Source organism: Nicotiana sylvestris, chromosome 7 (assembly GCF_000393655.2).
Source record: "Nicotiana sylvestris chromosome 7, ASM39365v2, whole genome shotgun sequence".
Taxonomy (NCBI): Eukaryota; Viridiplantae; Streptophyta; class Magnoliopsida; order Solanales; family Solanaceae; genus Nicotiana; species Nicotiana sylvestris.
Window position 1 is genome coordinate 152,875,416 of NC_091063.1, and position 72,089 is coordinate 152,947,504.

At 37.8% G+C, this 72,089-nt stretch overlaps 4 protein-coding genes across 14 annotated transcripts; 2 read left to right on the forward strand and 2 right to left on the reverse strand.

Moving 5' to 3' along the window:
• Positions 1-4,112: 4,112 nt before the first annotated feature.
• Positions 4,113-4,592, forward strand: LOC138873972 (uncharacterized mitochondrial protein AtMg00300-like). Its single transcript, XM_070152468.1, has one exon. The coding sequence runs from the start codon at positions 4,113-4,115 to the stop codon at positions 4,590-4,592; it is 480 nt and encodes a 159-aa protein (XP_070008569.1).
• A 3,552-nt stretch (positions 4,593-8,144) lies between these two features.
• On the reverse strand, positions 8,145-31,403 carry LOC104230350 (probable disease resistance protein RXW24L). Of its 11 annotated transcripts, XM_070150805.1 has the most exons (6): positions 29,055-31,403; positions 24,759-27,702; positions 24,586-24,643; positions 24,254-24,407; positions 22,166-22,205; positions 21,773-21,946 (listed from the first exon to the last, which is right to left on the reverse strand). In XM_070150805.1, exon 1 carries the CDS (start codon positions 31,316-31,318, stop codon positions 29,069-29,071), a length of 2,250 nt encoding a protein of 749 aa, XP_070006906.1. In that variant the 5' UTR covers positions 31,319-31,403; the 3' UTR covers positions 21,773-21,946; positions 22,166-22,205; positions 24,254-24,407; positions 24,586-24,643; positions 24,759-27,702; positions 29,055-29,068. The 11 variants fall into 11 exon arrangements, with proteins under 11 accessions (XP_070006907.1, XP_070006906.1, XP_070006899.1 ...); XM_070150798.1 differs by having other exon boundaries at positions 21,773-24,407; positions 24,759-24,821; positions 27,271-27,702; XM_070150800.1 differs by having other exon boundaries at positions 21,773-24,407; positions 24,759-25,150; positions 27,271-27,702.
• Positions 16,795-17,365, reverse strand: LOC138873973 (uncharacterized). Its single transcript, XM_070152469.1, has 2 exons — positions 17,186-17,365; positions 16,795-17,097 (listed from the first exon to the last, which is right to left on the reverse strand). The coding sequence occupies exons 1-2, from the start codon at positions 17,363-17,365 to the stop codon at positions 16,795-16,797; spliced, it is 483 nt and encodes a 160-aa protein (XP_070008570.1).
• A 19,177-nt stretch (positions 31,404-50,580) lies between the features above and the next one.
• On the forward strand, positions 50,581-52,264 carry LOC104246726 (uncharacterized). Its single transcript, XM_009802606.2, has 4 exons — positions 50,581-50,814; positions 51,347-51,590; positions 51,681-51,748; positions 51,852-52,264. The coding sequence occupies exons 1-3, from the start codon at positions 50,737-50,739 to the stop codon at positions 51,716-51,718; spliced, it is 360 nt and encodes a 119-aa protein (XP_009800908.1). The 5' UTR covers positions 50,581-50,736; the 3' UTR covers positions 51,719-51,748; positions 51,852-52,264.
• The last annotated feature ends 19,825 nt before the right edge of the window (positions 52,265-72,089 follow it).

Below are 72,089 nucleotides of genomic sequence, written 5' to 3' on the forward strand. Positions count from 1 at the left end.
AGAGATGACCAGGCAAGTGGGCTCTTTGTGAGAGGCCGGACTAGCCAATAGGGAAAGAGCAAATCAAAGCACATATCAATGTCTCGTGTGAACAAGAAGAATACAGAGTGTTGGGGTTGTAACAAGAAGAGGCACTTTGAACGAGATTTCCCAATGCCAAAGTCCAAGGAAAAGGCGAGTGCATCTACAGTTGAACAGGTACATGATTTTGATAATGATTATGTACTAACAACATCGTGTAATAATAATAGTGTCACACCTCTTTTTTACACCTACACCCCCGGAAGAGTGTAAAGGAGTTTTTCCATTTAAAGGACAATCGGAACGGGATTTAATTATTAATTATTTAGAGTCGCCACTTGGGAGATTAATGGTGTCCCAAGTCACCGGTTGAATCCCGAATCGAGGAAAAATATGACTCTGTTAACAGTCCGCGAACCAGAAATCCGAGTAAGGAATTCTGTTAACCCGGGAGAAGGTGTTAGGCATTCCCGGGCTCCGTGGTTCTAGCACGGTCGCTTAACTGTTGTATTCGATTTTATCTGATTTTAATACATGTTAACTTATGTGTTTTTATTTGTAAACCGCTTTTATTATTATTTATTTTTTTAAGAATTACGATGTCGCGAAAACGCGTTTCGAACCCCGTCGCAATCAATGCGCCCGTAATTGCCAACACATTTCGACTTCATCGAGATTTGGATTTGGGTCGCATCAATGCGCACCCGAGTTTAAGAAGGTACTTTAATTAAAATCGCGCCTAAAGATTCTAACGTATTGTTATTTTGAGTAAGGTAGTGAAATTCGCTAAACAACCTTTCCAAATCTAAACAGTGAGATAATTATGCTATTAATTACTTAAGGATCCTAATTGGTTAAGGCCAATATTTCGTTAACTTTGAATTTGAACATTCAGGCAGAAATGCTGAGAAAATGGGCTCTAAGCCCATAAGGTCCAAATCATGTCATTGCATATGCTGCAGGCGCAGACTTCTGGAGCTCTAAGCACTAGGCCTAACGCAGGCCAGACTTTTAACTTATTGACAGGCCATTGTACAGCCCAGGGATCGAGCCCTTGGGGCACCTTTTCATTTAACTAAATTCTTAAACCTTAATGCACCTAGGCCCTAATTCGATTTATCACCTAACCAAAATCTGGGCTACCTGTTAATACGCCAGGCCCAAAACTGGCCCAGTATGAAGCTGTTGAATGTACAATTCATATTAGACCAAAATTAAAAGCAGTCATGTGTATTGAACTCAAAATCAATTACAACTTTGCAGATTTAACTTCAGCAGACTGTGGAACTTAAACAAACTGAAAACTACAATTGCATAAACATGAAATGCACAGTCTAAACAGTCCACAGCCTTGATTACATACATGAATCTAAATACCTAAGTGCCCACTTACTAATCAAAATGAACAAACTCATGCTTGACAGTTCATCAGTCCAATTTATACAAACCAGGATTAGTCTAGTACCCAAATGACATGAGTAAGCTAATTATTTTATACATTAAGTCAAACAAAAACATGAAGAATTCAGAGATCAACTTCAGACAACATGTTTACTTCAATTCCATAGACTTGAGAGCTACAGAACAAGTACCTGGAAATTGAAATGTAAATAGAGAGAAGGAGAGGAGTCAGCTACTTGCAACAGCAATAGCAGCAAACTCAGCAATATATACCACAATACATGCCAGAAAATACTTTTGAAAATCAGAAATACAGGCAGCCTCCACAGATCAATTCAACACATACTTCAAATATACTTCTAACCCTCACAGCTGCACCCAAACACCTCTGCGATACTGTTAAACCCAAAACCCAGCTGAAATCCAACTAATAATGAAACTATAAGATTGTTTTTGATTGCTTCATTTTTTGATGTTTTGTTTTCTGAATAGACTTGGAATTAAAATGTCAGCTGAAATTGAAAGCAGGGAGGAGAATTTTTGGTGGGGGGTTTTGAGCTTAGAGCTGAAAGGCAGAAGCAGAAGCAGCCCCCTTTCCCAAGGCATTTCATGCCCTTTTATAGGCAACCCCAAAGAGAATAGATCAGATTCTGATTTTCTAATCAGTCCCCTCCCTATTTTCAGTTTGGTCCCTCTATTTTTAACTTGCTAAACAAGTAAATGCATTATAATTATTAAAATCTACACTTGTACCCCATTCTAGAAGGCCCTCGGGTATTCCTCTACCCATACAATACCTATACCGCCCTTCTATATACCTTGATATTACTATTCCTATCAGAACGACCCTTTTCCATACCCAGATTACCCCTGAAAGCCCCTCAAAGTTACTGAACCTACCCTCATCATTAACAGCTATAACCAATACCCTAATCCAATCTAAAACTAATTGAGAATGATTAACTAGCACTCAGAAAACAATTAATCAACTGACCAAACCCAATTGTTCAATTATATTAGCTCAATCAAACTAAATGAAATCAAACTAAGCTTAAGCTAACATGAACAACATTAAATGAACTGACATTAATTCTTAACTCGTAAACTCACAATCATTCAAACAAATATCAACTCAGAACTAATCAACAATTGACAGAACTAAACTAATACAAATAAATCGTAAAATTATCAGAAAAATTAACGAAACAAAAACTGTAAATAAAACTTCAAACATGCGAGTAAAAAGGAAACAGTAAAACTCACAGAGGCACAAGGAACTCCGGCCAGTCAGAAACGTCTAAATCCTTTCAGATTTTTGACGCGTAACATCCCTAACCATGTGTTCTTACAAGAGAACACATGGTTAAGGATACTACGGTTCGAAATCACAAAGATTTGGTTTAGGGTTTTGGCCAGAGATTCTCAGATCTAAGATTCGAACCGTTTCACAGTGATTTGAAGGAAAATAAACATGGATTGGTGTTGAGGGAGGGCCGGGGGTTGTGTGGTGTGATTTTGGGCTGATTTGGATGAACCTTCGATTTGACTGGAAACTTCAATCGAAGATTCGACGAGCTCCGACCTTATTCGAGGGGAACCAGTGGGTGCAATGGAAAGAGGAGAGTGAGGAGGATCTGTGGTGTTAATCTGGGGGTGAACGGCGTAGGTTGCGTTCACCGCCGGCGAGGGATTTAGGGCGGCGCGGATTAGGTTTTGAGAGGAGGGGTGGGGTGAGGAAGACGAGGCAAATGGGGGTAGGGGGAAGTTTCGGACATTTATATACAGGTAACCTAGTTAGATCCGAACCGTTGGATTGATGAGATCCAACGGTCGTGGTTAGATGATGGGGAAACAACGTTGTTTGGACTTACTAGGAGGGGGACCGGGTTGGGGACTTGGGCTGGGCTGATTTGGAATGGGTTTAAGGCGTTTGGGCCTAAAAATTCTTTTAAATTGGCCCAAAATTTGCCAGCCCTTTGCCTCTCACTCAATTTCCTTCCTTGTTTTTTTATTTCATTTTATCTATTTATTTTCTACTTTGTAATTTTGTAATTATATTTTCTGATTTTATAGAATTGCAACAATTAAAATAAAAATCCTAATATACTTCAAACCTAAACTGACTAATTCCTAAAATTGTTTAAGAACTATTTCATGACAAATTCATAGTAAAAATCATTAAAATGCGAAAGTGACTAATTTTTGTGATTTTCATGTTTTGTTTTTTTTAACACAATTAACCCTTAATTGATACTAAAACCTAAACGCAAAATGCATATTTTTGTACTTTATAGAATTAACATGCACAAATAGAATGCAACACTTATCAGAAAATGACACCAAAATGCACAAAAAATTGTAAAAAATAAAGGAAAATTTTTTGTTTGGGATTTTGGGACTAATCATTTTTTAGGGCAAAAATCACATGCTCACAAATAGTAGTTATGGAAATAAATGGGTGTTAAACTCTGCATATGATGTTCCGAAAATACTAGTTTAGCAACTATGAGAAAAGTGGAGGAACCGTCGTAATGGGCAATAATGCAACTTGTGCAATAGTTGGCATTGGCTCAGTTCGGGTTCGCTGCCATGATGAAGTCGTGAGGACTATTACACAAGTCCATCATGTTCCTGATCTGAAGAAGAATTTGATGTCCCTGAGTACCTTGGATGAACAAGGCTACAGGTACATGAGCGAAGCAGGAACTATAAAGGTGACTAAAGTTTCTTTAGTCATGCTGAAAGGCAAGCTGAAGAACGACCTTTACACATTGGCCAGAAGCACCATTGTTGGCTCTACAAATGCATCTACAGTGAAGTTATCTAATGATGACAAGGCAAGACAATCGCACATGAGACTAGGTCATATGAGCGCATGTGGACTGGAGATGTTGAGCAATCGTAACCTTTTGGAAGGTGAGAAGATCATCACACTTGATTTCTGTGAGCACTGTGTTCTAGGGAAGCAGAAGAAGGTCAGCTTCAGCACTGGCAAACACAAGACAAGAGGAGTGCTAGACTACATCCATTCAGATTTATGGGGTCCTTCTAAACTTCCATCGAAGGGCAGAAAGATGTATCTTCTCACTTTTATTGATGATTTCTCACGAAAGGTTTGGGTGCATTTTTTGAAGGCAAAAAGTGATGCTTTTGAAGCATTTAAAGAGTAGAAGATTTTGGTTGAAAATCAAATGGAGCAGAAAATCAAGCATTTTCGCACAGACAATGGCTTGGAGTTTTGCAATGAAGAGTTTAATGAATTCTGCAAGGCTCATGGGATCTCAAGACATAGGACTGTCAAGCATACCCCACAACAGAATGGAGCTGCTGAGAGAATGAACAGAACTCTTCTTGAAAAGGCTCATTGTATGCTCCTACAAGCCAAAATGTCCAAAGTATTTTGGGCAGAAGCAGTTCACCCTGTTGCTCATATTGTCAATCGATCTCCAGCATCGGCAATTGACTTTAAGACTCCGAATGAGGTATGGTCAGGTGAACCCTCTAACTATTCATACTTACGAGTATTTGAGTGTCCAGCTTATTATCACGTTAATGAAGGAAAGCTTGAACCAAGGGCTAAGAAGGCCATATTCGTAGGATATTTGGATGGAGTAAAAGGGTACAAACTTTGGTGTTTGTCTTTACTCAAATTTATAGTTAGTAGAGATGTCACCTTTGATGAATCCTCTATACTTGATCCCCGTAAAGTGTCCGTGGAGTTTTCAGGAAACAAGAACGACAAGCAGGAGGAGCTTCCGGTGGAGCTTGCCAAGGAAAAGGATCAAGAGACTCAGGCTAAAGATGAGTCAGAAGATGTAGACCTTGAAGAACTTGCTGTCAATGAACCATACACAATTGCAAAGGGGAGGGAGAAGAGGCAGACACGAGAACCGGAATGCCTTATAGATCAAGCAAACTTGATTGCATATGCGTTCGTAGCTGCACAAGAAGAGATTAAGGATCTGGAGCCCTCCTCGTATATTGAAGCAACTTCTTGCAAGGATGTTGTACAATGGCGGTTAGCCATGACTGAAGAGATGGAGTCTCTTCACAAGAATCAGACATGAGTCTTAATGAAAAGACAAAGGGGAAGAGGATAGTTGGATGCAAGTGGGTCTACCGAAAGAAAGGGAATTCCTGAAGTGGAAGATGCTAGGTTCAAAGCGAGATTGGTTGCAAAAGGTTTCAGCCAAAAGGAGGGAATTGACTACAATGAGATTTTCTCTCCGGTCGTGAAGCATAGCTCAATTCGCGTGCTACTAGCATTGGTTGCACAATTTGACTTGGAGCTTCAACAGCTTGATGTCAAAACTGCTTTCTTACACGGTGATCTAGAAGAGACAATCTATATGGATCAACCTGAAGGTTTCCTAGCTGAGGGAAAAGAAGATCACGTATGCCAACTAAAGAAGTCTTTGTATGGTTTGAAGCAATCCCCTAGACAGTGGTACAAGAGGTTTGATGCATTCATGACTACACATGAATTCTCAAGGAGTGCATTTGATAGCTGTGTGTATCACAAGAAGATGTCTGGTAACTCAATGATTTATTTACTGTTGTATGTTGATGATATGCTTATTGCTGCTAACAACATTACAGAGATAAATGCTTTGAAGAAACTGTTGAGTAAGGAATTTGACATGAAGGATTTAGGAGCTGCAAAGAAAATCCTTGGTATGGAGATTTCAAGAACACAGTGTTGTACATCTTTCTCAGAAGAGGTATATTGAAAGGGTTCTCGAGAGATTCAATATGCATACGTGCAAGCCTGTAAGTACACCATTAGCTCCTCATTTTAAACTTTCAGAGTTACAAATGCCTCAGTCCAAGGATGAGGTGGAGCATATGTCAAAGATTCCTTATGCCAGTGCAGTCGGTAGCATTATGTATGATATGGTATGTACACGTCCAGATATTGCTTAATCTGTAAGTGTGGTAAGTAGATACATGTCCAGCCCAGGAAAGAGGCATTGGGAAGTTGTCAAGTGGATATTGAGATATCTCAAAGGAGCTTCTGGTGTTGGTCTTACCTTTCGAAAAAGTGGTACAGGTATTTCAATTCTCGGTTATGTGGATTCTGACTATGCAGGAGATCTTGACAGAAGAAGGTCCACAACTGGATACATCTTTACCCTCGTTGGCAGTGCCGTCAGTTGGAAGTCGACTTTGCAGTCGATTGTCGCTTTGTCTACGACAGAAGCAGAATACATGGCAGCAGCGGAGGCGGTAAAGGAAGCTATCTGGTTGAAAAGTTTAGTAGCGGAATTGAGTTTGGTTCAGCTGGAATCAACTCTTAGATGTGATAGTCAGAGTGCTATTCATCTAATGAAAAATCAGAGATTTCATGAGCGCACTAAACACATTGATGTCAGATTTCATTTTATTCGAGATGTTGTTGAAGAGGGAACTATCAAGGTCGTGAAGGTTATCACAGACGATAATGCTGCAGATATGTTGACCAAGATAGTCCCACTCGCTAAGTTTGCACACTGCAAGGACTTGGCGGGGGTGTGCATCAACTGATGCAACTCCGAAGAGAACAGTTGTTAGGTGGAAGTAGTATGTTCAACAATGGTTTGATTTTTCTTGTTTCTTACAACGGGGTTGCCCAGTAAGCTTAGAAGTTTTGGCCAGAGTTGTTCACACGCACGCTCGAAACGCAAACCAAGGTGGAGATTGAAAGTGTTGGTTTATGTTTAGTCAACAATGGCATGCCAATTGAAAGAGTTGGTGGAAAGAGTTGGTGTGGATGCTAGGAGGAAGCTTCCTCATTTGATGTCACTCAAGACATCAAAAAGAGGTCTTTACCTCTATAAATAGATGCACTCCTTCATTTGTAGAAACCATCCAAAAAAAATACAATACATTGTAGTGAGTAGAGAGTTAAGAGAGAAATTCTCTTAAGTATAATTGGAAACTCTCCCCTTCCTTTGTTAATAATAAAAAGGAAACTGTTCTCTGGTGGACATAGGATTATTTTGATCCGAACCACGTTAAATCTTGTGTTCTTTCTTTTACATTTCCGCTAACAGTTCTATTAATCACCATGAAACAAATACATTTACAGCCATCAAATAGTCATCAAAATTCCATAACAAAATCCAGCCAGTCAATCCCATCCTATGAATCTGCATGTCCCCTCCCCTTCATTCATCTATACATTTTGAATCTATACTACTACACTCTGCCTATTTGTACAAGACTTCTATCCAGCTTGTCCCATTGCTATGTTTTCCTCTCTTTATAAAATCAACGCATCCATATTTACACTTGAACTTGATCAGTTCCATTATCTTCTATGGTTTTGGCACTTGTTGCAACCATAGAGCTTCATTTGGCCTTCCATATGTGATAGACCACAGTTGCACGTGCTTTGCCTATCTTCCATATAGCTGCTCTAGCCATCATGCACCACAACCAATTTACCTCTATGTTATGTATGCCCATCCCAAGCCATAACAAAACACCTTCTAAGCGCAACCTGGTACCTTACAAAGAGTTACACTCAAAATTCTAAAGTATATTAGAAACTAAAATTCCAAGCATATATCAGAAGTTATAAATGGGGAAAAAAATTAATTGGTTGTCGTTAGCTGAACCATAATGTTGACACCAGTAGCACAATAAACATACACTCATACTCTTTCACGTGTTCTTTTCTTTGTAGTCCCTTGTGTATGATCTAATCGATAGATGTACTATTTGATTGTACATGTTAAAGACGTTCAAGTGCCTAATAACAACAAGAGATCTCCATAAAAACGGAGAGGAAAACAAAAGAGGTGGCGGAAAATTGGATGCCAGAGAAGTAAACTGCATCACCAAGATAATCTTCCTTGAACAACAAAATTATAAGAGAATACCTGCACCAAAAGTCAAAAGTCGTACGTTGTCTTAATGTATCAGCTAAGGGAGAACAAATCAAAGAAGAATGTAAGAATAGACCGGAATATTGATAATCCATGGTAATAGAAGATGGCTTAGATAACATTGAGCAGTGCTGTTGAAGTTTTACTACTGATAACACAAAGAAATATATGAGACTATGTAGTCTGACAAAAAAATTGCTAAAGTTTTTTAAAGATCGCTGTTAAAATATGACCTATTTGAAATTGTGATTTTAATGTAAAAGCCTAAATTTACTCCGGTGTTTTCTTACCCTGATGATTTTCTCATGAGGCAAAGATATGATTAAGAGTCCCATTTAAATAATGGCATTGCAATAAACTTATAATTTCAAACATAGGCGTAATTAAAAGATTCAAGCTTTTCAATAAAACAAAGATGACAATGCAAGTAAACACTAAGTGCCATCACGTTATTCAGATGAGCTATTAGACAACAACTAAATGACGTAGAGTTGACTGAAAGTTGGTACTAACTGACCTAAAAAGAGAACTCTCATGAAAGAGTGCTTATTGTTAGTTGACACACCTGTATTTACATAGAATGCTTTGACCGCTTAAGTTAAAATCAACTTTCAACATTATAAACTATAATCTAATGAAAAATGACTGGTTCTAGGTGTTTTGAGGACAATATATATATATATATATATATATATATATATATATATATATATATGTATGTATGTAGGCCTCAGAGGATACTTCTATTTTGGCTAATACTATTTTGGCTTCAGGAGTACAACAAACTTTCATGGCATGATTGATAGAAAGATCTGAATGAGAAATTGTTGAACTCACATTTGCCTTAGCTAATCTACTCGGATCCTCGTTTCATAAAGTCTCCAAATTGGAATCCAATTCTTCATCTTGGCACATCTCGCATTGAATCATTTTTTTCCGGAGTCAAGACAACATCAAAGTCCTAGAATGATCCTTAATCTTTGATGATCTAGCTATTTCTGATTCTTATTCCAAGAAAAAGAAGAATGATTTGAGAAGGAAAAAGCATGGAAATTGGAAAAAGAAGGATGATTACATTGAAATCATGAAATAACATTAAAAATTAAAGCAAAACAAAAAACGAAAGAGTGTCATTTCAAGTTTTTTTAGCTAGAAGATAATATTGAAGATATGGTCAGATTTAGTAAAACTTAAGTTAAATTGATAGGCATAAAGAGGAGAGTGGCCGACAGAGAAATGTAGGGAGATAAACCTGGTCATTCAGGACCACATAATCAAAAAAAATTAGACATGTTTCTTTTCTAATAATTAGTGAGATTTATAAATGTCTCTCCCAGGATAGGCTTAAGTACTGTATAGCTCTATTTCTGCCAACCAAAATGATCCCTTAGACATTATTAAGATGAAGTGAGCTGAAGAAAACATCTTCCCTTCTATCCATGTAAACACAGAGAAACAAAGTGAAATTTAGTTAGAAGCATATTAGAATTGTGGCTCAAAGACGAGAAAATTAGAGGCCCATCCATTTTGAAATCTCCAATTAAAAAATGAAAAAACATTCAAATACAAACAAAGATGGAAAATTATCAGATTATCGGCCCAAACCCTAGTTTCTTTTCAAGCTCTTCTTTCAGTTTCACAAACAACAGACCAACAAATACCCTGAAACAAAATAATTAGAGTCACCCACAAGAAGGAGAAGAAATAGAACAGTATAACTAACCTTTCAACCATGTGATTATCTTAGCGGAGCAAATGTGAATCTGCGAAAATGATGAAAACATAGTTGACTTGGAAAATGTGGCCTTTCTTTCTCTATCCTTTTGAAATTTTCTGGTAAGGCCTGCTTCAGGCAATATTGGATTTTTCTATGGGGGAACAAACCTTTTCATTTCAGGGGAAAAATCCTTTGAACTCATTAACATTGGGGATGCTCAAATTAGGTGGTATTCACTCATTGAAAGAAGCAGTCGTTTCACTAGCAGAATTAGTATCGACGAGAATAATTTACGATGGGTATGTGACGCTTTGAAGCAAGCATCAAGGGGGAGAGGAGATCTTTACATAAGATGGGAGAGGAAACAACAACAATATCTTCACAGAGTCTATCAGAATTACAATATCCATGGCAGATTTGTAAGAATAGAAGTGTGGCAAGGAAGCAGAAAATCAGCGGTGATTATTCCGGAAGCAGATTATAATAGTGGTTGGGTTGATATTGCTGAAAAAATCCTCCGACTTTTAGGAAGCCACAGTAGTAATGGTCCTGTACGACCACCATCTCCATTACTTAGGAGCTACTTCGAAGCTGCAAAGATTGAGAGTTGGCCAGACATTCCGATCCCCCCATCTATAAAGGTTGAAAAAGTTAAACACCCACTCTCTAGATGTCTGATTGGAACTTTCAACGACCCATTCAACAATAGCCCAAGCACAGAAATCATTCAGAATTGGTTCCTTGGCAGATGGAAAATCAGTGCAGGACTTAAAGTTACTCCCATAGACCACAATCGTTTCCTGTTCGAGTTCCCATCGAGACAGGAGGCTGTTAGAATCAGTACAGGGAATTGGTTCTGGAGCGGTCGACATCTACATTTACAACGGTGGACGTCGTATTATGGAACTATTTCTGTTGATAGTTGCCCGGAAGTTTTATGGGTGAAAACTTTTGGGATCCCCATCCATGCTTGGACATTCGAAATCTTCAAACAAATTGGAGATCAGTGTGGTGGCTATGTTGGAATAGATGCAGATACAAAGAGCAGAAAGCATTTTTTCTGGGCTCGAATTTGCATCAGGAACTCCGGCAAGCAACTTCCAGCGAAGGTTGGAATAGATTGGGGAGGTTTGAGATTTGAAATCTCGATAATAGCGGAGAACCAACCAACTCCAACACCCAACAGTCCAAACACATTACCCTCTGTAGCAGTGCGACTAGCAGAAGAGGTAACAGAGGACCATGTGGTCACTGAGATCTCGAATCTTGTGCAGGTCAGCAAGGATATGTCTAATGTAGGGACTAGCTTCAATTTTAAAAATCAGCTTGGGATTTTACATGTGAAGGGGCCAACTGCAAAATTAAAAGGCCCAGTTACAACTACTACAAATATTAAGACCCATAAAGCCAAAACACTGGGCATTTATAATGGGTACTATTCAAGTGGGCCAAAGCAGAAGAAACATTTTCAAAGGCCCAACAATTATAATACATGCAAGGTGCTAAGGAATAATAATGACCCATGTCTTCTAAAGGGTCATATGACAGATTAAAAATTATTTCGACCCTATGTCTGAGGAGATCCAAGTTTTCACTCACATGACCAAAGAAGCAATGGGTGAAACATCTCACACCCAATTCGATGCAGATGATGAAGTTGAGCTACCTACTTCGCAATTATTTTTACTCTCAGAATCAGCTAAAGTAAGTGACTCAGAATCAGACTTCTCCACACAGTCTTTCAATGACTTTCTTCCTCTCCCATGGCATGATCGACTAGATCTTACCATGCAAATGATGGAGAAACCAACAGAGGTCGAAATATCAAGGTGGACCAAAATTGCATTGGTAAAATCTTGCAAAGCTTTTGGTGTAAATGCGGCAGGAGTCGAACATGACATCTTGGGTATCATTTTAAGGATGGAGGAGAGAAGAAAGGCTCACCTACTGCTTCAACAACAACAACAGGCTAAGGCAGTAGCAAGCCCAAAAAAGGGAAGAATAAAGGGGAAGCAGAACTTAAGAAACTGGCTTGGGGTCTTCAAGAAGGCAGTGGCAGAAAGGTTAGGGGCAGGTCTCACCAATCTCATTCTGCATGAAGGTCAAAATCCTAAGCTGGAATGTGCAAGGCCTAAATGACAATAATAATAAAAGTACTTTGGAGTCTCTGATTCGTAAATAGAGAGTAGACATCCTTTGTATTCAGGAAACTGAAGTTGAGGATTGGAAATAATCTCTGTCCAGGCAAATACGGGGCAACAGATGGGTATCATGGGAAGAACTCAAGGCTTGGGGAAATAAATGTGGGGTCATTATTATGTGGAATAGAAGGTTGTGGCATTGTGTTGATACTCAATCAAGAGACTTCTCAATAACCTGCAGATTTGAGAGTTTAACTGAAGATTTCATATGGTCTTACACAGGGGTATATGGTCCTCATACCAACCCAGAAAGGAAGGAATTTTGGCATGAATTGGCAGCAATTAGTAGTTTATGGTCAGACCAATGGGTAATCGGCGGAGATTTCAACGCATACAGATATGAAAGTGAAAGACTTGATTGCTCCAGAAGATCTAGGGAAATGATTAACTTCTCAAATTTTATATCGGAGCTGGGCTTGATTGATCCTCCTCTTAATAGAGCTCAATACACATGGTCAAGAGGGGAGAACTTTACACAAGCATCCAAAAATTGATAGATTTTTGCATTCAACTGAATGGGGTGATTCATTTAAAGCAGTGAAGCAACTAGCAATGCCCAGGGTAATTTCAGACCAAAAACCAATCCTCCTAGAAAGTGGAGACTAGGAACCGACACCATCTTACTTCAAGTTTGAAAATATGTGGCTACAAACTGAAGGGTTTATGGACATGGTAAAGGAATGGTGGCAATGTTATACAATCATTGGCTCCCCAGACTATATTCTCATCCAGAAGTTGAGAACCTTAAAAAAGGACTTGACAACCTGGAAAAGAGAGGTGTATGGCATGTTGGAAGACAGAAGGAACAAGGTACTTGATGAGTTAAGACTCTTGGATCAAGTGGTTGAACATAGGAGGAAAAGCTGAGTACTTTCAATCTCAAATTGGAACTTCAACAGATTGCACTAGCTGAAGAAGTCTCTTAGAGACAAAAATCCAGATGCTTATGGCTAAAGGAAGGAGACAAAAACACAAAGTATTTTCAGAAAATTGCTAATCTCAAAGGAGGAACAATTGCATTGATAGGCTCAAGGTGGGAGAAAATCTAGTCTAGTTGAAGATAAGGAGCAGATCAAACAGGAAATACTGGATTATTATCAAGCTTTGTACAAGGAGATGGAACGCTGGAGACCTACAACAGAGTTTGAGGGTTACCCTCATTATCTGCAGATGAATGTGTTGATAAAGAATCACCTTTTGAGGAATCAGAAGTCTTGGCAGCCTTAAAGTTTTGTGCTCCTGATAAAGCATCATGCCCCGATGGGTTCATTATGGCCTTCTTTCAAAAGGCATGGGACTTCATTAAAACAGATATCATGGAGGCTCTCAATCACTTCTATCATAACTGTCATATGGTAAAATCCTACAATGTTGCATTTATTGCTCTTATCCCCAAAAAGAAAGGAGCAATAGAACTAAGGGACTATAGACCTATCGGTTTAATAGGGAGTGTTTACAAGATAGCTGAAAAAAATTTAGCTGAAAGATTAAAGAAGGTCATTGCCAAGTTGATCTTGGGGCAACAAAGTGCTTTTAATAAAATCAGGTAGATCACAGATGCCTCCCTGATTGCCAATGAGGTCTTGGATTGGAGAATCAAAAGTGGTGAAACAGGTTAGACTTCACAACAAGTGTATGCTAATGAAATAGCTATGGAGGTATGGACAAACTGAAGCAGTTTACTGGAAGGAGATCATTGACGCCAAATATGGAATTCAGAATCACTAGATCCCCAAGAAAAGTCCAGCACCTCATGGAGTGGGTTTATGGAAACACATCAACAACTTTCAAAATGATTTCTTTCAGAATACATCTTTCAAAGTTGGTAGTGGTGTTCATGTGAAATTCTGGAAAGACATATGGCTTGGTAATACAACACTAAAGGATTCATACCCAGGTCTATTCCTTATAGCCTGCAACCAGGACTTAAATATTGCTCAAAACACAGAGAACAACATTTAGAATCCAGTGTTTAGAAGAAATCTTTCGGATTGGGAAATCAATGACTTACTTGCTCTCTTAGCCACACTGGGAGATTTCATCACGGAAGATCAACAACCAGACAGAATCATCTGGGGAATTCAAAAGAAGGAAAGTACACAGTTAAAGAGGGCTACAACCTTATCTACTCACATAATGGAATACTAGAGGACTGGCCCTAGAAACATATCTGGAGGACCAGAATGCTACTCAAAGTAGCATACATCACATGGACTGCCCTCAATGAAGCTGTTTTAATACAGGACAATCTTAGTAGAAGGAGCATTACTTTAGTCAACAAATGTTATATGTGCCAACAGAGATCAGAAAGTGTTAACCATCTGTTTCTTCATTGCCTAGTCACTGCTGATATTTGAAACTTCTTCCTATCCATTTTTGGTATAACTTGGATCATGCCTCACACCATCAAGGAAGCCTACATTAGCTGAATTTTTTGGAGAGTTGACAAAGCCATCAAAAGAATATGGAGAATGAACCCAGTAGTCATATTTTGGATTGTTTGGAAGGAAAGAAATGGCAGATGTTTTGATGGAATATCAACTCCAACACATTCCCTAAAAGCTAGATGTTTAGTTAGTTTGTTCAGTTGGAACTTTCTTTCCCCTCTTAATAGCGTTGACACTTTTTTGGATTTTGTTAGCTCCCTGGTTCTAGTATAGGTACTCTTGTACTGGAGTCTACAATGTTTTTTGTCTTTTGTACGGGAGCTAACAAAATTTATGTTATTCTAATTGGCATCTTCCATGTGCCCTTTCAATGATATTATCTTACTTCATCAAAAAAAATGTGAATCTGCGAAAAACTCAATCTTCTGTTAAAATATCACTTTATATTCCAGAAATTGATATTCAGTTTAAGAAAGCAAAAAACACCGTAAAAATCACGAGGGTTAAGCGACGAAGAAGGAGAAGATGGGCGAATTTTGCAGAAAGCAAGAGGGTGAAGCAGAACAAAATTACGGTATTATGGTAAAGTAGAGCAAAATTAAACGGTGGCAGTGGAGTGCCAAATTAAGTAAATAGTCTTTCCATGAACAATACAAATCAGCTAGTGCAGGGACACAACAGTAATTTTCCTAATATAGGAGCACTACAAATACCAAATTACCCTCTGCCGGAAAGGGGAGAGCTGCTTCTGTGCTATTCTATACTAGCAGAAGTAAACCTAGTGCTGTCGCACGGTCCCAATATTGCAATTAAAACTGTTATGAAAGAAGAATATTCTAATATTATAGTAATATTTTAACTGGTAATTTCATAGAATATACATGTAAATAATTTTAATTTTTAATCAATATTCTCAGGTATTAAGGGAAATTTTCAAATATTTAACTGCTTAGTTATTAATTATCTACTACTTGAATATCCTTAATGAGTCAACTTTCTCGAGATTGAACACTATATACCATCCAATTCAATTATTTTAACTAAACTTTTAGATATAATTATTATATTTAAATTTCACGTATGATATCAAAAAAAATTGATAAATAATAAGTGAGTGTAAAAAATATTTTTCGACGAAATATTAACAAAAGTTACCATCATTTCTTATTTTCGCGGGATAGTCAAGTCAGTTTCTAATGGTGGTAATGCAAATAGATATATCACTTACAACTCAAGAAGTAACTAAATTAAAATGTTGTAAATTGTCGATTTTTCCCATAATATATACTCTAGTGATTTGGTCCATTATTTAGGGTAAATAGCAAATATAAATTAAGTTAATAGCTATATTAGTAATTAGCTTGAATGCTAGTATTTAAAAATAAATAAACTTATGACAATATAAGGGTTAATAAGTTAGAAATAATATCTAAAATTTAAATATGTGACATTTTGTACTTTGCATATGTGAGAAGCCTTGGGTAAATATGTGTTCAGATGGGTCCCACGTTTAGATATACTATGCATCTGTCGAACATTCACCAAAATTTCCTTTGTTCACTAAATTGTGGGTCCCAAGTTTTTGTACTATACGTTTGTGGAGAAAAAGTAGGCTTTGAAAATGCCTCAAAAATCTACTATCAACAGAAAGCGAGACTGAGTGTCAATACTATTATTATGAACACTCTAGACTACCTACTCTACTACCCTAATCCTCGACCGTTATACCTTTCTATCGAGGGCATGTCCTCGGCCAGCCGAAGTTGCGTCATGTCTTGCCTAATCACCTCTTCTTAGGCCTACCTCTACCTCTTCGTAGGCCCTCCAATGTCAACCTCTCACACCTCCTCACCGGGGAGTCTGTGCTCCTCCTCCTCACATGACCAAACCACCTAAGTCGTGCTTCCCGCATCTTGTCCTCTGTAGGAGCCACACCCACCTTGTCACGATACCTCATTTCTAATCCTATCTAACCGGGTGTGCCCGCACATTCATCTCAACATCCTCAACTCTACTACCTTCATCTTCTGGACATGAGCGATCTTGACTGGCCAATACTCAGCTTCATACAACACCGTTGGTCCGACCACCACTCTGTAGCATTTACCCTTAAGTTTCGGTGGCACCTTCTTGTCACACAAAACACCAGAATCTAGTCTCTATTTCATCCATCCCGCCCCAATACGATGTGTGACATCTTAATCAATCTCCCTATCCCCCTGAATAATAGACTCAAGGTACTTAAAACGCCCTCTCCTAGGGATGACCTGCGAGTCCACCCTCACCTCCTCTTCCCCTCCTTGAGTCTCGCCACTGAACTTACACTCCAAGTATTCTGTCTTGGTCCTGCTCAACTTGAAACCTTTAGATTCCAGATTCTGCCTCCATATCTCTAATTGTGTGTTCACATCGTCTCGCGTCTCGTCGATCAATACAATATCATCTGCAAATAGCATACACCATGGCACCTCCCCTTGGATGTGGCATGTTAGTACGTCCATCTATCACCAAAGCAAACAAAAAAGGACTGAGAGCCGACCCCTGATGCAACCCCATCATAACTAGAAAATGGTCCGAGTCCCCACCCACCGTCCTCACTCGGGTCTTTACTCCATCATACATGTCCTTAATCAACCTAACGTAGGTAACATGTACACCTCTAGCCTCCAAACATCTCCACAAAACCTCCATCGGAACTTTATCGTATGCCTTTTCTAAGTCGATGAACACCATATGCAAGTCCTTCTTTCTCTCCCTATACTGCTCCATCAATCTCCTGACAAGGTGGATGGCTTCTGTAGTCGAACGCCCCGACATAAACCCAAACTGGTTCTCAGAAATAGACACATTCCTTCTCACCCTTAGCTTTACCACTCTCTCCTAAACTTTCATAGTATGGCTAAACAGCTTGATACCCCGATAGTTATTGCAATTTTGGATATCACCCTTGTTCTTGTATACAGGAACCATCGTGCTCGACCTCCACTCTTCGAGCATCTTCTTTATTCTAAAAATGACATTAAATAACCTAGTGAGCCACTCCAAGCTTGCCTTGCCCGCACTCTTCCAAAACTCCACCAGAATTTCATCCGGCCTGGTCGCTTTGCCTATTCTCATCTTACGCATAGCCCCCTCAACTTCATCAACTCTAATCCTCCTACAATACCCAAAGTCACAGCGACTCCCGGAGAGTTCCAAATCACCCAGTACAATGCTCATGTCCCCCTCCTCGTTCAAGAGACTATGAAAACAGGTCTGCCATCTCCGACGGATAAGCCCCTCATCCAACAAAACTCTACCTTCTTCGTCCTTAATGCACTTCACTTGGTCCAAGTCACGCGCCTTCCTTTCTCGCGCCTTGGCTAACCTAAACAACCTCTTATCCCCACCTTGGCCTTCGAGTTCCTCTTAAACATGCCATAATATCTGTGTGGCTATAAAAGCATGTCCTTAAGGATGAAATGAAATACTTAAAATTAACTGTTTCCAAATATAGAAAGGTGACATTCTCTTTCAAACGAACTAATAATGAAATAATGCCACATAATTGGAACAAAGGAAGTACAAAGTTCAATATGTTTGTTGTTTGTCTCACTTCAGACAAGTGGTGCAAATCTTACAAGTGCATCTCTCATGGGAATAAGAAGATGAAAACCTCTCAAAAGCTAAGAAATGGCTGGCTGCATGTTCTGAGCAGCTGTCCTATTTCAGAAGAATCAAAAGCTTCCCCTGCGATGGACTGGGAAAAGTGGTCATAAGCAATAATTTCTGGACAGCTCAATACTCATTTCATATTCTGGCCAACTTTTTAGAAATTTAGAAAGCACCAGCCACTGAGGGATTGATCCCAAGGTCCCCACATCAAAGACTAAATTTAGGTAAGAAATTGAAACCCCCATTCTCATAACTACATCAGAAACTTAAAAGTTTTGGGCTACCAACCCCATCCAATTGGTATTGGAGCTAATGGAACCACTATCACATGTGTGTTGCGATGGGATGGGCGTAATACCGACCGAACCGAAAAACCAGCGTAACCAAATATTTCGGTTTATTTGGTCTCGGTTTTCCGGTTTACTCAGTAGGTGTTCAGTTTGGTTATCGGTTTTAAGGGTTCGGTTTCGGTTAAACCGAAAAATCGAAGTTTAGTAATAGCGAGTAACCGCAGCTAATATCTTAGTGGTGTGCAGTCCAAGACTCCAAGCAAGCCCGATAATTTTAACTAACATGAAAGTGTTGTCAGTTGCAACAAAGCAAATGAAGCAAGAGCTTCAGAAGCAATAAACTAATAATGCATTACTGACAAAAGCTCATCCAACAGTATTACAGTAGTATTTCAAAACTAAGTTTTAAAGGAGAGACATAGCCTGCACAATCTTGGGTACCAGAACATCACATATTAATGCAAATAAGGTAATTACTTTATGATGCCTCTCGGTGTCAATTAACCTATAAATATGCAAACAGGGGCCATTTCCAAAACAAAAAAAAATGCAACAGAGGCATAATAGAAATTAAAGTATCTTATTCAGACATGAAGTTTTTTTATTCAGTCATGATAATTAAGGTACCTTATATAGGGTTGGGCATAATACTCTTTTCTTTCTATTTTTAGAAAGTAGAATGATTTTTCTTGCATAAAGATTCTTTCTTTTTCATGTATTTGATGGGATTTATTATTTCTTTTGAATTTTTCTGCCAATAAGAAATCTATTTTCGTTGTTTGGTTACCATTCTTGTCATGGCTTGAAACCGAAAACCGAATCTATTAAAACCGAACAAAACATGAATAAACCGAATTGAACCGAAGTTATTACGATTTAGTTTTGATTATTAAAATCATAAACCAAAAACCAAATAAACCGAACCTCCCGGACCGACGCCCACCCTACGATCTGTTTGTTTCCCTTTAATAATTTCTTCAATATCTATCTTTAGGTCTTTCAGTTCACTTTCTTTGTTGTGAAGTTTCAGGTTCTATGCTACCCCATTATTAGACATGCTTTCCTTTTCACCTCTCCAACTTTGGTGATTCTTTCACGCTTTCATTCTCTAAGCATTTAAATCATTTAAACTAGTTTATATTATCTTGATCTTGATGTGACATTTTACCTATTAACTATTAGAAATCCATGTTTCAAACTACGGTCTTAAACACATGTCTATCCAAATCTGACATGATAATCGTACCATATCAAACCAAACACCTCCCTTCCCCTTTATCTGTTTAGATTAAAAGTCATTTTCTTGCATTAGCTGCGTTGTATTTTCCCATTTCTTCTAATGCAAGACACTAGGTTATTTTAGGGAGGTGATATAAGTATCTCTTTGAAGTGATGGATATCACTGGTGAAATAATTCTGATGCAGAATTCTTTTGGATAACAACAACAATAACAACAAACCGAGTAAGTTCCCACAAGTGGGGTCTGGGGAGGGTAATGTGTATGCAAAAGTGGGGTCTGGGGAGGGTAATGTGTATACAGACCTTACCCCTACCCTAGGAGGTTTTTTGGATAAGTAAAGGTAAAATAATTTTGATATGCACAGAGAGGAGTCAAGTTTTTGGGGGTTGGGTGTGTCATCTCTAATCGCAATAAGTTCAAGATCCAGCAGTTCAACAAGCTTTCAAAAATTTGAAAAACTTTAAGATGCTTCTGGAGCTGTATTATTTTTAACTTGTAAACAGACCTGGATAAACCATTGAATGATGATCTAAGCAGTTGGACCAGCTTGTACTGGTCTACATTTTGGACATCAATTCAAGAACCCATTTTTTGTTTCTTTCCTGTAAGAAAATTCTAATTTGACAGAGTACTAACCATAAGTAAAAGCCTTAGGAAAAATCAAGATCAATTAGGAAAGCCATGCATCAAGGAAACATGCGCCATAACGCCATCAACATCCCAATGTAGCACTCATATATGAAGAAACCAGCTTGGAGTTTAATGATTAAAGGACGTAGTTGGAGAGAGAACTTTCAATGAGTATCGCAAAGAGCTAAAAGTCTAGGGGTCAGTCATGACCGTAAAAAGAAGATCAAATGTCAGAAATGAGCGCATTAATAGCTTCATCTGTAATTGAAACCTCTTATTCTGGTTCGTTTTTTAAGCTAATCCTTAAACCAGCTTGCTCATCAATAACAAAGTTTTCTACAACTTTCAGTGTGGCAACTATTTCTTCCAATCTTTGACTGAACAGATCACAAAAGAGATTGATCTGGTTGGCCTGAAAGGGTTAAAAAATCAAGATTTCTTGTCTTCTTTTCTGGAGAAAGCAAGCAAGATTTCTTGTTATGGCCCGATTTATTTTATTCTGTCAACATTTGGTTTCTCCAACGACATTGGATGCAGGACAGAGGATAAAACGTCAGCCAAGAAGGTACAAATGTAAAGATTCTTATTTTTTGTTAATAAGAAAAGATGTGTTTAGTTCAGTCAGCTTAGGATAATCAAGAGGTGTTTTGTTGTCCAATTATCAGAATCATTCAGTAACTTAGACTAAGTATTATGGCTTCTAATGCATTTTAAATACTTATAGAACATTCGTCTTTTCCTTTTCATTTTGTTTATTAGTTCCGAGACATAACATCATTGTCACTACAACAAAAAGGGACATTAGCGGCAATAAAAAAGGTCATTAGCGGCAATACTAATTGTCGCTATATCATTTGCCGGCCATTGGTCTTTAGCCGCTGAATCCGGGGTCGGCAAAGGCTTTAGTAGCCATTCTTACAAATGCTGGTAAAAGATATAACTTATTGCCGCTAAAACCTATTAGCTTTAACGGTAATTATTTGCGGCCGTTATGATGGCTGCTAAATCCATTTTCAGAATTGCAAAGTTTGCTCTTTTAGCGCCTAGTTTTATTACCGATAAATTAAATTAAATTGCTGCTAAAAATTACATACTTTAGCAACTATTATAATGGCTGCTAAATTCATCTGGGTAATGATTTAGTTTGCAATACGTTCATTTTTATTATTGATAAATCCAATTATATTATAGAAAAATATGACCCTTTTAGCGGCAGATGAAAGGTACAATTTAACAACCTTATTACTGTAATTAAAACTTTCTTTGAATTGGCAAATAGAATAATTAACAAGAACATAATATTTTGTTAAATCTAGGCAATAAAGCAAGTCTTAATCGATATTATGAATGTATCAACGACATAAAAGATAAAATTATATTTTTTGAATTAGATAACTAATGTCATTACAACTAATCCTATTGAATGCCTACAATAATAAAATAATAGATACAAAAGTCCACAAACAATTTCCGTAGCTCTTCAACGTATTGAAATATTCCAAATGCTAAATTTTTGGACATCATTAGTATATGACCTGAAATAACAATAGAAGTATGTTAAAAGATGAAATCAAGTGACAACAACAACAATAACAACCGAGTATAATCCCACAAATGAGGTCTGTGGAGGGTAGTGTGTACGCAGATCTTACCCCTACCCTAGGGTAGAGAAGATGTTTCCCATAGACCCTCGGCACAAAAAGATGAAAGGCGACAATAGAATAATAACAACAACATAACCAGGAAGATAGTACCACCGAGCTAAGAATCTGGCAAAGCAATATCCCACTGACACTGCATATAATATGAAAAAGTATCACAACCATGTCAATTTAACTTGCCCATATGATTTATTTGAGGTCGAATGACGTCTAGATTGAGAAGGCATACTGGACAAAGAAAATGTACTTATCACTACGTGCAAGAGCATGCGAATCTGATGCAGCTAATAAGAAATCGCCATCAGCATGTAGATAATAAAATAGATAAACTCACTGCTAGTTCAGTATCGAGAAAAAAATAACAGAACTTAGCTTTTGTTAGAGGCCACACCACACTGTACTCATAAGCTCCAGATATAACATAAAAATATCCGTCACGCACATTTCCATTCAGTTCCCACAATGAACTTTTAAAAACTGAATTGCTCTGTTAAATTCAACTCTCTACACTCCTCTTCTATAAATAACCTATCGTTTTCCATTTTCCAAAGCAATCGTCCAAAATGCGCAGCTTTATTTCATGGGATATCGTTGTTCCTCTAGTCATAACCAACCTTTTCAATTCTTCTTTTCAATGACGCACATAAAACCATAAATGTATCAGACAACTCAATTTTATCACTATAGTTAAAGATCAACTTAGCACAAGCTTAATCATGTAAATCAGCTGACCACTAGATGCATTTGGGAAAATCGAGCAGAACAATAGCAGATAAGCACCTTTTAGAAATAATAGAGACAACTATTTGACAACAAAAATTGAGATGCGAAACAAACACTAAGGTACAACCAAGTTTAATACTGAACATTGTAACAAATCTAATTATTCTAGATAATAAAATTATCTAGCATTTCTCTTAGTCAAGTTTAGAGAGTATGGAGCCATACCTAGAATAAAACAACAACAACAATATAATATCCAGTAATATCCCACACCGTGGGGTCTGGGAAGGATAGTGTATACGCAGAACTTACCTCTACCTTGTGAGGATAGAGAGGCTATTTCTAATAGACCCTCGGCTTAGGAAAACATAAGCACCACATTAATGAAAATATAGACGAGAAGGCACAGTACCAAGAAGCCATATAAAAGCAGAATAAAAACAACCAGATAGTAAGGTGATCAACAATGAAAGAAACGTCAGTTAGTCATGTTAATTTACATTTTCTTTTCAACTAATTAACGACATCCTTATCTAATCCCCAAAAGTGATTATCCGCCCAAAGAGAGACATGGCATTACAGAGAGTAGAATAAAGAACCTACTTACGATTCAAAGAACCTCAACCAATCATATGTCGGATTTTCCAGTTGAGGAACATGAAATTCTTAAGATGATAATAAAAAATATTGACAGAACTAGGAAGAGATCTGCTAGTATAGAAAACAAAGAATTAAAACGGTTTCACTGTTGTGCTAATCTAAATAGCGTCCTTGGAATATTTGATTAAAGAAATATGGTGAAATGCAATGAAGCAACATCAAAGTGACAGCTTATGATCTCCTCCCTAAAGTACCACCAACACAGAAATAACAACCTTCCAATCTCGTTCCTAAACTACTGCCAAAGCTTTGAACTATATAAAAGCCATTGATACTCTAAGCAGAAGCAAGAAAAACTCCAAATTCATAAACTTGAAGCATAACAGACTGAAAGAGATTTGAACCTAATTACACAAAAGAAGAATATTAATAATTAGCCTAACTTCTAGAGAGAACAGTTCTGGTAGGAATCTTAGCCTTCTAAGGAAAGAAGGCAAAGGAAAGAGGAAATTGGGATAGAAAAAAGAGAGTTGAAAAGGATAGCACGTGAATACGCCCAAGCTCCTAAATTTGAAATCTGACAATCAAAAGATAAAAAGAATTTAAGGGTCGGAAAATATGCATCATCCATGTTGAAAAGAATGAGAAAGTTCCAGGAAATAGAAGCCTTCATTTTCACTCGTATGGATAAATGCAAGAAGCCATCCACTTATAACCATAATCTATAACATATTATGACATAAAAAGAGTAAAGCAAATCAGAAAGAGTTGTACCATTCGAGTTGCCCATCATCACAAAAATAGCAAGTTAAACAACTTTCTAATTGAAGCACTCATTATAGATAAAGAATTCTTTACCATTAAAAATCCACTCAGATTTGTTCCGTGTATCTATTTTCCGCCTGATAGTTAACTGTTCCTCCTTGGTTTCCCCTCTCAAGGAAATCTTGATGTACCCTGACTCCTCCCCGTGTTTTATAAATGCTCCAATACTAGAAGCCCTCCCCAAAAGCTGAGGCTCGCCACCAAGAATAAAATAAGAGTCGTAAATTAAACTTTCCCAACCACATCATGTCTCTAAAATATGATTTTCCTTGCTAACTTGTGCATAATTAGATTACAAGCATAATCGAGTTAGCCTCAAAAATTATGTAGAAAATGAGGGATTAATTACTTTGTTGATGACTTACCTTTTCAATAAAAAGAAACATCTTTCTTAGCTCTGCAACTTTCAAGCATTCTCTTTGCCTAAGAAATATTATGAAGAAAAAATAGGCCACCATAACAAAGAGGTTAAGGGGAAAATGTAATTCTTATACGATAAAAAAGCCAAGCAGCAAATATTAAAAATTTAAGTGGTTACCTTTAGAATTGCCCAGATGAATATGATGTTGTCTCATTGAGAAAGAGCAACAAGAAGTCATTACTATGGAAAGAAAACATGAGCCACGAAATTAGTTATCACTCTACATAATAGAAGCCGAAAGCCTTTTAAGATTACAAAGTTAGAAGAAAATATTTTGAAGTAATTAAATGTATGGTACCGAGACGCAATTATAAAAGAAGGCACTGTAACCGACAAAACAAAACCTGCATTGTGAATTTTAATTCTATTAGAGATGCTAACATCAATACATGATTTTGGGTGATACAATATTCAAGTTATTTACCAGGTCATAGTGACTAGAGATGTTCCAAGAGCATTAGTCAAGGTGTTCTAATTTGAAACATGTCGGATAAAATATCCACCATCCTCTGCTGAGCAAATTCATGAAAAAATTTAAAATATGAACAAAAGTTGCAATTCCCTGATTTTAGTAAACTAATACATTTTCATACTAGACCTTGTGACTAATGCCTTCAAATCTCTGCTGTTTACGAAATCTGTAATCAGGTTACCTTGCAAATTAAAATTAGATATCTTAACTTACCATAGAACCTTAGAATTCAGGAAACCTATTGTTTCGAAAGCTTTATCTCTAAATTACCTTTTATTTTAATTCATTTTATCGAATTAATGGAAAACATCATTTGAAACACCCTTCATGATTCCAGATTCATCTCCTTTCTCTAAATTTTGGAACCCATCAAGCCTAAAAAATTAGACCTTTATAAAAATAAATTTTCTAGAAAACAAAATGTCACATTAGCTCATTAACCTAGAAACTTTTTCATATCTCATCAACCATAAAATCCTCTAAAGTGTATTTCGATTCCCTTCTCCATGAATCTTTACATACTCCATCAAATCTTATCTCATCAACCCATAATATAAAAGAAGTAGAGAGAGGGAAAGAGGGAGAGATTAAGATTTTGTGCGTGTGTGACTGAGATAGTGAGAGAGATGAGTTGGGTTACCTTGGGATGGTGGTCGGAGATGATGGAGAAAGATGGGATTGGCAGCGGAGTGACTGAGAGAGATAAAATCCCTTTTGCTTATTTCTTCTGTCTAAGATTTTTCTTTAATTGAATCCATTCCATTTACAGGGAAAATATTTGGAGGTAATGGGTGATAGTTGTGAAAAAAAATGGGTGGGAAAGATGAAATAATGAAAATTGCATTTAATTATTGAATTTGGTGGCCATTCCATTCATTGCCGCTAAAAGAGCACCTTTTCCCGGTAAATATCGATCTACCGCTAATATCTCAATTTTAGGAATACTATATCGGCAATAAGTTTATTGCCGCTAAATAATAGTCGGTAAAATTCATTTTTGCTGTAGTGTGTATCAAGATTAGCGCTATCTTGTTTAACTCCAGGGTCCTATTGACAGGAAATTTGAGGATTCTACGGAACGAAGTGAAACTTTTGATATTTCAGTTGTATAATCGGTAAGATACTCTAGCTAACAACGGAATCATTTGTTTGAATGTCAAGTACCATTACAATAACGTCACACTAAGTTGGTGACAGAAAATCTACAAAAATGAGAATGGCTCAACCAGCGTCTTCTAAGTAGACTATGATATGGTCATGGAGTCCAAATGTACCATCTCGATACTCCGTTTTTCTTTTTGGTTTATGGTAAATCCCTCAACACCCAGGAGCCAAAGAGTTGTTTTTTCTCACTTTGCTTCCTTGGTGACTCGAACCTCCAAGCCCATGATTGAGGTGGATGGCCCTGTCCACTAGGCTATTCCCCTTGTCAAAGTACCAATTTTGATACACGGTTACACCCAATAGGTTGTCTACTGTTTTTTAAGAATGACCCTTGGATCGAAGGGACTAGAAGACACGAATAAGGCTTCCTCCCTTTGTTCCAAGGTTTGTCACTGTCATCATGCCCATTGAATCTTTTCCTGCATTGCTTCTTTCAAGTTTCAAACAACTATCAAGCATCTATAACTCCTTCAGCACAGATTTTCTTTCATATTAACAGCTTCAATGATTCAGCCAATCAGTCACCTTTTTCAGTTAGTCGAGGGCTGAATATTCAGCAACAGTATGGATTGCATGCCGGTCTATGACAAATGTAGCCTTCCAAGTGCCAAAGGAATGACTCTATCCTAAAACTTCACCAAATGCAAACTTTCTATCATTTTCTTTCACGAGTAATTTTTTTTGTTTGCGACTTTACCAGCCTTTAACTCTTGACCTAGTGTTGTGGAGGAAACTCCCTCAACCACTATGACAAAGAGTGACCGGTTATCTTTCATGAGTACTAGAGGCTCCCAATAGTGTTACTACCAACTAGTGCAAGTAAGACATGACAAGATCGTGTGAGGTAATTATCTCTCTCTAATTGAAGAAGGTTTGACCAATTCAAGGACTAACAAACCGCAATAGGAAAATCATCATGCAAAATAGATATACTTCTGCTAAATGCACACATATCTATGAAAGCTTATAAAAGATGGTGAGAACAACTTATACCATTTGATAATGGAGCCAAAGAGAAAATGCTGCATGGTTGGGACCTTCTTCAACACCTCGACCTTGTATATCTTAAGCAAGCCACTGTTAACCTTGTTCCAGTTGGGGACACCACTAATGTCATCAACATTGGAGAATACTCTGCAAACAGACCCTGACCTTATGCAAGATATCATCGGTATGAATAGACTTTGGTTTCATGTACTTGTGATCAATCAACTCTGATGACCCTAATATATAAGGTAAAAAATGATAATCATCTAGTCCCCAAACTCCATGGGACCCAGCAGGCTGTAGGCTATATGTTAATTGCAACTTCTGCATCACCTCCAAGTACATGACAAAAACCCTTGACACTAGAGATTGATAGTCCTCTTCTTTCACTTCTCCTAGTCTAGCAACCAAGCTGCAAAATTTGTTTCATGACTGTACCTGAACAAGAGAGATAAATAAGTCAGTTTCAGAAAGGATACCTATCTAACATATAACCGTCAGCTTTTAAGTTCTAAAATAATACGAGAAATGCATAAAATACTACAAAAACAATCAAGCAAAGAAAGAAGACAAACCACTGTCTTAGTCTTTGGAATTATCATATTTACATAAAAGGAGATTGTGTCAACAGAAAAGGACGGAGCGATGAGCATAGGGTGCAAAGACAAAGAAGAATATTCCTAAATGATAGCAGAGTGCAGGTATGTCAAAGCTCCAATTCCAATTATTAATGCGACAAATTCAGCAAGCATGACGATACTGAAAGCACAGTAATCCAGCGAAGAATTTTTTATTTTTTATCTCAATAGGACAGACTAAACGTTGTTCCCCAAACATAAAGTAACCATAGCAAGAACACGAGTACTTTATATTCCACGTTTACTCATCTACCCTAGCCAAAATAACAGTGAGATATACCACCACCACCACCACACAACAACAACAACAACAACAACAACAACAACAACAACAACAACAACAACAACAGTGAGGGGTTGCTCCGATGGTAAGCAACCCCCAATTCCAACCGAGAGGTTGTGAGTTCGAGTCTCCCCAAGAACAAGGTGGGAAGTTCTTGGAGGGAAGGATGCCGGGGGTTTATTTGGAAACAGCCACTCTACCCCAGGGTAGGGGTAAGGTCTGCGTACACACTACCCTCCCCAGACCCCACTAAGTGGGATTATACTGGGTTGTTGTTGTTGATGATGTCGTCATCGTCCTCTTTTAGATTATTTTGATTTCTTACTGGATTTAATCATTAAATCTGAAAAATCACAGTTTGATGGCGCATGATTACAAACTTGAATTATTATTCTAAATTAGTTTAATCTTAAAGTATAAAATGAAAATCGAAACATAATTCTAAATTAGTTTAATCTTAAAGTATAAAATGAAAATCGAAACATACCAAATTTATTTGGCATTAGTATAACATTTTTAAAAACTCAAAAATAAAAGTACCCGTATTTATATGGTGTGGATAAACTATTAAGTTTTTACACCTACTAAAAATAGGAACTTTGACGAACAAATCAAATCCTCAACGGGCTACCTTTTTCCTTCTTATTTTCTCCCTCTTTTCCACACCCAGAAAACCAGCTCAAACTCAAACCATCAGAAGCAATCACTTAATAAAATAGTCTAACCTTAAAATGAAAGCCTTAAGAGGGAGGGTATACAGCTAACAAGACCTAAATACCTTTAAGCTATCACTTATTATAACTATAGACTCATTACATGTAGTCTTCAATTGATAGCCATATTATGCACGTATAGCTAGTGAAGGCTACCTTGGCTCGTAGCACTACGGCAAGGGCTTCACCTGCCTTACCCTAGAGCCGCCCTTGCCTCTCTGTAACTGATGCTCCCAGGTAGCGAAGATTGTGCAGTTTGAGGAGATCTTTGGCATCACAATAATATGAAGTCGCATCTCTGTAACTGATGCTCCCAGGTAGCGAAGATTGCAAAGATTGTGCAGGTTGAAGAGATCTTTGGCATCACAATAATACGAACGATAATTCTTCAGAGTCTCCAGTAACATACTCTCCAATCGCAATTTATCAACTCCGCAGACTTGAAAAGAATATGGAAGGTACAGATGCCTAAGTTTTTTCAGCTTCCACAAGACATTAGGTATGGTCATCACATCATTTACCCGTAAATCAAGAGTCCGCAAGTTTGACAATTCGCCAATAAATGATGGCAACTCCTTCACATAACAGTTTCTTAGACTTAGGTATTTCAGATTAGTAAGTTTTTCAATTCCTTCAGGAAGCCCTTTCCCCTGAAATCTAATATCCTCGAAGTCCAAGACTCTAAGCAATCTGAAATTCTTGAGACTAAAGGATCGAGGCCACGATAAAGCATGTCGATTTGGGTAAGGATTCAGAAATAAGAGAGATCGAACTTTACTGGATACTTTCTGCTGCAAGCAAACATCATTTCCAGCTTCACACTCGTCAAGGAACACGGAAAGTCTTCTTGTTGTACCATAAGAATCCTTTCGCGGTCCATATGCTAGATGAAGCACTTCAAAAACGTTCTCTTCCTTTCCCTTCAATAAGCAGTGCTCCCGCAGCAGGTCATTAATAGGGCAATTTCGAACTACTCTCTCCATGCCCTCCTCTTCTTGCATGCAAATCAAGTTTTTGGCTACCAATTGATACAGATAATGCTCTGCTCTGTCAATCAATGTTGTTTCACTTTCTCCATTTTCTGATGCTACAAAGCCCTCAGCTACCCAGAGATTGAATAACTTTTCTGCTTCTATGTCTACTCCTTTTGGGAATAGGCCCAAATAAAGAAAGCAACTCTGCAAATGGTAGGGCAAGTAATGGTAGGTCAAGAGCAAGGTCTTTGGTATCTTGGAAAATACTAAGGTATCTTTCTCGAGGTATAGATATGAGTCAAAATTTTGAAGCACAGACTTCCAATGAGCAACGGAGTGCTCCCTGGCCAAGACGCTACCAGCACAGACAACTGCTAATGGTAAGCCAAAGCACTTGCTGACCACAGCCTTGGCGATTTCTTCCAAAACTTGGTTGGCTTTAAAAAAATTTAGGAAGGAAGGCTGTCTCTTCAAAAGGACCTCCCAACATTCATCGGCAGATAATCTCTTCATCTCAAAAGAGACCCCCTTCTCAGCAATGCTCTTTGCCACATCTCCATTACGAGTGGTGACCAGTATTCTACTAGCCGATTTGGCAGTTGGTAAATATGCACTCAGGTTAACCCAAGCATCCATTGACCACATATCCTCCAGAACAAGGAAGCATTTATTTGACTCTAGAGACTCGTAAACTTTATGGGCTAACTCTATTCGACCTTTGCACTCTAACACTTGTTGTTTTTTACTCGAGCGGTTAAGCCGTGTAAGGATATCGCGCAAGAGGAAATCCATATCGATATGGAAATCATGGGGCAGAACAATGTAAGCGAAAGCATCAAATCTTTGGCCAAAAAAAAATAGCTCATCGTACATCGCCCATGCAAGAGTTGTTTTGCCGATCCCTCCCATACCGCAAATAGCGATAACTGGGGATTCCTTAAATCCATACTGGAAAAGGGATTGCAGCGTCCTTTTCTTTTCTTCCAAGCCAACAAGAACATCCTTGTTAAACGGGTAAGCAAAACGGTAATCACTGCAATTGGAATCAGTATGATTGCTCACTGGGATCAGGGCCTGCCTAACACTGCAGCAATTTGCCAACTTTTCATTGAAATAATGGATCTGCTCCATGATAAACACCAGTTGGGACTCCAACTTCCGGCGGCCATATACAGTAGAGATACAATTTACGCATTTTAAGATACCTGATGATCCTCCGACATCAACAGCGTAAGTATCGATTACATCTTCAGTTTCAACAAGGATTTTTCGGAATTCATCCACAATTTCAATAACCCTCTCGTCACCCACTTTAGCATCTTTCACCAACCCTTTGGTTTGCAACAGTTCCGACTTGAACTCCTCCACCGTTCCCTCTAAAAATTTCACTTCATTCAGCATCCGCTCAAGATTTTCCAACAGCAACAACACACTACCGTAACCCATCTTTCTTTTCTGATAATAAAAAAGTAAAGAGCATTGAAACAAACAAACAAACTAGGGCTAAGATTGATTATATGTGGGGAAGGGCCCGGGGCAGTCCTATTTTTCGTCGGTTTAGGTGGCGCGTTAACGCGCTTTTAATATTATATATTTTCTAAATTATTTAAAACTTATTAATATTTTGATTATTTAAACATATAAACTATTTAAATAAACAAATAAAATAATATGCACTAAATCAACAAAAATAAAGATAATTTTATGAGTATAGATAAGATATTGAAGAACATATCAACTATTATGAAAGACAAAAAAATCGTTCAAGTACCCCGTGAACGAGGTCTATTTCGATCATGTTGTAGTATGCTCTTTAATTTGCCAAAAAAATAAAAGAGCAAACAATGAACGAAAGAAAGTGAAAATAATGATAACGCATTAATGCATATTTGATTTCATATATACACAAATGCATCAAATTAATAGCATTAACTCATGAACAAAAAATATTAAATCTTAATCTTTTGGAGAGAGCATTATATTATTCACATTAAATAACATAAAAATGTTAAGTTGAAGAAGTTATCCAAAAAATTTAATCCTTTGAAGTTCATTTCCGCAATTTAAAAATAAAATCGACATGATTTTATGTATATAACATATATAATGTGAATAAGATTGAATATAAAATACTATATGTGCCAAAATTGTAACCTTAAATATATGTTGGTAGGGGTATTCAAACCGAACCGAAAAATCAAACCGAACCGATTAAAAAACCTGATTAGGTTTGGTTTGACTTGGTTTGGTATTGAGTAAAATAATCCGAACTAAACCGACATATAAATATATAAATTTTATTTATATTTTTAAGACTTTATATTGAATTTTCTTTAGAAAATGTAGAAATATTTGGGTATCCTCTTATGTATTAACCTTGAAAGCGTAAATTAACGGAAAATTATTGTTAGACGGACTAAGAAAATAACTATCATGTGTTACTAAAAAAATTCTCCCATTAGAATATTTTAATAGATCATATGTTTGTCAATTTTTTCCATATTTACTAAACATATAATTACTTATCAAAGCTTTATCTATAATTTTAACAAAGTAAGATTGAAATAATATTCATGTAACAAAAAAAACCCGAAAAACCCGACAAAACCGAACCAATCCAAACCGATATAGTTGGTTTGGTTTGGTTTTGATAAAAACAGAATCAATCCGGTCCATGTACATCGTTGGCATAGAAATTCAAAATAGTATATATATATATATATATATATATATATCATTTCTTGTTGCTTTCTTGAGCCGAGGGTCTCCTGAAAACATATTACCCTCCTCAGACCCCACTTGTGAGATTATACTGGGTCGTTGTCGTTGTTGTTGTATATATATATATATATATATATACACTATTTTGAATTTCTCCGAGGAAAACAACTATAATCTTAAATATATGTTATTCCTAGCCAAAACACGCATTGTAAAACACAATATTATATCATGAGATCATCACATAATTAATATTTATCTTCTTTTTTCGGTCAAGTAATTAATATTTATCCGAACACATAGAAATTAAATTTTGACAAAAATAACACAGAATAGGAAATTAACGAATGGGTAGAGCAAATAAAGTAGAAGTTGTTAGTTTAATGTGTTGTAGTATTGGTCATGAGCCAGAGTCAACAATGGGTTTCCTAACATGGCAGAGATAAAGTGATTTCTGAAGAAGCCTTTCCAGAAGGACTCCAAGACAAAGAAATCACAGTCAACATACATCATCAATATAATTTCTAACATAGTAATTGGTACAAGCCATCAAAACTGTACACATATCGCTTTGTCATTTAGAAAATTTTCGGTAAAGTATTTTTTTTCAACTGCAGGTAGATTTTTGTCCTAAAGAAATTATCTAGGAAAGTGTAATTAATAAACTCTTCCACAATTGAAAGGAGACCCAAATAAAATATCCGCTATTTACCTCATTTTCGCTATGGCTGTGTCACCATTTAGAACACACCTATTTAGAAAATGCACAATACAAAATATTTTCAGTTTTAATTGATTATTTTTATTATAAATAAATATAAATATATATTATTAAAAGGGTAATTTGATCTTTCAACTTTTAGATTTGGGGCTTCCCCCCTTTCTCTCTCATACATACATACATACATACATACATACATACATACATACATACATACATATATATATATATATATATATATATATATATATATATATTATAATTAAAGGACGCAAAATCTAAATAAAAGAGACTAAAATAAATAGTAAAATCACCACATATTAGCAAAAATTCGCGAAGAGTTCCTTTTATACCTCCTGCCCAGGCATCTCGCACCTGCGGCCTATTTTCTCGCACCTGTGGAAATCACTTATCCGCTTAGACATCGCACCTCATCCTCCTTCGCACATGCGGGCTCGCAAGTGCGACCAAAACTCCGCACCTGTGCTCGAAGCCCAACCTCCCAACTTCCGCATTTGCGACCCATATCCACACCTGCGACCTCGACACCTGCGACCTCGACACCTGCGACCTCGGCACTTGCGCTCCCCCTTACGCAGGTACGAAAAACACCAGCAGTTCCCAAACCAGCAGCTCTTCAACACCAAAAAACCCGTGAACCATCCAAATCATACTTGAGACCTTTGGGACCTCCACCAACAATACCAACAAGTCACATAACAATATATGAACTAAGTCGAGCCTCAGAACACTCAAAACAACATCAAAACATCAAATCAACCTCGGATTCAAGCCTAAGAATTCCTAAACTTCCAAATCTCCGCAAACGATGCTGAAACCTACCAAACCTCGTCCGAATAACCCCAAATTTTGCACATACAACACATATGACTCTATGAACCTACTCCAACTTTTGAAATTCTATTCCGACCCCGATACCTAATTTTTCACTGCTGATCGAAAATCGCCAAATTTCCAATTTCACCAATTCAAGCCTAATTCTACCACGGATCTCCAAATTACATTCCGAACACGCTCCTAAGTCCAAAATCACCTAACGGAGTTACCAGAACCATAAAAATCCCAATCCGAGTTCCGATATCGTTTACTCATAAGTCAACATCATGTTGACTTTTCCAACTTAACCTTCTAAAATAGAGACTAAGTGTCTCATTTCACTCCAAAGCCACTCCAGACCCGAACCAACCAACCTGATGCAACAAAATAAAGCTGAATAACGCATAAAGAAGTAGAAATGGGGGATACAGGGCTAAAACTCTCGGAATGACCAGACAGGTCGTTACAATATCCTAACATATTTTTATAAAAAATTAATATGTCAAAATTTTATTAATTTAAAAAGTCTCCTAAACCTAAAAGGACTATAAAGTGGTCGAAACATATTGTGAATTGAAAAGTGCAGGAATTTTAGAATAGTAAGAATTGAAAAGCCAAGTCTTAAATATTAAAAAAATAACTAAATGACTTTTTTAAATATTTAAAATATAATTAAATGACTATTCTTAAATATAAGAGTAATAATCAAATGACTATTTTGTCTAGTGTAAACTTTATTTTTAAAAAGAGTAAAAAAGACGAACAACATTTCACTAAGGAGTATCGTGCTATTAAGCCTTGAGGAAATTGGCTATATAAATAGGAAAATAGTTTGTATGATATTTATTTATCAAATCAAAATAATTTTGTTATTAGATGTTTAGCTGTAGGTATTTTGCCTATTAACACCTTTTAAGAAAACACTTCTCAAAATAAGCTGAATTTAGAAGCTTGGCCAAACATGCCAACTTATTTTGAGAAGTGTTGTTCTCAAAAATACTTTTGGTGAGAATCAATTTGCATTTGGTTAATTAATTTGAAAAGCACATCTGAGCAGTGTAGGCAATTACAATTTTATTGAATTTAAACCCATAAGAAATTTGGATTTAATTTTAATTAAATATATTCCGGTCCAAATAAATATTATGGGCTAATATATTTGGATTAATTATTCAAATTCAATAAATATCGATTTAATAAATACGTCCAAATGTGTTGGTTTGATTGTAGGTTATTTCGTATTTGATTTGATTGTTCCATGCCAGTCTCCTAGATTCAATCTGTTGTGTAATATTTTGTTATGGTTTGAGTTAGTTTGTCATTAGCCGTTGAATTAGATTTCTGAAATTCATCATGAAATTGGGTCATTTTAGGTTTATTTTAAGTTTCCAGATGTTCACACTTTTAGCTTTGCTTGTTGTTTGATTCGTCTATTGATATTTGCTTATTTGTTTTTGTTTGCCATAATTTGTAAGTCATTAAGAACTTGTAGGGGTTAATTGAACAGCAAAAAAACTTAAGGGATTTGTTTGAAGAGTGGGTAAGTATGAATGAGATAAGACCATGTTGGAATGTTCTAGAATAGGGGCAGCTGACCTCATTTGGTTAGCACAAAGTACAGAAGCCAATGAGGGATAGTCAGTTGTCCAAGTTTGTTAAAAAGATGCTTTTGTGGCTGCACGGAATAATTCTTTGATTCTGTTTTCAACACATGGCATTTTCAGTTGCTTATAAATAAAACCCTTTCTTCACTCCTTAGACAGAGATTTTCGAACCCTAAAAACACTAAAAATGTTTCTGCATTATTTCATTGGGAGTGAGTTGGTTTTCTTCTGATTTTTAATTAGCAAGAACTTAGAAAAAACCTTGGCTGGATTTCTAGTTTACTGGGTCTAAATTTGTGTCACACCTCCTTTTTCCTACCCCCGAGAGCAGATATAAGGGAGTTTGTCCAATTAAAGTAACGATCGAAACGAGATTATTATTTATTGATTCAGAGTCGCCACATGAGATAATTTATGGTGTCCCAAGTCACCGGTTCAAATCCCGAATCGAGGAAAGATTGACTATGTTTTATAGTCCACGAACACAAAAATCCGGGTAAGGAATTCTGTTAACCCGAGAGAAGGTGTTATGCATTCCCGGGTTTCGTGGTTTTAGTCGCTCAACTATTATTATTGGCCTATTTATTTGATTTTAAAACATCTTTGAAACCTATGTGCATTTTTATTCCCCTTTAAACCGCTTTTAATAAATTAGTGTTACATATTGCGAATCATGTCACGGGAACCGTACCCACAATTTACAACATGTTTATTTTATTTATAAGATTAAATGTGTCCGGGTCACATAAATATACCCCCAGATTTTAGAAATTAAGCATCACAACTACGTCATGGGAACTGTACCCGTAGCTATGGAAATTATTTAATTAAACACGCCTAAAGCAAACGATGAGAGTGCAAAGCATTATTTAAACTAATTTTGTAATTATGTGAGGGCCATGTGTTATGGATTTTATTTGTGTATGGCGCACCTCAAATTATTTTAAAGAAAAGGTTTGTATATTTTTTTTTTGAAGGCAAACTAAAGATATTCCTACTTATATCTGATTTAAAAAAACTAAGTATCACAACCACGTCATGGGAACAGTACCCATAGTTGTAATAATTTATTTACGTGCCTAAAGCAAATTACGGGATTCATTTTTAATATCTAAGTTATAAGATATGAGGGCCATAGATTATATGATTCAAATGTATGAATGACACGCCTCAAAACTATTCAACTAAATGAACTAGGATATTCATATTTGGAGTTAATACGAAATTAATCACCTCAACTACGTCACGGAAACCATACCCGTAGTCGTGATGTTTTAATTACGAGCCTAAAGCAAGTTAGGAATGTTCATGAATTTTTTCTAAAAACTTCTACATAATCAACAGGTAAAAAAATGGAAGAATTGGCAGTTCAGGGACCTTGATCAGGGTCTCTATGGAAGAAGCAGATTCAGATGAAAATTTGGAAAGCTTGCCTCTTTCAACTTGGAGCCATAACAGAGGATTAATAGATTTAAGGTGTGTTTCTTCACCAAATTCTAAAGGAAAGGAAGTCCTCATGGGACCTAACAAATTAAATAAGTCTCAGATCCTCACAGTAGCCAAAAGGTTCTTCCCAATAAACTAAGCTAACAGCTCTACCATTCAGATTCACAAGACTAAGATGTAGAGTAAAATTGCAACAGTACTTATTGAGATCAAAATCACAGTTTTAAAAGATAAACACAAAATCTCCCTATCTAGGGAAAAAGCAATCAAGGTGATCAAGGTGACGAGCACCGTTTTAAAATGCCAACATATTAACTGATCAAGGTGACGAGCACACCTCCAACAATGAAAACAAAACAGCTATTATTTCAAAACTAGAGGTACGTGACGAAAGACAGCAAAGAGATAATTAGATAAACTCAAACTTCAGATACAAGAACCGAACTCCATAATGTCATCTTAACTTGAACTATGTTCACCTGGAACAACATTAACTAGTGCCTTTTACATCTCTAGAACTATGATGCTAACTGTAAATATCTCTATATTAAAAAAGAATACAAAAAAATCATTGAAATCCATGTTTTGCAAGATTACTCAGGTTTCAAACCCATGATAGTACTAGTACTACATGAGTATACAACAGCACATCAGAATCAAATAAGCGCGTAGCTCAAATCCCCCTCCGGATATTACAAACATATGCCAAACCATTCTAGGGAAACGATGGGACTATCCAATGAATTAATTAATACACGAGGGCCATTGAACGACAACATGATTTAGAAGCATCAGATATACCCCAAATTGGTGAAATAAAACTCACTGAAAACTTCTACTCAATAAAGATCCTATAAAAAAAAACACCCCACTGATTTCCTTTAGCTGATTAGCAATCGCAAAACCAAGCAGAACTCAGATAAACACATAAACTAACTAGTAAATCAGAGCTGCTGCAGGCTAACCAGTGTAGAATTTACACTCAAAGTCGTGCAAATAGGTTGCCTAGACAGTGCAAACATGGCAGATTTTCAGTAAAGTAATCTCAGGCTAACTCAAAAGTTGATTCAAGTAAACATACTAATTTTCATGCTTAGATACGTGAACAAAGAGTCACGAGTATTATTTAACATTATCGGCATTTTTATGTTAAGGGCAGAAAACTTCGAGTGACATTTTCAATACTTATTTAAAGTTCAAACCCAAACCACACAAGCAGAAATATTCACGACAACGGCAAGCAGTGACACAATGCCTTCGCATTTTGCTAACAATAGCCCATCTAGTTAAGGTGTCCAACAGACTTCACCTTAAGCAAATAAGATGGATTTCAACATGCCTCAAGGTGCTAAATTGAAATAGCTAAGCAAGTAATGAACAAAACATTCTTTTCATGAGAGCAACTCCACTAGAAACTGATACCATCACAAATTCGATTTTCATACTCATACTATGATGTTCAAAATCAAGCAAACCTATTATTCAACCTCCAAGTTTCAACAGACAAGAGCAACTTTACGTTAACAGACCAACCAACTATAACAGGACAACTTTGCAAACATTAAGAGAACCAATCGACCTAAACTAACAGTAATGTGACACCCTTCAGGAATCCATACAATCACAAAGATGAACATAATCGTTCATTTGAAAACGATGAATTTTTGACTCAAATAATAACTCGACACTATAATAACAGTTAAAACATACAAAGCATAGAGGACGATCACTCGAAATCAACTCTTACTGACTGAACGTATTCAAGCATATCACACCATTGAGAAGAGATTCGTCAGATATCACTTTTGAATACGAATCATAACTGACTAATAATTCCAAGTTCGACTCCCACATGAAATTTGAACAAAAAAGACACCATTCTAGAAAACAAATCCTCGGAGCTCAATAACACCTTAAAACAGAGATGCAGAAGAGAAAGAGATTGAACCTGAAATTGCAAAGTTCTTTTATAATAAGTACAAAATCAGCAAATATACCCTTTGGTCCCAAAATCCTAGTGAGGTTCAACAACAAATCAACAGGATAACAATAGAAAATCGAAGTCGACGAACTTGAACCTCACCACCAATAGAATGATCTCAATTCATTTTTCATCTCTTTGGAACTCAAAACCAGATTCAGAAATTAAAAAATATATCCTTCTTTGAACCTTTAAAGGAAACTTTTAAAGAAATTTTCAGAGAAGAGAAAATGAGAAGCTCTAAATCCTTAAACCTTTCCTCTCTGATTTTTTACCCCAAAATTCTCTCCATTTTACAAAATCGAAACAGGTCCCTTTTAAAAATGAGCACCCGATGAATGTGGGGCTCGGATTGAGTGAAATCGATCCAACGCCTCACACTCATCCAACGATCGTCCTCCAGAACCTTCCAATTGCGTGATATGGTTCAAAATCGGGCGAGCGAGGGAGAGGAAATCTTTGGTATCAGAAACGGTTACCATATGGCAGGAGGAGAGAAAGGGGAAATGTGTGGTGGAGATTGGGGCTCACTCGCCATGGATTCTGTGTGATTTAAGGTCTGAAACACGAAAAGTTTTTGTGCAAAGATAAAGTGAGCGGATACGAGCGATTTTTACCCGTTTGAATACTCTGTGGGAAGCATTTTGAAAAATATTTGACCACACCCTGCTTCCAAGGTTGCCTACATATCATTGGCTATAAAGGAATCATGTTAGTGTTGAAAGTACAAGAGGGGGTGAATTGTATATAATTAAAATTAATCGTAATAAGTTTACTTAAAACTTTAGTAGTCGACTGAATATGGGAAGCTTGCAGATAGAGAAATTCGAAGTAATATGCAGAAAGTAAATGCAGAAATTAAAGACACCAAGAATTTTATACTGGTTCGGATTTAATATGAATCCTAATCCAGTCCCTTGGGTTGCAAGGAATTTCTCTTCAAGCAAATGAGTTTTCTTTCGAGTACAGATTTGATGTTTGTCGCTCAGTTTTCTTGCACTCGTTTGATACAATGCCTCACCAGTTGTATGCTCTCTTTCTATCTATGACTTGTTACACAGCAGATCTATATAGGCTACTACGCTTGTTTGCAGTAAATTGAAGAGAGTTATTTTGGTTCGATCAAAGTATACTAAGGATGGAGTTGCACTATGAATTTATACACGAATGAATGGTGAAGGCTTGTCAACCCAAGGGTTTTGATCCTCGGAAAGAGTTGATTCTTTCTAAGAATAAAGTACTAGCAGTTGCTTCTCTTCAGATCTTTTCCTTTGACAAATGACGGGTTTGACATAATTCTTCCTTGATTTTTGGACCTTCCGATCTTGACTGCTGTCCGGATCCTCTAGCTTTAATTGGTCTTCAATGATTTGATCTGACTCTTCAATCACGGATTGTGTTGAATCTTTATTCCATTACGGCAGATTTGATTTCCTAGAATCATGGAGTTAATCCTGTTTTGCTGATGTAGAGTTGATTCTTTCCTTGTGCATCGTGAGTATTTGGGGTAGCTTCCTTTGAGAATAATATCCTTCCTTTTTCTACATGGCAATTCCAATAGTTCTTTTTTGCTTCTTTGAACTCCTGCACATGCATATTAATTTGCATCATTAAAATATGTTCTAACAATATCCCCCTTTTTGATGATGGCAAAATAATATACACATATGTAAGGGATAAACAACAGTTGACTTCCCTGTTTAGGACTGGCCGACTTGGCTCCCCCTCAATATGTGTAGTCAACTGAACTTGATCTCCCCCTTAATGTGTGCAGTCGACTTGTACCTATATATTATTGTCTATGCATGGGCAGCATAGTTGACTTAACCAGTTCAAAGAATAAGAGGTACTATCTATGCATGTAGCATAGTCGACTTAACCTATATAACGATAGAGAGTATATACATAATTTGAACCTGCACATAGAGCGTTAATAGTCCAAAAGATATATATTCTCCCCTTTTTGACATCAGCAAAGAGGGAGTAGCAAAAATAATATCCACATACGCAAAAGAGAAAAGAAAAATATCCACGGGCATAGCCCAACCACAGTCAAAACAAGTTTAAAATGTTTGTAGACCACATCCATCTCATCGACGCAGAAAGTAGGTAAGAGTGTTGCAGATTGCCTCCTTCAACTATTCAAAGTTGGTGTTGGCAGCAACGCTCATTCCATCCAGCCTGTCATGCACCTTCTTGAAGGCTTTAACCGCATTCTCCCTTACCTTTTGCACAACCACCCTGATTTTAGACACATCTGACCCTGTTTCCTTAGAAATAGCATGAATAACATCCACAGTCGACTGTGTGGCGGACATGAGAGTCTTGATGTCTAAGAGTTGAGAGTCAATGGAGCTGAACTTTTCATTTAGGTTTGTAGGAATGGGAGAGGGAAGAACAGCAGGCGAAGGCTTGGTTTCCACATGGGTTAGCTTTACATCACTATAACCCTTCTTGACCCAGACACCCTTGATACTCACATACCCCATACTAGAGAAGGCTCTAGAGTTGTAGCACTTGTACACAGGAACATAGGGGTAGTCTGAAAGCAGAATTTGATGAGCTTCCAGAATGTGGGTGATGGCCATACCGTAAGGAAGACTGGTTGGATCTTCAGCACTCTCAATCATAAAGTTTAGGACCCGGGAGGACAACTTGATTTTGATGTTGGAGATAAGACAATAGACAAAGAAGGTGTCCCGTTGAGAGAGGGTTGAGAAGGAACTAGTTCTAAAAAGGAGAGCAGTTGCAATAATGTGAGCAAAACCCTAGTTTACCAAACCACAATCCACAATCGAACAATCGATTACCACAATCGAGAACAATGCGTTTACCAAGAACAAGAGTTTCAATCCTATCAGGTTTACTAGAGCGAAGATTAGCATAAAACATACGGACGAGGGGTTCATACACTTTAGGCGGAGAAATAGAGAGAAACTTTTCCCATCCTTGATACACGAAAAGATCCTTTACCTTACAGTTGAGAGACTCCATAAGATCGAGATCTACCACTCTACCATGGGCGATGGGCTTGTCCTTAAGAGAAACAAAGAAATCCCTATTTGGGGTGTCCCAAAAATTTAGGTCGGATTCGAGAGAGGCAGAGAAATCGAACTTTGATTTCTTTGGAGTAGAAGCAGGAGGATCCTCCATGGGACGCTTACCAGAGGCTTTGTCACCTAAAAGTTGGGAGTGTTCAGAGTACCCTTCTTGAGAAGAGGCATAGCCCTCAGAATGATCAGACCCTAAGTCTACTTGTTTAGGAGGCGCGGAAGAGGGTTTTGTTTTTGAGCGGGTACTTTTCCTGGTAGAAGCAGAGGGGTTTTTGGAAGATTTTGCCATGGAAGAAGAGAGGGTTGGTACAGGTTGAAGAGGGAGTTGGTAGAGGTTGAGTGAGATGGTGGAGATGAAAGAGACAGAAAAGGACTAACTTAAAGATAAGAGATTTGACGGTTGAGTACAGAAAAGGAAAGGGTGTCAGATCAAGTGACGTGATGATTGGCTTTCCAACTTCGGCTACAAATTGATGGAAAACAGACTAAAAAGAGAGGGAAAAGTCTGACGACGTAATTAATGCACTGAAAAAGAGCAATTATGATAAGTTTTTGAAAAGTAACAATTTGTTCCTAATAATTTTTTGAAAAACAGATAATGCCAAGTAATTCTCTCAAAGAACAGAATCTATCTTCCAACAATGGTTTAGTAAAAATATCAGCTAATTGGGCAAAGGTGCAAACAAAAACTAATTCTATGTCACCTTTAAGAACATGATCTCTAATAAAATGATCTTTAATGTCTATATGCTTTGCTCTAGAGTGATGCACAGGGTTTTTAGAAAGACAAATTGCACTAGAATTATCACAAAAGATTTGTATAGGTTTAAAAGAAAGCTCATAGTCATCCAATTGATGGGACATCCACAACAGTTGTGCACAACATTGACCAACAGCTATGTACTCAGCTTCAGTAGTCGACAAGGCGACTGATGCTTGTGTTTTACTGTTCCAGGATATTAAGGCCTTTCCTAGTAATTGACAAGTGTCACTCGTGCTTTTCTTGTCTTCTTTATCATCTGCTAAATCTGCATCTAAGAAACCTTCTAATTTAAATGAGTTAGAGCGAGGATACCACAATCCATAAGATATTGTGCTAATAAGATATCGAATAATTCTTTTTACAGCAGTTAGATGTGACTCCTTGAGAGCCGACTGAAACCTGGCACATTTACAAACGCTGAACATAATATCTGGTCGACTAACGGTCAGATACAGTAGAGATCCAATCATTCCTCTGTATTTGGTTTCATCAACTGGAGTACCTTGTTCATCCTTATCCAAATTTGTAGCCGGACTTATAGGAGTCCCAATTGATTTTGCATTGCTCATGCCAAATTTTTGGATCAACTCCTTGGTATATTTAGTTTGACAGATGAAAGTTCCCTCTTCAGATTGATGAATTTGAAGCCTAAGGAAAAATGTGAGTTCACCTATCATGCTCATTTTGAATTCACTTTGCATGAGGTTTGCAAATTCCTTGCACATAAGAGAGTTAGCACTACCAAAAATAATATCATCAACATAAATTTGAATGATGAGATTACCTTCTGTTGATCGTTTAATGAATAGAGTAGTATCAATTTTACCTCTGGTGAACCCATGATCAACAAGGAAGGTACTTAACCTGTTATACCAAGAACGTGGATCCTGTTTCAGTCCGTATAGGGCCTTAGTAAGCTTGTACACATGATAAGGGAATTTTGAGTTTTCAAATCCTGGAGGTTGTTTCACAAAAACTTCCTCTTCGATGAATCCATTTAGAAAGGTGCTTTTGACATCCATTTGAAACAATATGAATCCTTTAAATGATGCATACGCTAACAAGATTCGTATAGACTCTAATCGAGCTACTGGAGCAAAAGTTTCATCATAGTCGACTCCTTGTTGTGAATAGCCTTGAGCAACTAATCTGGCTTTGTTCCTTATAACTTGTCCTTCTTCATTCAATTTTTTCCTGAACACCCATTTTGTTCCGATGACGGAAACATTTTCAGGTCGGGGTATCAACTTCCATACTTGATTCTTGCTGAATTGATCTAATTCCTCTGGCATGGCTTTCACCCAGCTTGAGTCCTTCAAAGCTTCCTCTACCTTTTTTGGCTCTATTTGAGAGATCGGAGAAATATTTGCTTTCTTTTTAAGGGCAGCCCTAGTCTTCATTCCTTCGTTTGGATCCCCTATGATATATTTCTATGGATATTCAGTTTCATTTCTCCACTCATTTAGTCAAACAGTGCTAGTAGTCGACTCCACACGTTGTTCTAGAGTGTTGTTGCTAACTTGTTCAATCGACTCGACTACATCTGTGAGACTAGTTGACTCCTATCATTTTTCTTTGTCCTGAACTTCTTGAGTTTGATCTTTGTCACCTGCATTAATGCCTTTCTCGACCAAGGGATTATTTTCATCGAAAATAACATGAACTGATTCTTCAACACACAAAGTACGTTTATTAAAAACTTTAAATGATTTGATATTTAAAGAATAACCAAGAAAAATACCTTCGTCGCTTCTTGGATATAATTTTCCAAGATTGTCCTTACCATTGTTATAAATGAAACACTTGCTTCCAAATGGATGAAAGTAACTGATGTTAGGACGCTTACCTTTCCAGAGTTCATACGGAGTCTTTTTCAGAATGGGCCTTATGAGACACCGATTGAGAATGTGGCATGCAGTACTCACACCTTCAGCCCAGAAATGATTTAGCAGAGAATGTTCTAACAGCATGGTTCTTGCCATGTCTTGAAGAGTTCTATTTTTTTCTTTCCATAACTCCATTTTGTTGAGGTGAGCGAGGAGCAGAGAAATTGTGAGTGTAACCTTGATCATTACAGAAATCTTCAAGTGCCTTGCTTTCAAACTTGTCTCCATGATCACTTTGGATTATGGAGATTGGATAAACTTTTTCTCTTTCAATCATTTTGCAGAAAACTTCAAAGTTTCTTAAGGCTTCATTTTTGTGAGACAGGAGAATTACCCAAGTGAAACGTGAAAAGTCATCAACAATAACAAAAACATATTTCTTGCCTCTTATGCTAGCAGTTCTAGTAGGTCCAAATAAGTCCGTATGAAGTAATTGCAATGGTTTTGAAGTGGACACTGTGTCTTTATTTTTGAAAGAGTTTCTAGTTTGCTTACCCATCTGACATGCATCACAAATGTGAGTCCTAGAAAAATTCAATTTAGGTAACCCAATGACTAGATCTTGTTTGGATAATTTTTCAATTAGATGCATGCTAGCATGACCTAGTCTTCTGTGCCATAACCAGGGATCATCAGACATAGAGGTTAGGCAGATATGACCATCTATATTTTCAAAACCATCAAGTATATAAACATTTTCGTACCTTTTTCCTGGAAGAATTATTTTACCTGATTCGTCTTCGGTGGCACATCGAGTGTTCTTAAATTTTACCTCATATCCCGAGTCATAGAGTTGACTTATGCTGAGGAGATTATAGTTTAATCCATCAACCAGATATACTTCAGTAATGTCACAACTGTTGTTGAAAGGAATAGTTCTAGTGCCAACTATTTTGCCTCTTGAATCATCTCCAAATTTGACGCTCCCTCCGCCAATCTTTATAACTTCCTTAAACAGGCTTTTGTCACCTGTCATGTGACTGGAACACACACTATCTAGATACCAGTTTCCTTTGCGCTTTACTCTGGGGGTGTTCCTGCAATACAGAATTATTACTTTCTTTTAGGTACCCAAGCTTGCTTGGGTCCTGGTGAGTTAGTGTTACTGGATTCGGAGTTCTTAGGTTTCCAAACCCATCCGGACATATGAAATTTACGAAAGTGATAACCAGAATATTTATGCCCACTTCTGTTATAATAATGACATTTAACCCCAGACATGTTTTCAGGTCTTTCATAAGAGTAGGAATTAGCAATCATAGGATTTGCTAATTCCTTTCCAATTGACTTGTAAGTCGACTGGTTCGACCGACTAGTCGATCTAGTTCTAATTTGTTCTTTTCCAGTCGACTTGTAAGTCATCTGGTTTGACCTAACAGAGCTGTGACTGGTGGATTTGCGCAAGTTGTTAAACTGCATTTGTAATTCCTCAAACTCTTCTTGAAGTACGTCTTTTTCAATTTCACATACTTCATGTTTGAGTTTCCAGTCTTTGACTTCCCTGGTGAGTCTCTTAAGTTCATTCATCATCTTTTGAGACTCTTTTAGGGTGGAGTCAAGTATGTCTTGCAATTCATTGCATCTTTTACAATCATAAGATCTTATCTCGCTAGTTTCTCCTTTTGCCATAAAACAGTTTTTATTGTCTGAATCGTCTTCTTCTGTCCAGCATCCTAAAGTTTTGTTGATCTCGTTTTCTAGAATTGTCATGAAGCAGAGATTTGCTATCTCTTCATGGTCTGAGTCATCCTCATCACTCCAGCTTCCAAATGATCTGTTCTTGTTGAATCCTCTGGAGATCTTTCTTTTCAGTTCTGGACACTCCGCTTGGATATGCCCAAACTTTCCACATTCATAGCATTTTCCATTGTTCTTGTCTTGTTCATTGTATTGTCTAGATCTTCTTGGTGGAAATCTTCCTTTATTTGTATTTCTATATCTTCTCATTAATCCATCTATGTTTATAGACATCATAGCGATTTCCTTTTGTAGAACTTCAGGATCATCAATTTCATTCTCAGCAGATTCAGTAGTAGCTTTGAATACAACAGTTTTCTTCTTCTCCTCTTGATTTGTCTTCTTCAGATGCGTTCTTTCGAAAGCAATTAGCTCTCATCGTAGTTCATCATATGATAACTTGTTAAGATCTTGAGATTCCAAAGTGACAACTTTAGTCTGCCAGGTGGTTGGTAGACTTCTGAGAATTTTCCTTACTTGATCGCCACTGGTGTATGGTTTTCCAAAAGCTTTTAAGTCACTGATTATTTTACTGAACCGGGCAAACATTTCTTCGATGGATTCTCCTTCCTTCATTTAGAATAGTTCATAGTCGTGAACTAGCATATTTATGTGGGTTTCCTTTACTTGCTGGTATCTTCATAGGTAACTTCGAGTTTGTCCCACATTTCTTTGGCAGTATCACAACTAGAAATCTTTTCATATTCTTCACCACTTATTGCATTGTGAAGCAGATTCCTTGCCTTGTGGTTTATCTGTACAGCTTCCAATTTCTCCTTTGAGTATGAGTCTATATCATCAGGGTCAGCGAGTGGTGGAGTGTTGGCAGGCAATGGGTAGTTTCCCTTCTTGATAACTCTCCATACTTTGACATCGTATGCTTTGGTGAAGATTTCCATGCGGATTTTCCAGTGGGAGAAGTGTTGTCCATTGAAGTAAGGTGGTCTTACTTGAGAAGTTCCTTCCTGAAATAGAGCTCCAACGATAACCTGATTTGCCATGATCGTTTTCTCACAAGCTATTAAGCAAAAATCAAAAGTGTGAGCCTTGATCTGATACCAATTGAAAGTACAAGAGGGGGGGGGGGGGGTAAATTGTATATAATTAAAATTAATCGTAATAAGTTGACTTAAAACTTTAGTAGTCGACTGAATATGGCAAGCTTGCAGATAGAGAAATTCGAAGTAATATGCAGAAAGTAAATGCAGAAATTAAAGACACCAAGAATTTTATACTGGTTCGGATTCAATGTGAATCCTAATTCAATCCCATTGGGTTGCAAGGGATTTCTCTTCAAGTAAATGAGTTTTTTTCGAGTACAAATTTGATATTTGTCACTCAATTTTCTAGCACTCGTTTGATACAATGTCTCACCAGTTGTATGCTCTCTTTCTATCCTTGACTTGTTACACAACATATCTATATAGGCTACTATGCTTGTTTGTAGTAAATTGAAGAGAGTTATTTTGGTTCGATCAAAGTATACTAAGGATGGAGTTGCACTATGAATTTATACACGGATGAATGGTGAAGGCTTGTCAACCCAAGGGTTTTGATCCTTGGAAAGAGTTGATTCTTTCCAAGAATAAAGTACTAGTCGTTGCTTCCCTTCAGATCTTTTCCTTTGGCAAATGACGGGTTTGACATAATTATTCCTTGATTTTTGGACCTTTCGATCTTGACTGTTGTCTGGATACTCTAGCTTTAATTTGTATTCAGTGATTTGATCGGACTCGTTAATTACAGATTGTGTTGAATCTTTATTCCATTACGACAGATTTGATTTCCCAGAATCATGGAGTTAATCCTGTTTTGCTGATGTAGAGTTGATTCTTTCCTTGTGCATCGTGAGTATTTGGGGTAGCTTCCTGTGAGAATAATATCCTTCCTTGTTCGACATGGCAATTCCAATAGTTCCTTTTTGCTTCTTTGAACTCCTGCACATGCATATTAATTTGCATCATTAAAATATGTTCTAACAAGTGTAGGTTGGGAAGTTTCGGTAGCTGTGATTACCAGGAAGGTGTGATTTCACTGTCGCTGCTGCTGCTACTGCTTGCTGAACCCCTTATTACACCAAGCCAAAATAAAAGAAGCTAGACTAAACTATGATCTATGAATTACAAGAATCATATCTATATCTTCAAACTTGATCTTGCAGTTTCTGCTGCTCTGTTGACTTGTACTCTCCAGGTGAAATTCCTTTGTCGCTGACTTGAATTATATTCTGAGGTGCTTTTCCTTTGTTCTCCAGGTGGGCGCCTGATTAGTAAACTCGAACCGTCTTCCTTTGAACATTGCTGCTTTCCCTTTGTTCTTCCATGTGGGCGCCTGATTACCAACATTTGAATTATCTTCCTTTCCTTCCTCCGACACTTGACTTGTTTTTCCTTTGTTTTCTAGGTGGGCGCCTGATTGCCGAACTTGCACCGTCTTGATTTAAACATTGCTACTTTCCCTTTGTTCTCCAGGTGAGCTCCTGATTACCAACATTTACACGGTTTTTCCTCAAAACTTGAACTGCTTCCCTTTGTTCTCCAGGTGGGCTCCTGATTACCAACACTTGAATTGATTTTCCCTTTGTTATCCAGGTGGGGTCCTGATTACCAACACTTGAATTGATTTCCCTTTGTTCTCCAGGTGGATTCCTGATTACCAATACTTGAATTGCTTTTTCCTTTGTTCTCCAGGTAGGCTCCTGATTACCAACACTTGAATTGCTTTTTGTTCTCCAGGTGGGCTCCTGATTACCAACACTTGAATTGTTTTCCCTTTGTTCTCCAGGTGGGATCCTAATTACCAACACTTGAATTGCTTTCTCTTTGTTCTCCAGGTGGGCTCTTGATTACCAACGCTTGAATTCTTTTTCCCTTTATTTTCCAGGTGGGCTCCTGATTACCAACACTTGAATTGTTTTCTCTTTGTTCTCCAGGTGGGCTCCTGATTACCAACACTTGAATTGCGTTTCCCTTTGTTCTTCAGGTGGGCTCCTGATTACCAATACTTGAATTGCTTTTTCCTTTGTTCTTCAGGTGGGCTCCTGATTACCAACACTTTAACCGTATTCCCTTACTCTCCAGGTGGGCGCCTGATTGCCAAAACTTTAATTTGCTTTTCCTTGGAACTTGATTTGTTTTCCCTTTGTTCTCCAGGTGGGCTACTGATTGCCAAACTTGAACTACTCCCTCTTGCGACTGCTTTTCCTTTGAACTGTCTTCCCTTGTTTCTCCAGGTGGGTTGCTGATTGTTTGAACCTGAGTCGTCCTCCATTCTTAAAACTCGTGTTGTCTTCTCTTGTTCTCCAGGTGGGTGCCAGATTTCAACAAAATCGACAAAACAAATGAAATTTTCTGCCCCAATTTGGTAGCTAGGCACATCTATGAGTGTTAATTGAATCATGTTACCAGAAAACCTCAAAGAATTTTAAAAGCTAGATCCCATTATCCAGGAATGTCCTGAAACTCCTAACTAATGACAATTTTAAAGCTAAATTATATTTCCTGAAGGTATGACTTCTGCTAAATCTTGTTATCTATGAAGGTCTTAAAACTAAATCCCATTATCCAGGAGAATCCTGAAAATTTCCAGTTGAGTCTTGTACTAAGAATGAAAACTTCAAAACCAACTTATATTTTCTCAAAGTAGAGCTTATGCTAGGTCTTTTTACTCATGAATGTTTTGGATTTTAACTAAGTCCCATTGTCCAGGATAAGGGTGAGCATAAAATCCAAAAAACCGAATTCCGAACTGGACCGAATTAATTTGGTATTTCGATTTCGTTTTTTCGGTATTTTGGTATAATTCGGTACTAAATTTTTGGTATTTTGGTATAACAGTATGGTTCTCGGTATTAAGACATTGATAATTCGGTATACCGAAATACCAAATTTATATATGTGCTTCCAGCTCAAAATTTTAAGTTTACTTCTAGCCCAGTAACTCAAGACTAAGCCCAATTGCCCAAGTCCATCTCTTTCCCTTGTTTCTAAGGACTAGATTTAAAATTAGGTTTCTCTCAATTAAGTGAGAGAACAGATCGGCTGTGTGACCTTGTGGCTACGAGTGCGAGTGTGCGACTGCGAGTACTGTGACTGCAAAACGACTTCACAACCTCGATGCCGACGTCTCTCAAGCGTGACTTCTTGTTTCCTCATTTTTTTACCTTCATTATTCAATCTTCAACTCTTCAACAGGTTTACAACTTTTTCATTCTTCAATCTTCAGTTTATAACTTTGTATTTTGTAACCAATAGTTTATTTTCTTGTGTTGATCCTTTTAGATAAGCCTAAAAGCTAAGCTATGTGATAAACAAGTGTGTATCTGAAATGGTTATACCTCATGATTTACAACATGTAAGTCCTGTGATTTCTTTTAGAAAAATGAAGGAAACATTAATTGATATAATAACTAAAAAGATGGAGGTGCATATATTCACGAGAATAGCGTTATCATTTTTGGGGTTACATTAGCACTAAAGAAATTAAAATCTGTGACACACACTCGAATCTTGATGCTTCCAAAATACTTTAAATTTACAAATTAGAGAAAAGTAAATAATTTATTAGGATTAATAAGAGGGAGAGCGATTATAGCAGATTATTTGTGTGATTGTTTGACTGTCTGTATTTGTTTTAATTTGTGTTTGACTGTTTGTAAAAAGATCTAAACCCAACTCTAGTCTCAATTTGTGTTTGACTGTTTGTATTTGTTTTAATTTTGTATAGATAACACATGCTCCTAGATTTCCTATTCTTTCAGAGTTGGCTCGTGATGTGTTGGCCATTCCAATTTCTAGTGTAGCGTCGGAATGTGTGTTTAGCACCGATGGTCGTATTCTTGATTCATTTAGGAGTTCATTGACTCCTAAATGGGTGCAAACTCTTATTTGTGTTCAAGATTGGTTTAGAGAAGAGAAGAATCCTATTAGTGTTGAAGAAGACTTGAAGTATCTTGAGGAACTTGAGCTTGGTAAGCTTTAATTTTTTTTGTGTATTTTAGTTCAAAATAATATATTACACTTGTTTATTTATATGACGTATTTGGTCGAATTATCTTTAGATATGGAAAATAATGGAAGCACTACTACCATTATTTGATCACTTTGATGTATAGTTGCAACTTGAGTGGTGAGTTGACTACTCTATTTGTTTGGTGATATACTTTTGTAGTTTTGTTCTTTTATCATCAAAAAAAATATATTCTAACTTGTGATTTTATCTTCTTTTTTAGGTTCAAGTTCAATCATGCCCCGTGCTCCTAAAGTACGCTCTCATGTTTGGGAACACTTCCAGAAATCCGTATTCAAGACTAAGTTGATTTTGTTGCTACTTGCCTGCTTATTAGTTAAACTTACAACTTTATGTTCTGCAGAATGGCAGTAGCCAGTTGTTTTGCAAACTTTGCATAATGTTGTTGCTGTGACTTGTGAGCTTGTGACACTTTAGTTATTATTACTTAAAGTGTAAACTTGAATTCTGTTTGGCAGGTTTGTCTATGTGTTTTTGTTGCATTGTGTTTAATGCTGCTGCTACTCATTAGTGGTAGCATGATTCATCTGCGTAAAGTGTAAGTTTGAATTAAAATTTCTACTGCTGGGTTGCTGCTCATAGTTCAGTATGATTTTGTAGTCCATGTTTGGTTTATTGGTGCTGAATGTTGATGCCTTTACATTTGATTCATTCCGGAAAGATTTTCCTTTTAGTCAGAATCTTTCCTTGCATATTCTTATTACAATTACAATTAGTCATTATCTTTTCTTTTACTGGTTTTAGCCAGTAGGTCCTTCGATTCCTTTCACAATGTCTCAAGTGTATAATAGCAACATTACTTACGAGAAATGAACGGAAAGATTTTCCTTAATTAGGAATGCACTTCGATTTTATTTTAACTTGCTAAGGCTCTTAGAACATAGCAGTTAGCAGTACGTGACAAATTTATATGTATCAAACCGAAACCATACCGAAACAGTACCGAACTAAACTAAGATTTACCGAACTGTACCGAATTACTTTGGTACGGTATTTGGTATATACAATTGATAAATCGAATACCGAAATACCGAACCGAAATTCTTAATACCAAACCGAAGTACCGAATGCCCACCCCTAGTCTAGGACAGTCTTGAGAACTTACGGTCAAACCTATTTAGTACTTGCTTTCCTTACGAAGGGTTTCTCCGAAACAAACAAAATTTTCTGCCCCTGTTTCAATCAAAGAAAAATCTTGTCAGTTTAAAAAATGTGGTGGTTAGTTTGCGGGATTCTTGCTGAAGGTGGCCCTCTCGCTGCCGTGCTTTGCTTTGACTGTCTGCCTTGAACTGGCCAAAAATTGTTTACCTTTCTGACTGAATCTCAAACGCAGGACCCTGAATGACCCGAGTGTTCTACACTCAACCCGTCGTTTTACATTTTTGTCCCTCCAATTTGAACCTCTATATCTTCCAAAAAAATCATAAACCCCTTGACCGTTTGAACTTTCATTAACACCTTATTTTCACTTTTGCATCATGCTATTTCAGGTATGCTTTGGCCGCACTTTGCTTTGTGCAATTTGGAAGTTGGTAGTAATCTTTGAAATCCTTTCTTACTTGCTTATACAAGGCTGACATTGAAAAAACCTTAGAGAAATAAACCCAAAAGAAATGAAATGCGATGACTTTGAGAGTTAGGAATAAAAGAAAATCCAGAATTGGATGACTGTTTGAGAGGGGAAAAGGAAAAGAGACTCATCTGAGTGGAACGACCGGTACCAATGATCATGACATGCATTTCGGATTAATCAGCCCAGCCTATTCAAACAATCTTCTTTCAATCTTCACACCTTTATGCCCGGGGTTCGCATAATCTAACTCTCTTGCCAAGTCAACAACCTTATTTGACTTGCAGTGCCCTGAAGTGTTTTCACCAACAAACCTCTCTCATTTATTTATCTCTCAACTCACTGTCGCCTTAGGATGCCCATGAGGGTTTTCACCAATAAGACTCTCTCATTTTTTATTTCTGTCAACTTTCCATCGCCTTACAGTGCCCGTGAGGGTTTTCACTAATAAGACTCTCTCATTTTTCATTTCCCTGCTCAGAATGGAGTGTTGCCCCTGACACGAATTGCCTCTACTTACTCAACTTGGCCTCTCTCGAAGACTAATCAGAAGGTCTTTCTTTGGACCGTAATGTGGGCTTTTGGATAGGGTTAGAAAGAAAGAATATCAAAAGGCTCAAAACAATTTGAAAGGGTTTAAAATTACAACTTTTGGAATCATATTTCTTACAACAACCGCAACTTTCTGATCTAGTTTCTTTGCTTGGGGACTTTTGAATTTTTATTTTGATAGGACCGAACCATGAGGCTGCCTACGTATCCTTTGAAGGAATCAGGTCGAATGTAGTTCATGTCATAAGAATTACTTTGTTGTTGTGATTTTTCTCTTTTCTTTTTCTTTCTATCTTTTCCTTTTCTTTGCTTTTCTTCTTTTTCTTTTATTTTTTTTCTTTTCTCCTTTTCTCACTCTTTTCCATTCTTTTCTTTCTCTTTTCTCTTTTCTTTTCTTTTTTTCTACTCACTTTTTGCGCTCGTATTTTCGAACTTTTCTACTGATTCCAAAAGAGGGGTATGAAAGGAAATAAATAATGCTCCAATGGGTAACAAAGGATAAAGTATTTAGATAATAGAACAAAATGCCTTCGTCATTCCAATATTCAAAACATGCCAAGTACAAACAACACAATTTAAACCAAAGAAATCATACATAATATCTTTTGACCGCATCAGAATTGATAGCCATATCTACACATTTGCCTTCTATATCTGTCAAATATGAAGTACCATTGGACAACACTCTCGTTATGATGAATGGCCCCTGCCAATTTGGGGCGAACTTGACTTTCGCTTCAGCCTGATGTGGAAGGATGGGTTTCAATACTTGCTGAACGATTTCAAATTTCCGCGGACGCACTTTCTTGTTGTATGCTCTTGCCATTCTCTTTTGATACAACTGGCCATGACACAATCTTTTTTCATCAATCAAACTCAATTGCTCCAGACGGGTTTTGAACCACTCATCATCATCAATTTCGGCTTCAGCGACAACCCAAAGGGATTGAATTTCAACTTCCACGGGTATCACCGCTTTTGTGCCGTATACCAACAAATAAGGAGTTGCACCTACTGAAGTGAGCACAATAGTGCGATAGCCCAATAATGCAAAGGACAACTTCTCATGCCATTGCCTGGAACCTTGCACCATTTTCCGAAGTATCTTCTTTATGTTTTTATTGGCTACCTCAACTGCTCCGTTCGCCTTGGGGCAGTATGGGATGGAATTGCGATGTGTAATCTTAAACTATTGACACACTTCCTTCATCATATGACTATTAAGATTAGCACCATTATCTGTGATAATCACCTTTGGGATTCCGAACCGACAAATGATATTTGAATGAACAAAATCGACCACTACCTTCTTGGTCACAGATTTGAAAGTTTTAGCTTCAACCCACTTAGTGAAATAGTCAATGGCCATCAGAATGAACCCGTGTCCATTGGATGCTGCTGGCTCAATTGCTCCGATAACATCCATACCCTAAGCAAAAAAGGGTCATGGTGCAAATATTGTGTGCAATTCAGATAACGGAGAATGAATCAAATCTCCGTGTACTTGACATTGATGACACTTGCGCATAAAACTTATACAATCTCTCTCCATGGTGAGACAATAATAACCTGCTTGAAGAATTTTCTTTACCAGAACATACTCACTCATATGCGGTTCGCAGACTCCGGAATGCACTTCGGTCATGATAGTCGTGGCCTGTCTAGCATCTATGCATCTTAACAATCCAAGATCTGGAGTCCTTTTGTACAAAACTCCTCCACTGAAGAAAAATCCACTTGCCAAATGATGAATTGTTCTCTTTTGGTCACATGTGGCTTGTACTGGATATACCCTCATTCTGATATACTCCCTGATGTCATGAAACCATGGTTTACCATCAAGTTGTTCTTCAATCACATTACAGTAAGCATGTTGATCACGAACTTTAATATGCAGAGGATCAACATAAGCTTTGTCCGGATGGTGCAACATTGACGCCAAGGTAGCCAAGGCATCGACAACCTCATTATGGATCCTTGGAATGTGCCTGAATTCTCTTGATCGAAACCGCTTACAAAGATCATGCAGACATTGTCGATACGGTATAAGCTTTAAATCCTGCGTCTCTCATTCTCCTTGAATCTGGTGCACCAGAATGTCCAAGTCTCCTAAGACCAAGACTTCCTGGATTCCCATATCTACAGCTAGCCTTAAACCCAAAATTCATGCTTCATACTCGACCATATTGTTGGTGCAATAGAAATGAAGCTGAGCAGTGACATGGTAGTGATGCCTTGTTTCAGAAATGAGTACAGCTCATATCCCAACGCTTTTCATGTTAGCAGCCCCATCAAATAAAAATTTCCACCCGGGCTTTTCATCTTTCTCGACTTCATCAATGTGCATTACCTCTTCATCAGGAAAATAACTCTTCAAAGTTTCATATTCTTCGTCCACCAAGTTCTCGGCCATAGCTTGAGCTTTTATCGCCGTTTGAGTCACATATACGATGTCAAACTCTGTGAGCAAGATTTGCCACTTTGCGAGCCTTCCTGTGGGCATGGGTTTCTGAAAGATATACTTTAGAGGATCCAGGAGAGAAATGAGGTAAGTAGTATAGGATGACAAATAATGCTTCAGCTTCTGTGCTACCCAAGTTAGGCACAACATGTCCTCTCAAGGGGAGTATACTTAACCTCATAAGATGTGAATTTCTTACTGAGATAGTAGATGGCTTGCTCTTTCCGGCCAGTGATGTCATGTTGACCCAACACACAGCCAAACGAGTTATCCAAAACCGTCAAATACAGAATCAAAGGTCTTCCTGGTTTTAGTGGGACCAACACTAGTGGGTTTGACATGTACCCCTTTATCTTATCAAATGCTTCCTAACACTCATCGGTCCATTTGACCGCAACATCCTTCTTTAGCAACTTAAAGACGGGCTTGCAAGTTGTCGTGAGCTGAGCAATGAACCTGCTGATGTAGTTCAGCCTCCCTAGCAGACTCATCACCTCGGTCTTATTCTTTGGCGGTGGTAACTCTTGGATAGCTTTGATCTTTGACGGATCCAATTCAATGCCTCGACGACTGACTGTGAACCTCAACAGTTTCCCCGGTGGAACACAAAATACGCACTTCGCAGGATTGAGCTTAATATTGTACCTGAGGAGCCTCTGGAAAAACTTTCTCAAATCTCTGACGTGGTCAGACTGCTTCTTGGACTTTATGATCACATCGTCCATGTAAACCTCAATCTCATTGTGTATCATGTCATGGAATATGGTTGTCATTGCCCTCATATAAGTTGCCCCGACATTTTTCAAACCAAAAGGCATGACCTGGTAGCAATATGTTCTCCATGGCGTGATGAATGCCGTCTTTTCCGTATCTTTCTCATCCATTAGAATCTGATGATACCCCGCATAGCAGTCCACAAAAGACCCAATCTCGTGCTTGGCACAATTATCAATCAAAATGTGTATATTTGGTAATGAGAAGTTATCCTTTGGACTTGCCTTGTTGAGATCACGGTAATCAACACACACTCTGGTCTTACCATCCTTCTTTGGCACATGCACAACATTGGCTAGCCACGTGGGATACAGCGTGACCCGAATGACCTTTGCATCAAGCTGCTTTGTGGCCTCTTCTTTAATCTTCACACTCATCTCAGTTTTGAATTTTCTCAACTTTTACTTAACGGGAGGGAATGCTGGATCAATTGGCAATTTTTGGACCACCAAATCGGTACTCAAGCCTAGCATGTCGTCATACGACCATAAAAAATATCCTTATACTCAAACAATGCTTTAATTATTTCTTCCCAGATTTGCGGTTCAAGATGGACACTTATCTTAGTTTTTCTGACATTATCTGAATCCCCTAGATTGATTGCTTCCGTATCATTCAGATTAGGCTTGGGTTTTTCTTCAAAATGACTTAGTTCCTTACTAATCTCTTCAAAGGCCTCATCCTCATCATATTCTGATTCATCATTACACTCCATTTCTTGGATTATTATTTTAGAATTAGATTGACTTTTAAAACTGGGACGAAGATTCCTCATGCATGTCATGTCATTGAAACCAACATAAAAAGAACTGTATAGAGAATAAAAGAAAAACAAAAATAAAACTATCAGGAATGATGAAAAAGGGAAATTGCATTTCATTGAAAATAAAAGATATCATGGTTTGTACATCAACAAGTAGAAAATAAAAGTCTGGGTCACAACCCTGGAATGACCCAGATAGAAAGGAAAATGAAACAAACTACCAAGAATCCTTTCGGGTAGGGAGAAGAGTAGCCTTCCAATTGTTAAGCTTTACATTCGGCCCTACGAACTACACGTCCGCTTTGCTAGAACCTTCTCCAACTTCCACCATGTTCACATCATCAAACAACCTCTGGAATCTTTCAATTAGCTCATCATCAATGTCAACCACAAAACTTGGAACTGTCGTCACTGGGTGTTTCCTAGAACCGAGCTTGACAAAAGACCTAGAGAGATGCGGAACAGGCTTTGGAAGTGCCCACGCCTTCTGTTTCAACCTTTTAGCTCTTCTCACGTCTACCGCTGTAGGTTTGAATCCAAGACCGAACGTACCCAAATTCTTAGGGAGGGACACTGGCTGTATGATACCCTGCAGAGATGCACTCAAACCTTTACCGGGCGCAAAGCCATTTTTCAACATTTCAAAGGCCACCATGACTGATGCTGAGGTTATCTTTGGGGTCGGAACACATTTCCCTTCTGGAACCTTCTCTACCGGCACTGTTTCAAAAACTTGATAGACTCAAGTCCCTTTGTCATCTTCAACCTTAATGAACGAGACAGAGGCATCACTGTGAGCAAACAAATTATCTTTACCATGCACGACGATCTCTTGTCTATCCCATTCGAACTTGACCATCTGATGTAGAGTGGACGAGACTGCTTTGGCGGTATGAATCCAAGGTTGACCTAAAAACAAATTGTAAGAGATGGATACGTCTATCACCTGGAAATCCATGGTGAATTCCACCAGTCCTATTATCAACTCAAGCACTATATCACTAACTAAATCTTTCCCTTCACCGTCAAATCCCCGAACACAGATGTTGTTCTTGTGAATCCTCTCATCATCCACTTTCAACTTGTTCAGAGAAAGAGAGGGCAGATGTTTGCACTGGAACCATTGTCAACTAATACCCTGGTAACCACAGAATCTTCACACTTCACCATAAGATAGAGGACTCTGTTGTGTTCAGTACCTTCCACAGGCAACTTGTCATCAGAGAAGGTGACCCTGTTCACCTCAAATATTTTGTTGGCGATCTTTTTCAGATGGTTTATTAAAATTTTGTCAGGAACATGAGCATCGTTCAGAATTTTCATCAAGGCCCGACGATGCTCGTCTGAGTGGATTAATAATGACAGCAATGAAATCTGAGCAGACATCTTTCTCAACTGCTCCACGGTGGAGTAATCTTGTACCTTCATTTTCCTCAGAAACTCTTCTGCCTCTTCTTCAGTTACTACTTTCTTCACTAGAACTGGGTTATCTCTGGATGTTTTAGCTTTCCATAACTCTTCCGGGGCAAAGCATCTCCCTAAACGTGTTAATCCCTAGGCCTCATTGACCTCTTCTTTCACTTCATTTCCCTTATAGTTCACTATCACTCGTTCATGGTTCCATGGGATGGCCTTGGTGCTGATTACCGGCAACTGAGTTACAAGCTTGCTGATGACAGAATCCGTACGGGCACCCTATACAATTATGATAGTCTTGTTTGCCGCTCCTGGAACAACCACTTTCGACTTTTCTTGCTTCGCCGCGACATCACTTGGGGGTCCTTTCTTGTTTGCCACAGATGGTTTACCGTTTGCCTTGCTCAACTTGTTCACTGATCCTTCAACTATTGGTTTTTTAACTAGCTTGACCTTACTGGACCGAATCATCATGACGGTCTGTGAAGGATTCTTGGGTTCCCCTCCCTTATGTACTATCTCAATCATGTTTGTTTCTTGATGGGCTGGTATTGGGTTCTGGTTGATGTTGGGTGCCTCTGGAGTTTGGACTTCAATCCGATTTGTGTTAATGAGCTCATGGATAGCATTTTTCAAGTTCCAGCTGTAGACACCTGATTTTTGACCCTCCCCAGGAATTTCTACATTTTTAGCTTAAATATTTAATTTAGGTCTAATATAGTTATTTTGACTATTTTTACTTTATTTTCCTCGCAAAAGAAAAATTACAAAAAAAATATATATAAATTTTAGTTTATGTATTTCTCATAAACTTGAAAAAATACAAAAAATTGTACTTAATTTTTGTACTTTATATAATTTCGAAAATTACCAAAAAAATATAGTTCTATTAATGTTTTGTAGTCATTTTAATTTTGGAAAAAATATAAAAAAATATTACTTTATATTTTATCTTTATATAAAAACGAAAATTAAAAAAAGATTAAATAGTTTATTAATATTTAAAAACGAAAATTAAATAGTTTTATTAATATTTCGTAGCTATTTTAATCTTGAAAAAATATTAAAAAAAATATAGTTTTGTTTAAATATTAGTCTTATTTTGGTAGCTATTTTGCTTACATAGGATTAGTCGAACAACGTCGTGTTCTTAATCGGGTTCGGGCAAAAGAATAATATTCGGGTTCAAACTACCCGGTGTTAGGCCTAATTTTCGGACCTAGCCCATAATAATCCAAGTCCACCACGCGGGGGGAACACGGACGGAACACCGTACACGGGGAACCCCACCACGCGTGGGGGACACAAACCTTGAACCCCACCACGCGTGGGGCTCATTTTTCTTGGCATGGGGTATCAAATACACGGACTTGGAAATTTTGGGGGGAGGCTTTTGAAAAACCAACTGGGCACTATTCATCTTCTTCCCAAAAAGAAGAAGAAGAAGAACGAAAAACCAACGGAGAACTTGAAAAATTTGGGAAGGAGAGGAACTGTTCATCTTCTTCATTCTTTGAAGAAGATAGAAAAACCTAACGAAACCGGACTGTCCAAAAACTCACGTCCGAAACAGACCAGCTACCCCATGAAACCACATGTACCACGACCCTTCCACCCCCGTTAACGACCCCGACGCCATAACCACCACCCTTCGACGAAAAAAAACCAGTCGCTACCAGCCCCTCGTCGTCCAGTCCTCGACACTACTGTCCAAACCACCTACTGCCTGCAGGTCCAGCCATGAACGACCACCACTCTTCCTCCTAGCTCCAACAAACCAGTCCGACACTCCTCCATTGAAGCCGATGACCACAGTTGTTGCTGCTGCGTCGTCACTAGCCATTAATCACTGCCCTCTACTCCCTCACGTCCAAAACGCCACCACCAACGTCCGTCGACCACCAGCTTCCCCCCCTCGTTGTCACTGTCCCCCAGCCTACGTCCGAACGCCACCACAAACGATGCCCAGCTCCTGCTGCGTCGTCACTGTCCAAACGATCCCTTCTGTTCCATCTCCTCGTATCAGTCGGACGCGTCGAAAAATACAGCAGCAACCAACAATCTCTGGTCGTTGATAGCTTTGGGTCCGAGTTTTCTGTTTCCATCGAGGTCGTCGTCGTTCGTCGAGGTCCGGTACGTCGAGGTGTTTGTCCGAGGTTTCGTCATTGTTCCTCGTTGAGTGAGGTCAGGTTCGAGTTCCGTCGGGGGCACTGTTTGTCGTTCTAGGACTGTCGAGGTTCGAAGGTTAGTGTTCTTCGTCCTTTGTTTCATTTCGTTCGTTTCACATATTAAGGTTCAAGGTGAATGTCAACAATGCAATTTTTTGTCGTTTTGTTAAAAAATGTTTATCTTATGGTTAGTTACTGCATATGCTTAAAGTAAATGTGAGAACATATCGTGAGATTAAATTTTTATGAGAATGTCTACTTCTATGCATATATTTGTGTTTATTAAGGGAACAATTTGACATCCAGTGAATTGTTGCGAACATATGTACTCGCGTATATTATGTACTCTCATTGTAATAGGTATGTGAACACCCGAATGAAAAATAATGACTACTAGCGTTTAAGCCTTATTTCTCATTCTTTAGTAATAGAAGTTGGGTTTAATAACAATAACAATACATTAGCAAAGTTGGGACTAATAGGAGCCTTACTAAAATTCTTAGAATTCGGGACATGCCGTTTTAGCGAATTTTATGGTCTTCCCAAAATAACAATACGCTAGTTGCTTTGGGCGCGCATTTAATAATTTTATCTCCTTAAACTCGGGTGCACATTTATGTGACCCAAATCGAAATCTCAACGGAATCGAAATGTGTCTCTAATCGCGGGTACATTGATTGTGGCGTGGTCTGAGATGCATTTCCATGACGTTGCAAATTCGTTTTTAATAACGAATGAGACGAGCCTCGACAAACAAAAAGTGCACAAGCTGCGGGGCCCTCTAAATGTATATATTAAAATACTTAGAATTCAAGGAGAGGCCGTTTAGCGAATTTTACGGCCTTCCCCAAAATAACAAAGATGCTAGTTGCTTTAGGCGCGCCTTTAATAATTTATTTTCCTTAACTCGGGTGTGCATTTATGTGACCCAAATCCAAATCTCAACCGAGTCGAGATATGTCAACAACCACGTGTGCATTGATGTAACGTGGTTCGAGATATGTTTTCACGACGTTGCAATTCCCTGTAAAAAAAAAATAATAATAATTATGAAAGCGGTAAAAGTTAAAATTTGCACATAAGTTCATATTTGTATAAAATTAGATAATCAAGCCGAATATAATAGTTGAGCGACCGTGCTAGAACCACGGTATTCGGGAATGCCTAAGACCTTCTCCCGGGTTAACAGAATTCCTTATCCGGATTTCTGGTATGCAGACTGTAATATTGAGTCATTCTTTTCCTCGATTCGGGATTAAAATTGGTGACTTGGGACACCCTAAATCTCCCAAGTGGCGACTCTGAAATAAATAAACCAATCCCGTTTCGATTGTCCTTTAATTGGAAAAAACTCCCTTGCCCCCTCGAGGGGCGGAAAAAGGAGGTGTGACAGCTCTGGCGACTCTGCTGGGGACTAAACCCAAAACCACTGGTTCAGGGTTGGAAATTCGAGCTTAGATAAATTGTTATATTTGGTTTTATCTGATTTTGTTATATGTTTGGGCTTAATGTGCTAAATGATGCTTCTACCGCTTTGATATTATTTGAACTATATATAAACTGTGCCGAAACCCTTCTCTTCTTACCTCCGGGGAGAAGCTCGCTGGTCGAGACTCCCTATTCTGTTAGTGTCATACCTTGAAATAAGAAAGAGGCCGGACAAGTTACAAAGCCGGACGACCCCGCGGGTCCCCGGTACGTAGCCCCCTCCTCGACTCGAGTTGTCCGCTCGGGTACACTGTCTAGAACAAATACCCAGGTTTTGAACCTAGAATAACTCAACTTCATGCCGGATCCCTAGTAGGAGCGTTTATTTGCATCATATGCATTTGACTTAGGGGACTCAACACAGGGGTTGGGTCCGTCTAGGACAAGCAACCTGAAAATAATAGACCATCTTTTGGCATCTTATGTGCTACATGTTGTACTTATTCAAGGGTGAATGGGTCGTTTGGCGGACCAATAATAGTTGCGGACAAATAACACACCTTGTTAGGTTGATCACATTTAAATAAGAAGGCCGCACGTTTTTCCAGCATGATGTTATTTTAATCAAAGCATGGGGAACATTTGTGGAATCCAAGAATTCTTGGAATTCCCTATGTCCCCCACGCTTGCTTTTTGGGAAAGCACATGGGGAACATTTGTGGAATCCAAGAAGCCTTGGAAATCCACTATGTCTCCCACGCTTCATTTTGGGAAAAGCACATGGGGAACATTTGCGGAACCCAAGAAATCTTGAAATTCCCTATGTCCCCCATGCCACATTTTTGAAAATATAATAAATATAAAAAATAAAATATATATGTATATATATAAAAAAAAACATTGAAAATTCAAAAAAAAAAAAGATTGTGTATGTTTTCATCATCATCCACAAATTAGAAAATAGTGGAAAAGAGGAGAAAATAACAGCGTGGAGAAAAGTCCAAGTAGAGTCGAAGCTCTGTCGAAATTTTGAGAAAATGAAAAATGTCTTATTAGTTTGTTTATTAGCAGTCTTGTTTTGAAAAAATGTCAAAAAGTCCAAAAGTTTTATTAGGTTAAAAAAAAAGGAGTCGGGCGTTGAAAATGGTTTTATTATTGCAAATATATGTATATATAAAAAATCCAAAAAGTTTTTCTTTATTTCCAAAAAATGTATATATATCTTTATGTATTGCAAAAACATTTGTCTTGCCAAAGGTTTAGAAAAGTTGTTAGAACCCCAATTTTCAAAAACAAAACAAAAAAAAAATCTGAATATATTTTCCATTATTGACTTCTTTAGAAAGTCTTTCTAATTATTTAAAAAATAATAATAATAAAATAAAAAACAAAAAAAACAAATCCGAAAATATTTTGATTCTTCTTTCAAAATTGAAAAGAAAATTAAAAAAAAACATTTAAAAAAAAAAAAGCATTTCTTTTATTAAAGGTAAAATTCCGAAAAATATTTTCTTCTTCTTCTTTAGAATAAAAAAAAAAGCAAATGAAAATTCAAAAAATATATCTTAGAAGTATTTCTTTTTAAAAGAAAACCAATCAAATAGTTTTTAAATAGTTCTTAAAGTAGTTCTTTCACAAATTCACAAAAAAAAAGAGTTATTTTAAATAACTTATTCTTGATTACCCGAACTACGCGGGTTTGATTCTCACCGGATGTGAGATACGTAGGCAACCCTCATCGGGTCCAACCCCACCTTCAAAAAAAAGAAGGAATGTTTTATGTTTTTCGTTAATTTGTTTGTTTGTTATGAATGAAAAATAATAGTCTATTTGATTGTTGTGAAAAATAATAATAAAAAAAATAGAAAATGGAAAAGGGTCTTCTCGAAAATAGTTTATTTGCCCGAACTACGCGGGTTTGATTCTCACCGGATGTGAGATACGTAGGCAACACTCATCGGGTCCAACCCCCACATTTTGCTAAAAGCCAAAAAACAAATAATAATAATAATAAAATAATAAAAAATATGTCAAATTTTAATTTTGTCATAAAGAAGTCGGGTGACGCTGTTTTGTCAAGACATAGCCGAATGTTCCCGAAAGGGACGCCGGAAGGCTGACTTTGCATAAACAGCCACCTTTGGGTCATTTTTTAAAATTTGGTCTGGTTGACCCACACAGCCTTTAAATCTTCGTCCCCGAGACGTTGAAAGGCCGTGCTTGCAATATTGTGTTTTCAAATTTGGAAAAAATGATAAAAAGAGTCATAAATAAGTCAGGTGATGCTGTTTTGTCATAAATAGCCGAATGTTCCCGAAAGGGACGCCGGAAGGCTGACTTTGCATAAATAGCCACCTTTGGGTCATGTTTAGGATTTTTGGTCTAGTCGACCCACACAGCCTTATAAATCTTCGTCCCCGAGGCGCTGAAGGGCCGTGTTTGCAACACTAGGTTTTTTTTGTAATTTGAAAAAAAAAATAAAGAGTCAGCGGTTAGGTGAATACCGTTCGAATTTTTAGTCGAAAATAAGTCGAGCCAGCTTCGGTCGTTCTTGCCGAAATATCGTTCTTGCTGAAATAGACTTAGAGTATCTTTCAATTGTCGAAAGGTTATTTTCGTTAAAAGAATGGACAAGTTTGTAAAGTGTCAAAATAATCCTCCCCGGCCTCAAAATTTATGTGAAATTTGGAAGGGGCCACATTTGCAAAAAATAACCGTCTGGTTGCACTAGCAAATGGAGGAAGGAAGTTGGCCATTTGTTTTTGAAGTTTGCAAATCATTTAATTAGAATATGGGGTTTGTTTGATTTTCGAGTTTGTAGGTCATCTTCAAACCTTTGAAACCCCGTTTTGTTTAAAATGAAAATTGAAAAAAAATATTTATTATTGTTTATCTTTTATTGCACGAACTACGCAAGGTCTGATTCATGCGGGGTCATGATACGTAGGCAATCTCCATAAGATTCGACCACAACAAAAAAAGCAAAAAAGAGAATGAAAAAGAAAAAAAATCGAAAAAATGAAAAATGAAAAAAGCAAAAAAAAAAGAGAATGAAAAAAGAGAAAGAAAAAAAGAATGAAAAATCGAAAAGACAGAAAAATGAAAAAAAAAGAGAAAAAAAAATCGAAAAAAAAGAAAGGAAAAAGAAAATCGAAAAAGAAAAAAAAAGATGTCTTAATAATGGGGACCGACTGAGTCCATTTTAACCTGTTTCGTTTTGAATCACAAAGTTAAGGTGGTTGGTTTGTGGTAAGCCGGACAATGACACCCAGAATCCTTTACTTGCGTCTCATGATACAAAGTCTGCGGGGATCAGGCTTGATAACAGAAGCACTCGAAGCCTATTGGGAACTTGTTGACGGAGGTTGATGATATTGAAGCTGGTAATGGTCTTGGCAGTATTGATGCAAAGCTCAGTGGCTAAGATGCCAGTTTTGATAAAGCGGGAGGACGCTCCGTTCCTTGGATAGCAAGAGAGAAGCTTGTGGTGGCTTATTTTGTTGTCATTTCCATTGTTCGGATTATTGGGGTTGTAATTCGGATATTGTCTTGTGTCAAACTGTCTTATCTTTCCGTTTTGTCATAGCAATTTGTTTAAGTTTTGTCCAGGTTGTTTAGGATTTTATTCCGGTTTGTTTTTATCTTTACAAACCATTTCACCGGTAATCTAAATGCAAAATCCGGTCTTCTATTATTTCCAGTTTTCTTTTGTTTAGTCCTTTTATCATTTTTATTCAATGCCGATTCTAGTGACATGACATGCGCACCTAGTTTGGGCCTAATCTTAAAAGTTAATCATGAAACCCTGGGAAGGTGATCAAAGCATTTAAAGTGAATAAGAACGGTTCAAGATTAGCTGGAGCCCGAGTCATGTGAAACTGGGGCAAGTAAAACATAAACCGTTTAATGCAGGATTCGCCAAATTGGCATGAGGGTCGTTCATAATAATGAGAAAGAGAGTGTCGCCCAACGGTGCTTTAGAAGTGACAAATGAAAAAGCAAATGTTTAACATAATTGTCAAGTCCAGCACCATCGGAAGAGACTACAAATCTATTGTTTAATTGTGTTGTTTGCACTTGGCATGTTTTAAAGACTGGAATGACGAAGGCATTTTGTTCTACTACCCAAACACTATATCCTTCGTTACCCCTTTTGAGCCTTATTTATTTTCTTTCATACCCCTCGTTCGGAATCAGTAGCAACGACTAGAAGATACGAACATGGAAGATAAAAAAGAAAAAAAAAAAAACGAAAAAGAAAAAGAAAAATGAAAAAAAAAACAAAAGAAAGTCAAATGAAAAAAGAGGAATTGGGAACTACGTTTGACCTGATTCCTCAAAGAGGATACGTAGGCGCTTCACGGCTCGGTCATAGTTTTGAAAAATGAAAAAAAAATCAATTAAAATATCCCCAAGCAAGAAACTGGGGCAAAAGTTGCGTTTGTTGTAAATAAATCTAGTTCCGAAAGTTGTAATTAATAACCCAAAATTAATGTTTTTTGAGCCTTTTATACCCTTTTTTTTCTAGCCCTATCCAAAACCCACATTACGGTCCAAAGAAAGACCTTCTGATCAGTCTTCAAAAGATGCCAAGTCAGACAAATGAAGAGTCTTACCGGCGAACATAACATTCTGTTCCACAGCAGAAAGGACTCTAATCTCCAGCAGAGAGAGTCATACCGGCAACACTCCAAATCCCCAGCCGGAAAGTGATGCAAATGAGAGAGTCTTATCGGTGAAAACCTTCACAGGTACCATAAGGCGATGAAAGCTGAGAGAAGAACCAAAAATGAGAGAGACTTGATAGTGAAAACCCTTCGGGCACTACAAGTCGAATAATATTAAGAATCAGATGGGGAATCGCCAATTGAAGATCTTGAAAGATGATTGACGGTAAAGGATAGGCCACATACGCATGTCATGGCCATTAGAGTCGGTATCTGCATTTGATAGGTTTTTATTTATGGTTTCTTTTGTTAAAGAGTCATTTTTTCCTTGGTCTTTTTATTCTGTTCCCTTTTATCTTTCTCCTTTCATAGAAAAATCCCCAATAGAGTCTGTTTGGTCAGAACAAGTGTGAATTGACTTCAAAATATGCCATCAGCTTTCCAATTATGCCAGATGAGATCTGACTAGTACATCCAAATGGTATAGTCATCAAGGAACAAGCGTGAGGCCAGTGTTAAAAAAGATATCCCCAGCAAAAGGGAATTGACAAAAAGATTGACAAGTGTCAAGAGGGATACCATTGCCTTTATCAAAAGTTATAAACCTCAAGGCCAAGGCCCATGAACAAAGCAAGGAAAGCAGTGAGCATGATTTGGCGAAATCCATACTAGACTAAAAGGTCGGGGAAATGCCAGTTTCCGAGCTATGCCACAAAAGAAGGGGGATATCCCCAGCAGGAAGGGATTATCCCCAGCACATAATATCATCCCCAACAAGCTGAACGCAGAGCAAGGAAGGAGAAAGGGAAAAGCCATCCCAGTAGGAGTATCACAACCAACCACCGCGTTTTAAACTAACAAATTTTGTTTGATTTGAAACAGGTAAAGGAAACGGTATTGATGCCAGAAATGCATGCACAGGGATATTATCAAACTGGGGCAGAAAATTTTCCTTCCATTTAGAAAATTTTCTGGAAGTCAGGTACCCATTTGGGGAAGAATAAAAGATAATGCCAGTCTCGAGGGAAGTGGTCTTAGAACCAGTGTTGCCCCCAACATAATAAGTTTCAATGGAGGAAGTTGTTCCCCAGCAAAGGGATGAAACTTGAGCTCAGAAAAAGCAAGAGGCCAACATCATTCCCAACAGCCTTCAGAAGAGGGGATCACCAATTTTGAAGGAATGCAAATCCCCCAGCAGTGTTATCCTCAACAGCGTTATCCCCTAGCAAGTAAGTAAATAATCCCCAACAAGTGGTGAGGTAAGACATTTTCAAGTTTTAAGGATATTTTGGGTTCATCCGCCCTCGAATAGGATATGTTGGGTTCATCCGCCCTCGAATAGGATATGTCGGGTTCATCCGCCCTCAAATAGGATATGTCGGGTTCATCCGCCCTCAAATAGGATATGTCGGGTTCATCCGCCCTCAAATAGGATATGTCGGGTTCATCCGCCCTCAAATAGGATATGTCGGGTTCATCCGCCCTCAAATAGGATATGTCGGGTTCATCCGCCCTCAAACAGGATACGTCGGGTTCATCCGCCCTCAAACAGGATATATTGGGTTCATCCGCCCTCAAATAGGATATGTTGGGATCATCGGCCCTCAAATAGGGTCTTATTTTCAAAGTTATTGTTGAAGACCGGCGCCCACCTGAATAACGAGAGGAATACATTTGTCTTTTCATTTTTGTTCTAGGTCACCCACCAGTATAATGCGGGAATACATTTTTGTCTGGTCATTTCATATTCTAGGGCACCCACCAGTATAATACGGGCCTATCATTTTTCATGTCTTTATAGGCGCCCACCTGAATAACGAGAGGAATACTTTTATGTCTTAGTATAGACAGGCGCCCACCTGAATAACGAGAGGAATACTTTTTGTCTGTGCATTTCATATTTTAGGCGCCCACCTGTATAACAAGGGAACACATTTTGTGTCTTTACCATTAGGCGCCCACCTGTATAACAAGGGAATACATTCCACGTCTTTACCCATAGGAGATTCATTTCCTCCTAAGTTTGTTTTAGTTTCACCCATAGGAGATGCATTTCCTCCTAAGTTTGTTTTAGTTTCACCCATAGGAGAGGCATTTCCTCCTAAGTTTGTTTTTTACCCATAGGAGATGTATTTCCTCCTAAGTTATTTTTACCCATAGGAGAGGCATTTCCTCCTAAGTTTAGTTTTACCCATAGGGGATGCATTTCCTCCTAAGTTTGTTTTTCACCCATAGGAGATGTATTTCCTCCTAAAGTTTATTTTACCCATAGGAGATGCATTTCCTCCTAAGTTTGTTTTAGTTTTACCCATAGGAGAGGCATTTCCTCCTAAGTTTAGTTTCACCCATAGGAGAGACATTTCCTCCTAAGTTATCTCACCAATAGGAGACGCACTTCCTAAGAATAATTTCACCAGTAGGAGACGCACTTCCTAAGTAAGTTTCACCAACAGGAGACGCACATCCTAAGTTAGTTTCACCAACAGAAGACGCACTTCCTAAGTTAGTTTCACCAACAGGAGACGCACTTCCTAAGGAGACGCACTTCCTAAGTTAGTTTCACCAACAGGAGACGCACATCCTAAGTTAAGTTTCACCAACAGGAGACGCACATCCTAAGAATAGTTTCATCAATAGGAGACGCACTTCCTAAGATAAGATTCACCAAGAGGAGACGCACATCCTAAGATAAGTTTCACCAATAGGAGACGCACTTCCTAAGTAAGTATCACCAATAGGAGACGCACTTCCTAAGTTAGTTTCACCAACAGGAGACGCACTTCCTAAGGAGACGCACTTCCTAAGTTAGTTTTACCAACAGGAGACGCACTTCCTAAGTTAGTTTCACCAACAGGAGACGCACTTCCTAAGGAAACACACTTCCTAAGATAAGTTTCACCAATAGGAGACGCACTTCCTAAGCAAGTTTCACCAATAGGAGACACACTTCCTAAGCAAGTTTCACCAATAGGAGACGCACTTCCTAAGGAGACGCACATCCTAAGTAAGTTTCACCAATAGGAGACGCACATCCTAAGAATAGTTTCATCAATAGGAGACGCACTTCCTAAGATAAGATTCACCAAGAGGAGACGCACATCCTAAGATAAGTTTCACCAGTAGGAGACGCACTTCCTAAGATAAGTTTCACCAGTAGGAGAAGCACTTCATAAGAATAGTTTCATCAATAGGAGACGCACTTCCTAAGTCAGTTTCACCAAGAGGAGACGCACATCCTAGGTTAGTTTCACCAATAGGAGATGCACATCCTAAGAATAGTTTCATCAATAGGAGACGCACTTCCTAAGATAAGATTCACCAAGAGGAGACGCACATCCTAAGATAAGTTTCACCAGTAGGAGACGCACTTCCTAAGATAAGTTTCACCAGTAGGAGAAGCACTTCTTAAGAATAGTTTCATCAATAAGAGACGCACTTCCTAAGTCAGTTTCACCAAGAGGAGACGCACATCCTAGGTCAGTTTCACCAATAGGAGACGCACATCCTAAGAATAGTTTCATCAATAGGAGACGCACTTCCTAAGATAAGATTCACCAAGAGGAGACGCACATCCTAAGATAAGTTTCACCAATAGGAGACGCACATCCTAAGAATAGTTTCATCAATAGGAGACACACTTCCTAAGATAAGATTCACCAAGAGGAGACGCACATCCTAAGATAAGTTTCACCAATAGGAGACGCACTTCCTAAGTAAGTATCACCAATAGGAGACGCACTTCCTAAGTTAGTTTCACCAACAGGAGACGCACTTCCTAAGGAGACGCACTTCTTAAGTTAGTTTCACCAACAGGAGATGCATATCCTAAGTTAGTTTCACCAACAGGAGACGCACGTACTAAGGAGACGCACTTCCTAAGTTCAGTTCTACCAATAGGAGACGCACTTCCTAAGTTCAGTTCTACCAATAAGAGACGCACTTCCTAAGTTTATTGTACCCAATAGGAGACGCACTTCCTAAGTTCAGTTTTACCATAGGAGACGCACTTCCTAAGTTCAGTTTTACCATAGGAGACGCACTTCCTAAGTTCAGTTCTACCATAAGAGACGCACTTCCTAAGTTCAGTTTTACCATAGGAGACGCACTTCCTAAGTTCAGTTTTACCATAGGAGACGCACTTCCTAAGTTCAGTTCTACCAATAGGAGACGCACTTCCTAAGTTTATTGTACCCAATAGGAGACGCACTTCCTAAGTTCAGTTTTACCATAGGAGACGCACTTCCTAAAGTTCAATTTTACCATAGGAGACGCACTTCCTAAGTTCAGTTCTACCAATAGGAGACGCACTTCCTAAGTTTATTGTACCCACAGGAGACGCACTTCCTAAGTTTATTGTACCCAATAGGAGACGCACTTCCTTAAAGTTTAGTTTTGCCCATAGGAGACGCACTTCCTAAGTTTACTTTTATCCCATAGGAGACGCACTTCCTAAATTAAGATTTCACGCATAGGAGACGCACTTCCTAAATTATTTTCATTCATAGGAGACGCACTTCCTAGTTCAAAATCATTAAGGTTTCACCCATAGGAGACGCACTTCCTAAGACTATTTTACCCCTAGGAGACGCACTTCCTAAGTTTAATTTCATGCATAGGAAACGCACTTCCTGAATTAAGTTT

Bases quoted from the DNA above. Each gene is read 5' to 3' on its own strand.
- LOC138873972 (XM_070152468.1), top strand. From the start codon at position 4,113: ATGAGCGAAGCAGGAACTATAAAGGTGACTAAAGTTTCTTTAGTCATG.
- LOC138873973 (XM_070152469.1), bottom strand. From the start codon at position 17,365: ATGGAGCAGTATAGGGAGAGAAAGAAGGACTTGCATATGGTGTTCATC. The intron at 17,098-17,185 runs GTGGGTGGGGAC...CTTTGGTGATAG, and splicing joins TAAAGACCCGAGTGAGGACG to ATGGACGTACTAACATGCCA.
- LOC104230350 (XM_070150806.1), bottom strand. From the start codon at position 31,318: ATGGGTTACGGTAGTGTGTTGTTGCTGTTGGAAAATCTTGAGCGGATG.
- LOC104246726 (XM_009802606.2), top strand. From the start codon at position 50,737: ATGCCGACGTCTCTCAAGCGTGACTTCTTGTTTCCTCATTTTTTTACC. The intron at 50,815-51,346 runs GTTTACAACTTT...AATTTTGTATAG, and splicing joins AATCTTCAACTCTTCAACAG to ATAACACATGCTCCTAGATT. The intron at 51,591-51,680 runs GTAAGCTTTAAT...AATTATCTTTAG, and splicing joins TCTTGAGGAACTTGAGCTTG to ATATGGAAAATAATGGAAGC.